Genomic DNA, 56,896 nt, shown 5'->3' with positions numbered 1-56,896 from the left:
TCATATATATCCAGCAGCTTCTCAACATCACCACTTGATGGCTAATAGATACATTAAACTTACTATGTCCAAGCTGAACTCTGAATTTTTTTCATTCAAACCTTCTGTGCCCAAAATCTTTTTAAAAATTTTTAATGTTTTATTTATCTATTTATTACTTTTTAAACATTTATTTACTCTTGAGAGAGACAGAGACAGAGCATGAGTGGGGCAGAGAGACAGGGAGACACAGAATCTGAAGCAGGCTCCAGGCTCTGAGCTGTCAGCACAGAGCCTGATGCAGGACTCTAGAACCAATGAACCGTGAGATCATGACCTGAGCAGAAGTCCATGCTTAATCTACTGAGCCACCTGGGAGCCCCTCCCCCTCCTTTTAATCTCAGTTGATGGAACCGTCCTTCCAGATACTCAGGCTCAGTAGCTCCTCACTTTTCTCTTGTTCTCACTTCTCACATCCCATCCATCTGGAAATCCAGCTGGCTCCTTCAAGCTGCAGGCAGAAAGTGACTCCTTACAATGTCCGTGGCTGCACCCTGGCCCAAGCCCCCCACCGTCTCTTACCTGGATTACTACAGTGGCCTCCTGACTGGTCTCCTTCCACTCTGTTCTGTCCACAGTCTCTTCTCCACCCAGCAGATTGGAAAATCAGACCCGGTCACTCCTTTGCTCAAACCTTCCATTGGATTCTCATTCCACAACTACTACACGCCAAAATCTTTATAAGATCCTATGTAGTGAAGTCTTCACCCTCCACTTTGTAACCTCATCTCCTACTTTACTCCTTGTTCATTCTACTCCAGCTAAAGTGCCATCCTTACTTTTCCTGGGACTCCTCCAGGATGCTCTGGTCATAAGGATTTGGCACTGCCTATTCTCTTTACTGGAGTGCTCTTCTCCCAGATATCCTTACGGCTAACTCATCTCCTCCTTTAAGTCTTTGCTCAAATGTCTCTTCTCAATGAGATGTACTCTCACTACCCTTTTAAAAACCTTAACATTTCCTGAAGTCCTATGGCACTCCTGATCTCCCTTCTGTTTTTTTCCATTATACTTACCACCCTCTGACATACTATACACTTTACTTATTATGTTTATTGATTATTATTTGTCTTCTCCTACTAGAATGTAAGCTCCACTGGAGCAAGGATCTTTGTTTTATATTCACTGGTGTTATGTATCCAAACACTGGAATGGTGCTAGTACATAGTAGGGCCCACTAGATATCTATAGAATGAATGGGTAGTGCATGGCACACAGTTCTGGACATATATATATATGTGTACTTATAATTACAATAAATATTATTAATATTATTTTATATATTATTTTATAAACAAAACGTGCAATTATTAAGCTCACAACCACTTGGCTCTCTGTATCTTCCTAATCTCATCTCCCTTCACTCTTTGTCCAATTCTAGTTCAGCTGTACTTAGTTCTCTCATCTCTAGAGCTTTCCACATGTAATCTTCTCTCTGTCCATCCACCCTTTTATTTGAGGAATATATGTTCATCTTTCAGGTGTCAGTTTGGAAGGACTTCCCTGATTCTAGGTCAGCCCCCTCCGCCAGCAATCCTCCTCCTGCCACCACGTGCTCCTTGCCCATCACTCTGCTTTGTAATTACTTGCTTCTCACTTGTCTTCTCAGCTAGTTTCTGTGACAACAGACACTATGCCTGTGATGGTAGTCATTGCAGCATCCCCAGCACCCAGCACAGGGCTTGATACATGGGAGGCTCTCAGTAAACATTACTGCAATGAATGAGAAAGGCCCACAGCAGTGATTGCATTTCTGCATCTTTGACACACTTGCTTAGTAACCATATGCGATAGCTTCTTGTGCTGCTTCTTAGGTAATAACCATCGCTAACACTTTTCTAACTCAGTCCTCACAACTCTGCGAAGTAGGCACTACTAGTGCCCTTATTTGAGAAGGTAGGAACTTGAAATTTACAGAAGTAAAGGTACTTTCTCAACGTAACAGAGCTGGCAAGTATTGGATCAGGATTAAAACCCAGGCAGTCTGTCACCAGAACTCGTGTGATGCCACATCATTCAGCCATTTGGATTTTGGATTTTCTCTTTTACTTAAAAAATTAGTCAACTATCTGTCCTTAGCAAGTATGTAAGAGAACAATCCCTACCACCTTCAATATACATTTATCATGGTCTTCTTTACGGAGGAACTGCCACTCATGCTTCCTTTCACCAAAGTGAAAACTAAAGCCCAAGCAGGGTGGCAGCCTTGAGGTCTAGATCAACATTATTACCATTAACACCAGTTGCTGTTTTATTAAACACATACTATGTGGCAGGCACCTTGCCATATGTCATCTCATTTGATAACTAATTTTTGGTTTAACTGAAGGTGAAACCTTGTTTTCTGACTTCTACTTCATGGCTTTCTGGATCACAATGATTTAAATCACTTAAAATGTATTATCAAAGTCATTGGAACTCCAAAGCAATTTAGAGAGACCTGCCCAACTCTCTCATTTTCAGATCTGGGAACTGAGATTCTGAAAGGTTAAGTGCCTTGTCCAATGTTAAGTTGTCTAGCTGGGGCTGGAAGAGGCCTCCTGCATCCAGGTCCAGAGCTCTTGATGCTATATACAGCCAATCATCTTTACCCAATGTACATAAATGAAAAGGCATCGTGGCTCTTTTTAAATAGTTGTTACTACCCATGGCTTATTATTCATGATGCTATTTCACAATTCATGCCCTGGAAGTCACACTTTTTAGCATCCCCCTCGAGGTGTCTTCCACGTTTACGAAGGTGGTAGCAGCAGCTGCCCCTTTGTGACTGGTTGACTAAGGGCCAGGCGGCCCTCAGACCGATCTCGACAGCCAATCAGGGCTCGGAGCCACAGAGCTGCACCAACCGGAGGTTGCCGAAGCCTCAACACGGGCCAACTGGGAGCTCAAAGCCAAGAAGAATGTGACCGGCGGACAGCGATCAATCAGAGGGGAGGAGCGGTTAACTGACGTCCAATCAGCGGCTCTTAGGTCCCGGTCGTGGGCGGTGCTGCCGTGAGGCCCGCCGGCCAGCCAATCAGCAGACGAGCGGCCATCGGCGCGAGTGTGGGGGGCGGCCGGGGGTGGGGCTTGCCCGAGCGTCGGAACTGTGGGCGCTGCGAAGAGCGAGGCTGGGTGAGAAGGGCTGAAGACCCGGTTGGGGTTAGGGGCAGCGCGGGCACGCACCGGGCCAGGGCGGGGGCTGGAGGCTGGGGCACACGAGGGTGCGGGCGGGGGCACGCGGGGTCCCAGCGGGGCGCGGGTGGCAGGGTCAGAGTTAGGAGATGCGGAGGGATTGACCCTCAGAGCTACGGGATATGGCGGGGAGAGAGGTGAGGGACCAACTACCGGGCTGGGGAGGTGGCCCGCTCCGACCAGGTGGCTGAAGGAGGAGGGGACACTGTTGCCATGGCAACGCACGTGTGCTGTGTGGCGACCTTTTTCACCGCCTGAATGTGCGCACACCTTAAATCCGCCTCCTGATCACCCCCACCCTAAAGGGCCTCCATCATCCTTTGCTCGCAGGCAGCTGGGCTGAGACCAAAAATAACCCTGTTTAGCAGCCGCCTCTCCTCCTCCCCAGCTTGGTTACTCCCCTCCTCCCCTCCCTTCTGCTGTCTCGTCCCCGGGCAGAGGGATTATGCTCGCCCTGGGGCCCTTGGTACAACAGGCCTTTGCGGTTTGACCACCTGGTCCAGTTCGCAGCCAGCTTGAGGAATGGCCACAGCTGGGGTACAGCGCGGCTGTCTCTTCCTGGGGACTGCACCGTAGAGATGCTGCCGCCTGAGCGACCTGGGGTATCCCTCAGATTTCTTTAAGGCATCCAGTGCAGAGCCTTGTGCATAACAAGTACTCAGAGAATGCGGTCTGACTCCATGAATAAAGACCACAATGATAGCTTTCCACCTATGGACCAGCGCTGTCCAATAGATCTATAAAGCGAACCAGATACGTAATTTTACCTTTTCTGCTAACCACGTTTTTAAAAAAGGTTAGGTTAATTTTAATGTATTTTACTTAACCTGACATATCAGAATATCAATATTAACTGAATATTAATTCACGAATTAATATTAAATTACTGGTATCTAAAATTCCTTTTTAAATACAAGACCTGCAAAATCTGGTGGGAACTTATACTTACCTCACATCTCAGTTCAGACCAGGCACATTTCAAGTGCTCACTGGCTGCATTTAGCTGATGGCTGCCATATAAGACTGTGCAACCATAAGCATTTCTCATTTCATGTGGCTGAATACATAAAACTCCTCAATACTCTTTGAAACTCTCTTCTGTGCAGGGAGCACTGCAATGAGGCAACAAAAAACATGAGGCATGGTCTTTTTTTTTTTTTTTTTTAATGTTTATTTTTGAGACAGAGACTGACAGAGAATAAGCATGGGAGGGGCAGAGAGAGAGGGAGGCACAGAATCCGAAGCAGGCTCCAGGCTCTGAGCTGTCAGCACAGAGCCTGATCCGGGGCTCCAACCCATAGACCAGGAGATCATGACCTGAGCCAAAGTTGTATGCTCAACCGACTGAGCCACTCAGGCGCCCCATGGCATGGTCTTCTTTGTCAAGGAGCTTCCAGAACAGTTGATATATCAGACATCCAAAAATTAAATTGAGTTTTAAGTGGTAGTAATTAAGGCAATAGTAAAGATAACCAGGCAGTATATAATTGGCAAACAAGATGGCTGATGAATTATCCTTAGGAATTGTAGGCAGGAATACTTCAGGCTCTTAAAGAAGAGGAAGACATGAATCTACTCTTGAAAGATAGGTAGGTGTTTTGGTTGAGTGGAACTGACCATAGCTTCTTTTATTTTTAGGGTTGAAAATTGGCAGTCCTGAGACTTTCAGACTGAAAAAGACTTCTCTCTCTCACTGACAGTCTCCATCATGATTCATAGCCTTTTCTTGATCAACTCCTCTGGAGATATTTTCCTGGAAAAACATTGGAAAAGTGTGGTCAGCCGTTCTGTCTGTGATTACTTTTTTGAGGCACAAGAGAGAGCTACCGAGGCAGAAAATGTACCTCCAGTTATTCCGACTCCTCACCACTATCTCTTAAGTGTTTACCGTCACAAGATCTTTTTTGTGGCTGTGATCCAGACAGAGGTCCCACCGCTGTTTGTCATTGAGTTCCTTCACCGAGTAGTGGACACGTTTCAGGTGCGTGAATGTGAGGAGGCTCATGCGTGTAAATTATAAAGTGTCTGTATAGTTCTGTTTCCATTGTATTCAGCTTCAATTAAGGAACTTTTTAAAAAATCAAAACTGACTTTGCTCACTTCCTCTCCCATCTGATAAGATCCTTGTTTCTGTTTATGGAACTGGCTGCACCTGAAATGGCACATTGAATACTTCTGAACCTGTTGCATGAGGAAGCCACTCTACTTGGTATGATTATATACAGTCATTTTAGTTCTGGAGATTGGAATCACCCCACTTTTTATTCATAAATCAGAGGAATTTAGTTTGGGTTTTTTTTTTCTTTTTTTTAGTGGACTTTGATGCTAGCCATTGTTAAGTACATTGCTATGAGTTGCATCAAAAAGTAATGAGTGTGTAAAGATACATATATTTTCAAGTGTTAGAAAAAACTAAGTAATGCTTGTTTCACTCTCCTTGGCAAGAGTAATTTGTGAAGCCAAACTTCATCTTGGGTTTGGAGTGCTTATCCAAAGCGTCTGAGTACTAGTGATGAGCTTTCATTGCAAACTAAGATTGGAAAATCTTCTGTTCCTGTAAGAATTTAAGTGACACATTTTACAAGACACAGTTTTCACTTTGAGTTTTTCTTTCAGGAATAGATTTGAAGATCTTGGGGAGCAGGGTATAGGGGAGGTGAAAGTAAGTTATATCAAGATGTCAGCACTATTATTAGCTCAGGATTTTAGGCTTCCCAGACCCTGGATTCAAATATGGGATCCTCCCTCTAAAAGAATTGCTCAAATTCTACCTCTTATGGTCACTTGCCTTTTATTTTATTTTATTTTTTTTGTAATGTTTATTTATTTTTAAGAGAGAGACAGAGCACGAGTGGGGGAGGGGCAGAGAGAGAGAGAGGGAGACGCAGAATCTGAAGCAGGCTCCAGGCTCTGAGCTGTCAGCACAGCCAACGTGGGGCTCACACTCACAAACCATGAGATCATGACCTGAGCTGAAGTCGGACACTTAACTGACTGAACTACTCAGGCTCCCCGGTCATTTGCCTCTTATTATTGTCATCATACAATAAGTGAGAAGCAAGGGCCCTTTGGTTTAATTTCTGTGTCATGTGTGGTCTGGAATTGGTCATATGAATACAGAAATTGTGGAATAAGAGAAGAAGAAGAGAATGATGACTCAGATATTACGGTGAAATTAAAAAATAAGTCAAAGAGTCCTTTCATTTCCAGTCATATCTGTATCACATGTCTGGAAAATGAAAATATATTTTATAATTTTTTTCCCACAAATACTTTCTGGTAGTACTATTCTGGGTTTCCAGTTCTCATGTGGCATACCAGTTCTTTCCCACAGTGAAAACCTGAGAATTATAAACCCCAGTATGTGGAGTAACTAAAAGTAGAAGAACCCAGTAGTTATGACCTTAAACTACTCTAATTGAGCCTTATTATGATTTCCACATATGATATTTTACCCCATTCTAAGATTAACAGTCCCATTGGTGAAACCCAGCATTTGCTTCATCCCTCCATAGCAATATTTTGTAATCTATTACGAGACAGGAAGTGAGAAAAGTTGTTTAATCTCATTGAAAACAGAGAGGACTTTGGGATAACAGTAAAGTTCCTAGTTTGGAAGTCTGGGACTTCAGAGCTTGTCATTTTTGAAGGATTTGTTAAAAGTAAATGGACATACCCTGATTTTAATGTCTTTTCTCTCTGGCTGCATTATTTGTTTAGTACTAGAATATGATGGAAGAGTTCCAGCGCTAGAATTGCACATAATTTTGCTATAGCAATTTGTCACATTTACAAGTCTTCTTTCCAACTGCTTAGTTCACGTTATGTCTGATTGACAAAATCTGGTGAGGTGTTTTATTTATTTTTCAAAATAAAAACACTCTTGGGAGGAAATGTGTTACCTCCCCCCCTTCTTTTTAAACATTTTTTTTAACGTTTATTTATTTTTGAGACAGAGAGAGACAGAGCATGAAGAGGGAGACACAGAATCTGAAACAGGCTCCTGGCAGTGAGCTGTCAGTACAGAGCCCGACGCGGGGCTCGAACTCACAGACCGCAAAATCATGACCTGAGTTGAAGTCAGCTGGTTAACCGACTGAGCCACCCAGGTGTCCCCTCCCCCCCTTCTTAAATCCTCATTTTTAAAGAAGTCTTGTTTTAGAAACACATTCCTGACTCTTAAGTGTTCTTGGATATTGCAATGTCTCTGACAATTTTTATTATCTGATGTAATTTTAATTTAGATCACGTGTACAGTCCAGTTTTGGATGTCATGATTTTAGGAGCATGTTGGAAAACTAGAGCATATCCAAAGAAATAGCAAGATGGTGAAATGATCTAGAAACCATACCATAGCGTGAATAGTAGAAGGATCAAACAGGGTTTGGCTGGGAGAAAAAAAAAAATGAAGTGAAAGTTAGCTGCCTTCAAATAGCTGTGGGGCTGTTATGTAAATTTGTTCTGTAAGGCAGATCTAGAAAGCAAATTTCTGTTTAGCAAAAGAAAGAACTTTTGAATAATCAGAGCTTTCCATGAATAGAATGGGCTTTTTCAAAAGGCAAATGGATGAATTCAAGAAGGATTGTATGACCATCTCAGAGGTCCTGTAAAAGATGCAACTGATGTTCCTAGAAGGGCCTCGCTAAATGACTACTAGCATTTCTTTTTCGTCATCATGCATCATGTTTTACAAAGTGTTTTATAATTTACAAAGCATTTCCACATGTATTATCATTTAATCAATCATGCTTAGTTCTTATAACCTCCTTGTGTGTCCAGTGGTATTATCCTGATTATACTAGTAAAGAAATCAAGACCTGTATCAGTTAGCATGACTTACTCTGGTAAGTGACAATAAGGTTACCACCCAGGTCTTCTGATTTGGAATCCAGTGCTTTTTCCACAACCCAGATAATTTAGTATCTAAGTTTAGCCTGTGTTAGTAAAAAGACAGAGCCTTCTTAGAATCATCCTAGCATCTTAGAGACTTTCTGGTGTGCTAGTTCATCTCCCTCATTTCATTTTATTTCCTTCTCAATTCTTATTTGCTGTATCAGTGTTAAGAAATAGCACAACAGAAAGCATTAAGAAAAATTTTAGGTCCAATCTGGGTCATATCAAGTATTATTATTTTGCATAGTTCTTTCAAATTCTTGTTCCTAAGCACATGTAATAGTTTAGGTTCAGTTTTGTATTCGTCATGTTTTGTCTAGTTGAAGAAACTAACCCCAAAAGGTTAAATGACTTACTCTTAATTTATAAAAGAAGTTAGTGATGATACTAGTACTATAAGCCAGTCCACTGTTCTATCTACCAAACCGGGTTGCTTACGAGAACTAAGGTTATGCTTCATTCCTTCATTGCAGAAGAATATTCCAGAAACACTGAGTAAACACATGGACAGGACTAGGTCCTTATTTTTTAGGAAGATTCTTTTTGTTACAATCTCTGAATGCTATATATTCTACATATTGTATTTTCATCAGGATTATTTTGGAGTCTGTTCAGAGCCAGTGATCAAAGACAATGTGGTTGTGGTTTATGAGGTACTGGAAGAGATGCTTGACAATGGGTTTCCATTGGCTACCGAGTCAAACATCCTCAAAGAACTGATAAAGCCTCCCACTATCCTTCGAACGGTTGTCAACACCATAACAGGTATGGAGAAAGAGGAAACCAAGCTGCTGCCATCCTGGGTGTGGCTTTCTCCGGTGTGGTGCACTGTTTTGAGTGCTTGTCTTTGGGGCTCTCAGATGTCCAGGTGCTTTAATTTTGTTCGTTATAGTCTTTGATTATGACCTGAAGCATGTTTTTGTTATGTAGAAAAGGCCTTGATTTCAGTAACAATAAAGTATGCTTCTTTAAAAAGCATTTCTTTCTGGGGCGCCTGGGTGGCTCAGTCGGTTAAGCGGCCGATTTCGGCTCAGGTCACGATCTCGCAGTCCGTGAGTTCGAGCCCCGCGTCAGGCTCTGTGCTGACAGCTCAGAGCCTGGAGCCTCTTTCAGATTCTGTGTCTCCCTCTCTCTGACCCTCCCCCGTTCATGCTCTGTCTCTCTCTGTCTCAAAAATAAATAAACGTTAAAAAAAATAATAATGAAAAACTGATGTTGGAGCTTTCGAGTATGCCCTTAAAAAAAATAAAGAAAGAAAGAAAGAAAGAAATGTCAGAGATACAGAAAAGCACAAAGACCTTGAAAATAACTTAATCACACCATAATTTTGACATATTTTCTATTTCTTCTAGACAGATGAATAATGAATAGATGCATAGATTTTTTAAAAACAACTCTTGTCTATTTTTTAAAACTTTCATCAATATTTTGTGAACATTATCCCATTATGATACATTTTCTTCTACATAATTTTTAGTGACTTTATAATTTTCTACCATATGGAATAGACCCTAAGTGATTTGTTCAATCCATATTTATGATGGTTCTGATTTTTTGTTCTTTTAAATAACAGGGAATTAACTCTCTTATACCTAAATCTTTGTGTACATCTTCTTTGATTTATTTTCAGTAATAGAAATGGAAGTGCTAAATCAAAGGGCATGCACATTTTAAGGACTTTAATGCATTGTGCCAAATTGTCTTCTAGAAAATTTATAGTTTCTATAGCTGTTTCTGTGCATCCTAGCCAATCCTATTATTAATTTTTTCAAATCTTTGGCATTTAATAGTTTAGTCATGTCATATTTACACACTCATTTTTTTTTTAAGTTTATATATTTTGAGAGAGGGAGAGAGAGAGAATCCCAGGCAGTCTCCACACTGTCAACACAGAACCCTGTATGGGGCTCGAACTTGTAAACCATGAGATCATGACCTGAGCCGAAACCAAGAGTCAGACCCTTAACTGACTGAGCCACCCAGGCACCCTACACACTCATTTTTTATTACTAAGGAAGTTAAAACCCATTCGAGTATTTATTGACTGTTTTTCTTCTATAGTAAATTACCTACTTGTGTCCTTTGCCCAGCTTTTCTTTTATTGAAATGTTTTTCTTTTTTTATACTAACATAAATTTTGTTAATGTTTATTCATTTTTGAGAAAGAGACAGAGCGTGAGTAGGGGAGGGGCAGAGAGAGAGGGAGACACAGAATCTGAAGCAGGCTCCAGACTCCAAACTGGCAGCAAGAGCCCAATGTAGGGCTCGAACTCATGAACTGCAAGAGGATGACCCTGAGCCGAAGTCTGACGCTCAACCAACTGAGCCACCCAGGCACCCCTCATACTAGTTTAAAAGAAGTCCTTTCATTTAAGCACATTAAACCATCATGTATATTTCCAGTATACATGATCATTTGTAGTTCTGTATATTTTTTGAATCCTATGTCACAGATATTTTCTCACAATTGCCTTTTAACATTGTCTATGGTGTTTTTGTTTAGCCACATTTAAAATTTTCTGACTTAGTCATATTAGTCATTCTGCTTCATTCAGGTTTTACATTGTGGGTCTTGCTTCATATATAAACAAGGGTTTGCATGACATTTGACAAACTGATTGAAAAAATATATATATATATTTTATGTTTTTATTTTTTGAGAGAGAAAGAGAGCATGGGTGCATGTGCCTGCATGCAAGCTGGGAAGGGGCAGAGGGAGAGAATCTCAAGCAGGCTCCACGCTCAATGCTGAGCCAGGGTGTAGACATGGAGCCTGATCTCACAACTGTGAGATTGTGACCTGATCTGAAATCAAGAGCTGGTTGCTTAACTGACTGAGCCACCCAGGCGCTCCCCACCCTGAAAAAAATATTTTTTTTAAGTATAAATTTGCAAGAATACCGGGACAATTTTGAAAAAGTACTGCAAAGGTGGATTTTCCTTGTCAACAAATATCAAGCTATATTAACTTCATATAGGACAGGAGACAGAAACTCATACATAGATAGATAAGCTATTAAAGGGCAAGACAGTTTTGAAAATAAATATTTTTTAAAAAGAGTAAGAGAGGGGCACTTGGTTGGCTCAGTCAGTTAGCGTCTGACTCTTAGTTTTGGCTCAGGTTATGATCTCCTGGTTCATGGGTTCAAGCCCAGTGTAGCGCTCCTGCTGATGGTGTGGGCCTACTTTGGATTTTCTCTCCCTTCTCTCTCTTGCCCCTTCCCAGCTTGTGCACTCACTGCACTTATGCACTCACTCTCTCCCTCTGTCTCTCAAAAGAAAAGCAAGAGAGAAAATGTGTTCTATCAAATACAAGATATAAAGTTTTGATAATTTTAAAAACATAGTATTGGCCCAGTAATAGACAGATAGGTGACTAAGATAAGGTAGAATGTTCAGAAACAGACCCTTTCTTTTGTAGGAATTTGGTATAGTAGATGTCATATATATCAAATCAATGAATCAGGGGCCAATTGTTAAATAAACTATATTAGGACAGTCAGCTTTGATATAGAACAAAATGAAGTCCTTCCCTACTCATTCTGTACACTAAATTCCAGCAAAGAGTTAAACACAAACCTTATAATTGTTAGAAGAAAACATAGGGGAATGTCTTTTTGATCTCAGAGAAGGGAAGGTCTTTTTTAAAATGTATTTTCGGGGCGCCTGGGTGGCGCAGTTGGTTAAGCGTCCAACTTCAGCCAGGTCACGATCTCGCGGTCCGTGAGTTCGAGCCCCACGTCAGGCTCTGGGCTGATGGCTCAGAGCCTGGAGCCTGTTTCCGATTCTGTGTCTCCCTCTCTCTCTGCCCCTCCCCCGTTCATGCTCTGTCTCTCTCTGTCCCAAAAATAAATAAATGTTGAAAAAAAAAATAAAAAGTGTATTTTCTTCTGGTTCTTTTATGGTTTTACTTTTGGATTTAATTCTTTAGTCTATTATCTTGGTATACAATATCAAGTAAGGCTCTGTTTATTTCTCCAAAATTTCTACCAGTTTTCCTAGCACCATAACTTATCCTTTTCCCCTGTTTTAAAATGATATTTTTATCTTGTACTAAGTCATTATGGATTCTTGGTCTGTTTTTAGGCTTTCCTGCCTTATCATACTGCTTTAATTATTATTACTTTTTTTTTTTTATGTTTATTTTGAAAGAGAGACAGAGCATGAGCAGGGGAGGGGCAGAAAGAGAGGGAGACACAGAATCCGAAGCAGCTCCAGGCTCTGAGCTGTCAGCACAGAGCCCGACACGGGACTCATCTCATGAACGGTGGACCTGAGTTGAAGTCAGCTGCTTAACTGACTGAGCCACCCAGGCACCCTATACTGCTTTAATTATTATAGCCTAATGACATGTTTTAACATACGGTGCCTCTTTTTAAGAAAAACACATTTGTTGGGTTTTTCAATAATCTGGATTCATTTAACTCTTTTTTTTTTTTTTTTAATTTTTTTTTCAACGTTTATTTATTTTTGGGACAGAGAGAGACAGAGCATGAACGGGGGAGGGGCAGAGAGAGAGGGAGACACAGAATCGGAAACAGGCTCCAGGCTCTGAGCCATCAGCCCAGAGCCCGACGTGGGGCTTGAACTCACAGACCGCGAGATCGTGACCTGGCTAAAGTCGGACGCCCAACCGACTGCGCCACCCAGGCGCCCCTTTTTAAAAAATTTTTTTTTTCAACGTTTATTTATTTTTGGGACAGAGAGAGACAGAGCATGAACGGGGGAGGGGCAGAGAGAGAGGGAGACACAGAATCAGAAACAGGCTCCAGGCTCTGAGCCATCAGCCCAGAGCCCGACGCGGGGCTCGAACTCACGGACCGCGAGATCGTCATTTAACTCTTAAACTCTTTGTTAGTGCCTGGATCATTTATAAATACTATGGAGTCATTTTTCTGAACTTCTCTTAAATCTAGAAAAAGATACCTGAGCTGAAAGTACCTTTTGAAAAGCTGAAATGTTGTGTAAATATGCTGAATATATGCGTGTGTTTAATGTTTCTTTCTTTAGATTAAAAGGTCCAGGTTACAAAAGAAGGAAATAGATTTTTAATTAGTTATAATATTTCAGAATTTCAGTATAGCACTTTTGAATTAAAAAATATTTTAGATGCTTGTGGGAGGAAAAAACAAGGAATTGATTTGCAACTCTTAGGGAAAGATCTAATTTGTATTACTTTCCTAACATTCAGTGTACATTAGTTGTAGTAAAATATATACATTTTAATACCTAGCATAAATGTACCTAAGAACACCTAGCATAAATGTACCTAAGAACGTACCTTAAACTAGAATACTGTTTTTACCCATGAAAATTTTATATTTATGTAGATTACCATCCCTACTGAAAGCCAATACATTATTTAAGCTACAAGCTATTGTGAAATTTGAGAGACCAACTTCAGGTTTCTTTCAAAACCAAAATATGATATCTGTTTCTCAAGTAACTTTTTTAACCTTTATTCTGGTCGAGGAAGCAGACCAAATGGCAACAACTTTTTAAAATAGACTAGGTTACCCATATATAAGTTGGGAAACTCTTATCTTTTTTTTTTTTTTTAATTCTTCAATTGAGTGCATGAAGAGTGGGAGCATAGAAACTCCTAGGGAAGTGTTCTATGATTATTAGATAACTGGTTACATCTAACCACAATGGAATTAAATTACAGTAATATTCATTATCTTAGGAAGCACCAATGTGGGTGACCAGCTTCCTACTGGGCAGCTGTCAGTGGTGCCCTGGCGACGGACTGGGGTGAAATACACTAACAACGAGGCCTATTTTGATGTGATCGAAGAGATTGATGCCATCATTGATAAATCAGGTAGGTGTTTTTAATCTGTTTTCAGAACTGGAAAGTATAAAGATGGGGTGCCTGGGTAGCTCAGTCAGTTAAGTGTCTGACCTCAGCTCAGGTCATGATCTCATGGTTTGTGAGTTCAAGCCCTATGTCAGGCTCTGTGCCGACAGCTCAGAGCCTGGAGCCTGCTTGATTCTGTGTCTCCCTTTCTCTCTGCCCCTACCCCGCTTGCTCACTCTTTCTCTCTCTCTCTCTGTCTCTCAAAAATAAACGTTAAAAAGATTGTTTTGAAAGTGGAAATAGTCTCCTTCATATAATGCTTGCTAGTATCAGAATTATCCCCCATTCAAGATCATTCATTTTAACTTAGCGCCTACTTTGTGTCAGGCGCTGTGCTGGGTACTAGGAATAGACTTAAATATTATAATGCAGATGACACAATCATATATATAGAAACCCCTAAATACTCGACAAAAACTCTTAGAACTAGTAAACAAATTTTGTAAAGTTGCAGGGTACATAATCAACATATAAAACATTTCTAAATATAATGAACTATTCTAAAAGAAAATTAAGGAAACAGTCCCATTTACAATAGCAACAAAAAGAACAAAATAGTTAGGAATAAACTTAACCAAACTTGTACTCTGAAAATTATAAAACATTGTGAAGAAAATTAAAGAAGACACAAATAAGTGGAAAGACATCCTGTGTTCATGGATTGGTAGAATTAATATTATTAAAATGTTCATACTACCCAAAGTGATCTACAGATTCAGTGTAATCACTGTCAAAATCTCAATAGCATTCTTTACAGGAATAGAAAAACAGTCCTAAAATTCATATGGAACCACAAAAGATTCCAAATAGCCAAAGCAATCTTGAGCAAGAAGAACAAAGCTGGAGACTTCATACTTCATGATTTCAAAATATATTGCAAAACTATGTAATTGAAATAGTGTTATACTGACATAAAAGTAGACACATAGACCAGTGAAACAGAATAGAGTGCTCAGAAATAAATGGGGCGTCTGGGTGGCTCAGTTGATTAAGCGTCCACTCTTGATTTTGGCTCAGGTCATGATCTCATGGTTCATAAGATTGAGCCCGCATCAGGCTCCACACTGAGCATGGAGCCTGGGATGCTCTCTCTCCCTCTCTCTGTTTGCCCATCCCCCACTCGTGCTCTCTCTCAAAATAAATAAACATTCAAAAAATATCTTTTAGGGGCTCCTGTGGCTCAGTTGGTTGAACGCCCAACTTCAGCTCAGGTCATGATCTCACAGTTCATGAGGTTGAGCCCTGCGTTGTGCTCTGTGCTGACAGCTCAGAGCCTGGAGCCTGCTTCGGATTCTGTGATCGTCTCTCTCTCTGCCCCTCCCACATTCATGCTCTATCTCTCTCAAAATATACATAAACATTAAAAAAATATTTTTTTAATTAAAAAAACAGAATTGGTTAGTCCTTGTGAGGGGCAGTCTTTAAAAAAAGTCTTCTTAAAAACTGATTTTTAAACATTTACAGTCAACTGATCTTCAACAGGAGAGCCAAGATTGTACCATGGGGAAAGGATAGTCTCTTCATTAAATGATGCAGGGAGAACTGAATATCCATATGTGGAAGAATAAAATTGGACCCTTACCTCACACCAAAAAAAAAAAAAAAAAAAAAAATCAACTCAAAATGGATTAAAGACTTAAATGTGAGATGTGAAATCATAGAACTACTAGAAGAAAACATAGGGAAAAAACTTCTTTTTTGGGGGGTGGGGTAGGGGAAAACTTCTTGACACTTGTATGGGCAATGACTTTTTTTGGATTTGACACCAAACGCAAAGGCAACAAAAAGCAAAAATAGACAAAAACTAAAAAGTTTCTGCACAACAAAAACAGTCAACAGAGTGAAAAAACAACCTGTTAGAGAAAATATTTGGAAACCATATATCAGATTAGGGGTTAGAACCAAAATATACAAAGAACACACAGAACTCAATAGCAAAAAAAAACAAATAACTTGATTAAAAAGTGGGCAAAGGATCTGACTAGACATTTATCAAACAAAGACATACAGATGGCCAATAGATGTATAAAAGGTGCTCAACGTCACTAATTATTAGGGAAATCAAAACTACAATGAGATATCACCTCACAGTAGTTATAATGGCTAGTATCAAAACGGCAGACAATAAGTGTTAGTAGTGTTGTAGGGAAAAGAAAACCTTAGTACACTGTTGGTGGGAATGTATATTGGTACATTCATGGAAAACTATCAAAAAAATAAAAAATAGAACTACTTCGTGATCCAGTTTTCCCACTTCTGGGTGTATCCAAAGGAAATGAAAGAATTAGCTCAAAGAGGTATCTGCACTCCCATGTTCATTGCAGCATTATTCACAATAGCCAACCTAAATGTCTTTTGATGGATGAATGGATAACGAAAATGTGAGATAGACATGCACACAGGCATGTTATTCAGTCACAAGAAAAGAAGGAAATTCTGCCATTTGCAACATGGATAAACCTGGAGGACAGTATGCTAAATGAAATAAGCCAGAGAGAGAAAGACAAACACTGCATAGTCTCACTTATCTGTACAATCTAAAATAGTCAAATTCATGGAAGCAGAGGGTAGAATGGTGTTACTAAGGGCTAGTGGGTGGGGGAAGTGGGGAGATATTTGGTCAAAGGGTACAGAGTTTCAGTTATGCAAGATGAGTAAATTCTGGAAATGTACAGCACAGTGATGATAGTTAATACTGCATTTTATACTTTTTCTCAGCTTTACTGAGGTATTATGGACAAATAAAATTGTAAGATATTTAAAATGTAGTGATTTGCTGTATGTATTCATTTCAAAGGATTCCCCCATCTAGTTAAATTAACACATCCATCACCTCATCATAATATGTATCGTATACTTGAAATTTGCTAATTAATATGTTAGTTAACTTGTTTGTGGTGATCATTTCGCAATGTATATATATCAAAATATCAAGTTGTATACCTTGATTATATACAGTTTTTGTTAATTATGCCTCAATAAGGCTGAAAATGGCAATTCAAAATAATGTAATGCAGACTAATGCTTGTTGGTGTTACAGATCTTATCCTCTTAAATAAAAAAATTGTTCTTTAATGGTGTTCTAGATCTTGTCCTCTTAAGTAAAAAAAGTAGCAAACGAATCTCTTTTAGATTTCCTTTTGAATGTATTTGACTCCCAAATCTGATGGCAGAACTGACATTGTAATCACTAAAATTCAGGGAGCCTTCTTTTCTATCTGTTCTGAATTACAGCAATATGTCCTAGAGCTTAGAAATTTGTAGAAAGTTCTTTTCACATTAGTGAACTCATTCATTCAACAAATGCTTATCGAAAACCTGTTGTGTTGTAGCACAGTGCTGACTAATGGATATTTAATCATGAACAAGATACAGTGAAGGAATATTCCAGGTCACACAGTCCCCTCCTCATTGAGAATTTTTGCTGATAATAGTGTAATAATAATAATGACAGTGGTGTGTAATGGGAGGTATCACTACTGTGAGGATGTCATACATGAGAATTATGTGGAGAAAGAAAAGGCTAAGGATTCCTGGAAATGAGCAAGGGAAGAAGAAATGAATTGCAAATGAAAAGACAACAAATACATATTTGAAGATGAAATATAGAAATTCTCAAAAAGGAAACCCAGTAATTAAGTTATTGAATAGCGACCTATAATATCCCCTTCCCACACATATAGGAAAACAACAATTCTTTGTTAATATTGAATAAAGATATGTCATTTACAGGAACAATTGGTAGTCTGTCAAAATAGAGGGGGTCTACATCTTTCCCATGACAAGCCTTTGGAGATTCTTGTTATGTAAATGTGGGTGGTGGCCACTGGCTTTTGGTTCAATAATGATTTCAACATTTTTTGACTAATAATTTCTAAATTCTGCAACAAAGTCTTTTCAAAACCTTAATCCTGAATTGTGTTCAATACACAAAGTGCTGGACCTCTTTATGACCTGACTTTATTGTAGCTATTGTTATTGACAGTGATCGTGACTATGATGTTATTTTGTTGTTGACAATGATGAGGTTCTACAAACAAAGGAGACAAAAGAGGCCAGAAAGAAAGAAAGAGTTTATGGCTGCAGAAGCTTATTTAGAGTCTAGTGAGGAAGAGGGAGGTAAAAAGAATATAAGCGATGTATCCCACCCATCCAGAGCAAAGTGTAAAGAGAGCTGATAGTGTTTATGCTTTATCAGTAGAATGAATGGAAGTTATTAAGACCTTCAGGGATTTGGGAACAAAGTAGGTGCAAACACTTTAAGGTGAGTAAAATATTTTTGGGAAATAAAGTAGTTCAGCATGAATGCATTGAGAGGCATTAAAAAAAAAAAAAGTAATGAGGCTTTAAAACTAAGTAGGCAGCAACTTTTCATATTAGCCCCAAACTGGAAATAACCCAAATGTCCACCAGTAACAGGACACAAATTTCAATATGGTCCCATAAGAGAGTACTGTGTAGTAATGAAAAAGAATGAATAATCCATATATCCAGCACATGAATGAATCTTACATAGTTGAGTAAAAAAGATAGATGCATAAGATTATATACAGTTATATACATTTATATGAAGTTTGAAAACAGGTACAACTTCATCAAAGGTAACAGAAGTCAGAACTAGCATGGGGATGCAAGAGGAGCATGCTGGGATGCTAAGAAGGTTCTGTGCCTAAAGTTATTTACTGTGGAGGAGGAAAAGGCAGTGTTACTGCACAGGGCCCTCGATCCCCAACCTCCCATCATCTCTTCCCCTGTATGCATCTGTCCATATGGCTAACTTTTGACATGTATATTTTTTTAGTTGTTTTTTTTTTTTTAATGTTTATTTATTATTGAGAGACAGACACAGAGCATGAGCAGGGGAGGGGCCAAGAGATGGAGAGACGCAGAATCTGAAGCAGGCTCCAGACTCTGAGCTGTCAGCACAGAGCCCGACATGGGGCTCGAACCACAAAGCACAAGATCATGACCTGAGCCAAAGATGGACGCTTAACCAACTGAGCCACTCAGGCGCCCCTTGACACGTATATTTTTACAACCTGTAAATTCTGAATCAGCCTGTCTTGTTTAGACTGTATACATTCTTATATCTGACATTCTTGTAACTACTGTGTGATCAGTAAGATTCCTAGAAGAAATTCTGCTTTAAAAAAAAAAAGATTGCCAGGTGGAGAGGGGTGACATATATTCTACATTAATGGGTGGTCAGTCTGTAGGATCTTTAAAACAAGTATATTGTTAACAAATATAACAAAGGTGAATAAAGGCACAACTAAAAACGGGAAAAAAAAGGTTCTGTATCTTGATGTGGGTGGTATTTGCATGGGGTGTATACATATTTAAAAATTACTGAGTCATACATTTAAGATTTTTGCACTTAAGTAGTTTTCCCGCAATAAAAAAAAAGTACACAACAACTGGGTAGATAGTTAGCATGCCTTGCATGCCATTTTAAGGAGAACCATTGGGAGTGATTGAAGAGGTTTTTTTTTTTTTTTTTTTTTTAAGGTTTGTGTATTTATTTATTTTGAGAGAGAGAGAACGAGCAGGGGAGGGGCAGAGAGAGAGAGAGAGAAAGAGAGAATCCCAAGCAGGCTCCACACTGTCAGCACAGAGCCCAATGTGGGGCTCGAACCCACGAACTGTGAGATCATGACCTGAGCTGAAATCAAGAGTCATGATTTCGACTGAGTCACCCAGGTGCCCCGCAATTGAAGAGTTTTAAGTTGGGGAGTGACTTGATTCAGATTTGTAGTTGAAAACTATCAGTCTAGTTGCAGTGTGAAGAGTGGCTTCAACTGAAGGCAGGGAAACCAGGAGGCTGCCAGCTGAAGTCCAGGCACAAAATATAGATTCCATAATGGTGGTCAGGAAGGAAAGGAATGAATAGATGTAAGAGACAGAAGTCAGAAAAGAGAGGAATTGATAATTGATTGGATATGAGCACTGAAGAAGTATAGTTAGTCAAGGATGCATGTATGTTTCTGACTTAAGCAGCAGGTTAGATGGTACCATCATAAAGAAAGAAAATAGGGGGCACCTGGGTGGCTCAGTCTGTTGAGTGTCTGACTTCAGCTCAGGTCATGATTTTGCGCTTTGTGAGTTCAAGCCCCACATCAGGTTCTGTGGTGACAGCTCAGAGCCTGGAGCCTGCTTCAGAGTCTGTGTCTCCCTCTCTCTGCCCCTCCCCCACTTGCGCTCTGTCTCTCTCTCTCAAAGATAAATAAGCATTAAAAAAATTTTTTTTAAAAAGAAGGAAAATAGGAGAGCAGATGGAGGAATGGAGCTGATGTGCTCACTTTTTGATGTATAGAGTCTGAAGTGCCTCCATGACATGCAGGTAGAGCTGTCTAGTTTGGCAGGAGTGAGACTGTGAACCTGAAAAAAGACTAGGTTATATTTGACCATTAATGACAATCGAAGCCTTGGGAAGTAGGTGAAGTAACTCAAGGAGACCATGTTGAGTGAAAGAAAAGAGACGTTCAGAATTGTGAAAACACATCAGCATTCAAAAGATGTGCAAAGAAAGAGAAGCCTGCAGAGGAAGAGGAGCTAGAAAAACAGAAAACTAGGCGAGGTTAGGAGAAAGGAGTGTTTTACAAAGGAAGAAGTGGTCAAAAATGGCATGTTGCAGACAGGTCCTGTGGGATAAAGACCAAAAGTGCCCACTTGATTGAGCAGCAGAGCTCATTAGGGACCTTAGGGAGAGCAGGTTCTGCTATGACGTTTTCTGAACCACTGGTTATGATGACACCCTTTTTGATTCTGGGGCTAGAATGAAAACTTCTTTAAGCTAATTGTCTCTTTAATCTTTTATCCCCATTGCTTCATCCTAGTGTCTCATACTTGATATGCAGCTGATAAATGTTTGGAAGGATGGATCAATGGATTAGGTAGATGAACTGGATAGATGGACAGAAGGAAAGGAGAAAGGGAGGGAGGGAGAAGAAAAAAGTTGGGAAGGAAAAGAGAAAGTTAAAGAAGGTGGTAGGGAGGAAGTAAGTTGGTTGGGAAGGACGGAGAAGCGTCGAATAGCTTCTTACTTTCTCTTTGTTTTGTTCCTATCTCAGGTTCCACAATTACTGCTGAGATCCAGGGGGTGATTGATGCCTGTGTCAAGCTGACTGGAATGCCAGACCTTACGCTTTCCTTCATGGTAAAATCCTGAACCACAGGTTCACATCTTGGGATGGGAAATTAACTGTTTCTGGAAAGACAGTGGTGAGAATGGAATGGAACAATAAGAAATAAGGACAGCTACAAAGTTTATATCAGGCTTGAATTTTCTATAAGTAGCTACAGAATTTCTGTGTGCATGTGTTTAAATAAAAACAACATCTGAATGACTTTCCTGAAAGACATATGGGTATTTAATTCCTACTTCTTGCTTTTCCTTGCCCGGTAACTACAGAATCCCAGGTTGTTGGATGATGTCAGCTTCCATCCTTGTGTCCGTTTCAAGCGCTGGGAATCTGAGCGTATCCTCTCCTTCATTCCTCCTGATGGAAACTTCCGCCTGCTCTCTTACCATGTCAGTGCACAGAAGTAAGCAGCCCTTATAATTAAGAACAGAATCTGTGTATATGTGTATATGTGGAAACAGTATCCGTAGTGATTAAGGACTCAGGTTATGGATTCAAATTCCAGCTGGGTTCAAATTCCAGCTTCTGTACTTAACTAATCGGGTAACCTCAGGTGAGTTGCTTAACCTTTCTGTGTCTGTTTTCTTATCTGTAAGTGGAAAATGAAAAAAGTACCTTGTTTGAGGATTAAATAAAGCAATCTAAATAGTGCTTAAGAGGAAGTTAGTGCTCATAGTTTGCTGCTGCTATTTTTGTTGTTGTTATTATATGCCTAAACAAGAACTTTTTTTCTCAAATTGGAATCTGAGTACACCTATATTCAATCCCCCTAACCCAAAAGAGCATTAAATTATGCTATGAGAAACTATAAAAGGCAGTCATTTTTGGTCTTGAACATTCTCTTTAATATCTTGTCTAAGGACTTTTATTTTTATTTTTTAAATGTTTTATTATTTTTTTGAGAGAGAGCATACAAGCAGGGGAGGGGTGGGACAGAGGATCTGAAGCAGGCTCAGTGCTGACAAGCTGACAGCAGAGAGCCCGATGTGGGGCTTGAACTCAGAAACCGTGAGATCATGACCTGTGCTAAAGTTGGATGCTCAACTGACTGAGTCACCCAGGTGCCCCTGTCTTGTCTAAGGACTTTTAGAAGGTATGTAGTAGAAGATATACACACTGAAAAGAGCTATGACACCTCAGAGCCACCAATACTTTCCTATGTGATTTGGAATAAATAACTTAGGAAAATATCTGCGTGCTTGAGAGCAAAGACTCTGGACTCAGTCTGCCTGCACTTAAATCCCATCTTTAGTACTTATGATACATGACCTTGGGCAAATTGCTTAATCTTAGTGAAGTATAAGGACATCATTATTTATCTAGAAAAACAGGACAATAGCAGTACCTACTTCATACTTATTAAACAAGGTAATGGAACTAAAACACTTAGCATAGTATTGGCACACAGGAGTGTTTAATAGATGTTAAAAACTGTTATTGCTTTGGTATTAATCTGTGATTTCTGTTTCCTGTTCTGTCCTATCGTGACAACCTACCATACCTCATAGGGTTTTTGTGAGGATCAGAGAAAGTCAGGTAAAGGTACTCCTGAGATACTATCAAAGGTCCATGAGGTATGCATGTTACTCTCCCAAGTACAGATAATTATTGGTCACATGTTGTAAAGTAAAACACAGAAATATGGTGACTCCTAATTTTGATCTGTAATGCCTTTCTCATAGTAGGCTTAGTATACTCTTCGATTTTTGTTATCTTATTCAGTCATTGGAAGACTTAGTTTATTTACTAGACAGCGTCTTAGCTTTACAAAAAGAAAAAAAAATTAAAGATTACTGTTTTTTTTCCCTGTGTTTATTTTTTAATATAAGGAGTAAAGAAGTAGGTAATAATACTTAAAAGTCCTTAGACAAGATATTAAAGAGAATGTTCAAGACCAAAAATGACTGCCTTTTATGGTTTCTCATAGCATAATTTAACGCTCTTTTGGGTTAGGGGGATTGAATACAGGTGTACTCAGATTCCAATTTGAGAAAAAAAAGTTCTTGTTTAGACATATAACAACAAAAATAGCAGCCGCAAACTTAATGAGCACTAACTTTCTCTTAAGCGCTAGATTGCTTTATTTAATCCTCAATGAGGCAAAAAAAGCACTTAGGATAAAATGAGAAAATGTTGCCATTGTTTCCAGTATAGTAATGAAATTGGTTTTTCGTCTCTCCCTTTTCCAGTCTGGTGGCAATTCCAGTGTATGTCAAACATAACATCAGTTTCCGGGATAGTAGTTCACTTGGACGCTTTGAAATAACGGTGGGACCGAAGCAGACTATGGGGAAGACCATAGAGGGAGTGATTGTCACCAGCCAGATGCCCAAAGGGGTCCTGAATATGAGCCTCACTCCATCTCAGGGGACACATACATTTGACCCAGTTACCAAGGTAGGAGGAGAATAAGCAGGAAGTTTTGAATTGCTGATGTTAAATAGAAGTCATTATGCAGGAGCTCTCCAATAGACTTTCCAGCTTGTTGAAAGGGGAGCTTGATCAGAGGGACATCGTTTTTTCCTTGAGATAATTTATGGTGACAAATAGTTTTCTCTACTGAAAACCAGTTTAGAGGCTGCCTGTAATACTGTGAACAGATACCGTGAGGTTAGAGATCGGCCACCTCAAATGACGGCTTCCACTGTAACTTCTTTCTTTTTCTTTGAAGATGCTGTCTTGGGATGTAGGAAAGATAAATCCCCAAAAGCTACCAAGTTTGAAGGGGACCATGAGTCTTCAGGCTGGAGCTTCCAAACCAGATGAGAACCCCACAATTAACCTGCAATTTAAGATCCAGCAGCTGGCCATTTCTGGTAAGTGATTCTCGGCTTCAGTGGCTTGATGAGAACAGAAGTGGCTTTCTCCACTAGGACGCAGACATCAGAAAGCCTTCTGCTGACTCCCTGTTTACAGAGTTTGGTTTCATTACCTGATAGGTAATCTGGAGTAAAATCCTTCTAGCATTTCTGGGGGAAATCTATAATCCTTACTTTCTGAAGTTGGATTAAGGGACCTGACCAAAAACGTCTAAGATGCAGTTGAGAAGGAAACAGTGTAGGTGGACGGGGCATTCCCCAGCAGGTTTTGAGTCATCCTAGGGTTGTCAGTTTGGGGTTCAAAGGTTTTTAGCATGGGAAGGCTTCTGCATTCTCAGCTGGTCACTGAAAAGAATAATTTCCCCTCCATCCCCCCAGTTTCAGAAGACTTTCGTATTTGCTTTTATGAACATGTGGAACCCAAGTCAGCCCACTGTAGTCTACACCTGTCTTAGGATGATGATGATAGTAATAGTTACCATGTACTGGGCATTTACTATGTGCCAGGCAGTGTTTTAAGCCTTTGTCATCTGTTTTATTATTTAATCCTTAGAACAACCATGTAAGTAAGAAAGATAGGAGATGACTTCAGCTTTATATGAAGTTCCTATTTTTCTTTACCAACAAAACTTATCTAAGTTAAGTGATTAGCATTCACTTAAATTAGAAACTCATCGTAAATGTTAGAGACCTATACAGTATAAAATGTGTTCTGCTTAATGCAGTGAGAATACTTATAGGAAACACTCATTTATTAATGTATTCATTGAGTTATGCTTTATTTCATTATTCATTAATTTCATTAATTCATGTATTCTGTCCAATAGCTGGACAAAAACATAGAGTGGTCTTATTTTTTCCTTATCCTCCTTTCATCTGCATATAACTTTCTGCCCTTCCCACTTTAGAAACAGGTCTTCTAATAGGATAGCTTCTTGTTGGAGCAATTTTTTATTATCAGTGTGTGGGCCAAGAGTGACAAATCTGTGAGCCTCAGAAAAGTGAAATAAATAAGGGAAAATTATTATTATTTTTCTGGTTCACTGTTATAGCTATCTCTATCCCACTGATCTCTGAATTGAAGTGAATTTAGACAGATACACTACATGCTTCTTTTGAATAATGCTTATGTTTTCCTTCCAGGACTCAAGGTGAATCGTCTGGATATGTATGGGGAAAAGTACAAACCCTTTAAGGGCATAAAATACATGACCAAAGCTGGAAAATTCCAAGTTCGAACCTGAAGGGAGAGTTTTGCAAAAAGAACATTCACGAATGCTTTTTTGTTTCTTACTTGTCTAAAAGTAAAAAGTAATCAGCCTGTCTCCTAGGTCAGTATCCCCTTTTGGACCCACCCACTCCCTTTTTTCCTTAGCCTGCAGTGCCGTGGAGCTAATCAAGGGAGAGAAGGGTTGCCAGGGAGAACCGGACCAAAGTCAAACACAATCAGCACCAACTCAGTTCTGAGAGAAGAGCTGTGTGACAGAGGGTAGAGATACCTAATGCCATATTGAACTATTTTGAACATGGTTACCATAGAAAAGGACTAGAATTTGTTACTTGCTTGGCTTTACTCCTCTAAAGTCAATGAACGACTTCTGTTTGTTGTTTAAGGTGGAGAGAAAGATAGAAAGAAGGAAAGAAAGCTTGGAATAAAATGAATGCTAGTCAAGGGAAGGCCAGCAAAGGGTCTGACCTTTGAGGGAGAAGAAAGGAAGTGGTAGTAAAGACGTGTGAGTACACGTCCTCAGACGAGAGTGGGGCGGGGGGGGGGGGGGTGGAGAGCAGTCAAGCCCCACCAGGAGGACTGTTGGAAAGAATAGAGTTGAGTTGGTTTCTTTCTGATCCCTCTACTTTGATATACATATAAAAAAATTACTAGTACTTCTAGAAGTGAACTGGAAACTTCTTAAATTCGGGTGCGCTAATGACATGGAAGACTCCATTAGAATCAGATTTTCCTTTGAAGACTGCCACTATCTGACCATTTTTCAGATACTAACGACTGTTAGCCTTTAGCACCTGGCCTGTCGTCTGCAGTGAGAAAGTGACCTGCCCTCTTCCTGGTGGGGGGTGCCTGAAATGCCCCTTTCCCTAACCCAGAAGAATTCTACTCATGTCACAGAATTCACCAGCCTTTTTCCTGTTCCACAAGGACAGTTTCAGAAAAGCCAATCCCATAATCCCCAGGGCAGCCAGATTCTGTGTGTCACAGTATTGAAGTGTAGGTGGCCAACTCATTCCTCATGAAGTACATCACAGCTGTAACCCAGTGGTGACTCCCTATTTCTTCTTGTCAGTGCTAGACTGGTGCTGGAATCTAAGCCTTGCTGTCTGAAACTTTTCCAGCAGTAACCCTAAGTAAAAAAAGAAAGCTTACCGTCAAGGGGTATGGTTCATCCTGGAAGCTGCTCAGTAAAGTTGATTTCCCTGGAGTCTTCTGTGCTGGACTGTAATAGATTTATCAACAATATATATACCTACCTATCCATCTTTGTTTCAAGGCAAAAAGAAATTCCCTAAACCTTTGAATAAAACTGATGTTGAAGGAAGATGGGCCATGCTGATCATGTGTAACCCAGTTTAAGGAACATGGCAACTGAGGAAGTACCTCAGACTTTCCCAGTGGGTAATTTTTGCTCTAGTTCGATATATATATTAACCATTTAAATATTTATATAAAAGACAGGTTTTTAAATTCTTACTGCTATAGCTTAAGGAGTGATACTGTGCTCTGCTTCATGCGTGGGGAAAAATGAAGACCTATACTCTTCAAACCATATAATTTTTCTCTAAAGTCCTGTTTCTAAATATTTAAGTAATTTTGTTTTGCTAGTTTTATCTCCCTACTTCCTGGACTTGTTTTTGCTGCAGAGTAATGTTGCTTTGTGGTTTTCCTCTGGGATAAGTCATGTTGTATACAAACAGACGTGTTCATAGTCCATCACTCCAGAATTTTCCTGAACTACTGTGTCCTATATACACCCCTGGCAAGGTAGGGGAAACATCTCTGCCTCTGTGATCCCAGAATACTTGGAATTACTTCTCCTGAGGGCTCTGAAGGATTTTAAGGTTTCCTAGGTCATAGGAAACAACCAGTCTTGGTTCCTGGATATTTTTAGCTTTATAAATCCAGCTGCTAAATTTCCTTGTGGACAGCTCACCCTAATTTCAAGGGAAGAACTTGAGGAAAAGTAGAGTATCTAGGGTATGGGACCTGCGGGCCTTGGCATATGAAGTAACATGTCACCTGTGTAGCAGACCTCTGGAGCCCAGTGGAGAACATTACTGCTACCATCCAGCAGTGTGTTAACATTAACTAGTGCAGGGTGTTATGATCGAGCTGTTCAATTCCATAATATGTGTCTTACGTGGAAGTATCTCCTATGCTTAAGTCTTAATAAAGTTCAGTTTTACCAGTCCTCTATGTCCTAGTGTTTTTGTTACCAGGACTAACAGTGGTGCTATGCCTAGTAGGCCTCAGTAGAAGCAGTAAGAAATAAATCAATTTAGGGAGGATCTTATGATTTTTGTCTCTTCAACCAGCAGGCCTAAAGCCACATGTTATAGTGTGATTTTCTAGTTACCTCTGGAAATAGGAGATGTTGATATAATGTCATTTTTAAGGTTGTAAAAGCAAAGGTTGAGATCATGTTTTCCCCAGTGTGGAAAAGACAAAACCATTCAAGCTGCTGATGGCTATTCTAGTGCTTTCTCTGCTCTCTTGACCTTATGTTGGTCAGTTCAGGCATGAAACAGGGCTTCAAGGTCCTAAGCATCTTTTTTTTTTTTTTTTTACATTTTAGAGAGTGAGTTGGGGAGAGTGGTAGAGGGGGAGAGAGAATCTTAAGCAGGCTCCACACCAAAAGCAGAGCCTGATGCAGGGCTCAGTCTCACCACACTAGGGGAACTCATGACCTGAGCTGAAATCAAGAGTCAGATGCTCACCTGGCCAGCCATCTAGGCAACCCAGGTCCTAGACATCTTAATTGTGACAGGGATTTCTTGAAAGATAAGTCATTGGCAGTCTTTGTAAAGTATGGATACTGGTTGTTATCCCATATCTGTACTGATACCCTTTTGTAAATCCCTCCTGGCCATGAAGAGGACTTATTTCTGTTCGCAAACCACAGTGGTTGGTGTTTATTAATACTCCATCCCATCTGTCTTAGTCGTTGATATATCTTTTGCCCTCCTGTTTGCACCATGGTGAATTTTGTAAAACTTGTACTTTCCTCTGTGGCCAGTAGGTGGCGATGCCATGCCAGGATGGGATTAATTTTTTTAATTGTTAGAATTTTAAAAGGGGAATTGAATTTGAAACTCTTAAGCCTTCCCCCAAGATACCAAGTACTGGATTGTGTGAGTTTTTGGCTTTCGAAGTTAGACGTGGAACCAGAAGTTTACGACACTCTGTGATCACCAGACTTAAGATCTGGGCTCTAGAAGGGTGGCTATTTTCTGTCATCTGAGTTCCTCTAAGTCTCTGCCCACTTAAATGTATTGCACAGCTACCTGATAATCTTTGTTCTTAATTTTGTTCTTCAGGTCTGTTAGCGTCTATTTGCTTTATTAGCCAGCTGGGGATAAGGAACTATTTAATTTCCCCTTATATGTTGTTCCATGGCCTAAGAAGTTCCAGACATTTTACCCTGAATTTCCTAACCTATGCTGGGAAATGATGTGTTGTTGTTCTTTGAATGTATTTTAGTATAATTCAAAGGGGTCTCTTTGCAGGGCTGGTACTCTGCCCTGTAGCTCAGTCAGTGGCCCCTTGTGAGCAATTGTCTTCATCCAAGTTGGCCGTTGCTAGGACTTCATCCAAAGGAATGTTGGGGCCTTTAACTTGGCCCACCCCATCAAGGCCTTACTGCTTCAGTTCATATTTCATTCACCCTCTGCAAAAAAGCTTGTCATGCAAAGGGGAGGGCCTGAAACCACCTGGATTCCTGGCAGAGATGTGGGAGCTGGGAGTCTCCTATTGCTGTCCTCAAGCAGTGTTTCTCTAAAATGGCTGAGGTACACTTTGATCTAAAACAAAACCTGCCCATTGTACAGGGAAGTAGTGGGCAGTCTAAAGTTGAGAAATCTGTGACTTCAGTCTCTGTGATCTGCATTTATTCAACTGCTCCAGGGACTTCAACATTTCAGGGAAGTGGTGGTTTTTTGTTTGTGTGTCTGTTTTTCTCCTTCTCTAAATTAAGTTCTGGGCTTTAGAGGGTTGCTTTTGTGAGCTGAAACTATGTGCTTCTAAGAACGTCTAAACTGAGCAGTTCTAACAGCCTTTCAAGAGACCTTTTTTTCTCCTCTCCAGGAAGCTGTCGGCACATACCCAAGGGCAGGCATCTCAGATTTATTCTGGGATCTGGGATGTCAGTGGTGATAAAATCTGGCAGGCTGCAGCCAGGAATAGGAGTCGCATCTCTAGTTAAGAAAATAATCTAAGAGAAACAGAAAACAGCATTACTTAAGTCACATGGACTGGTCTGGGAGTCCATTCTCTCTGATGACGGGGAAAGCTAAATGGGATGGGAAGAAAATGGTCCAAGTACTAGCCTCTCTTGTCTGCCCAACAGTGGGATGTCGCTATGCTAGGGAGGTCATACTTTGGTTCCCCTCGCTTCTCCTTCCTACTGCTGTGCTTGCTGGTCACGGAGCCTCCCTGCCCAGTCTGCTATCATTCCATCCACCTCGTGGTTCATTTTCCCCGGCTCTGTTCAGTTCATCATTCCTGTTACACGTAAGCCCCAGTGGCTCTGTGCTGCCTACAGAATGAAGTCCAAAACTGCCTGGCATTCAAAGCACCGTCATCTAAATTCCTACCTGTGTTCTTCATGAACCTCACTTCCTACAACCTGTACAAAATCCTCTCCCTACTCCCACTGCTCTTTTTGCTCTCCAGAACTTTATATTTTCATGCAGTGACATTCCTTGCTGCAAGAGTCCCTTGCCCACCCCTCTCCACGAGTCTAAGCCTTACCCAATTTTTTTTAAAGATTTTGTTTGTTTATTTTTGAGAGTGACAGAGTGCGAGCAGGGGAGGTACAGAGAGAGAGAGGGAGACACAGAATCGGAAACAGGCTCCAGGCTCTGAGCTGTCAGCACAGAGCCCAATGCGGGGCTCCAACCCACTAGCGGCGAGATCATGACCTGAGCTGAAGTCGGAAACTTAACTGGCTGAGCCACCCAGGCGCCCCAAATCTTGGCCAACTTTTAAAAGCCCTACCTGTTTTTTCCTGAAGATTCCTTAATGCAACTGAATGCCAGTAAGTTTCTCTCTGCCGGTTTGTGACCCAACTCTGTTCTACCTTGGTATTTCTTTTTTATTTTAATTTAGAGAGCGAGTGAGCATGTGTGAGCCAGGGAGAGGAGCAGAGGGAGAAAGAGGCTTGATCTCAACAACCCTGGGATCAAGACCTGAACAGAAATCAAGTGTCAGATGCCCAACCAACTGAGCCACCCAGGTGCCCCTATCCTTGGTATTTCTTTAAGTACCTTATTTCCCTGTCAAACCAAGAACTGCCTTCTTCCCCCTTTTTACTGTCCATAGCACCTAGTGATGTGGGAAACAAAGGCAGAAGGAAATGGTAGATAAATTAAATTTCCTTATAACCTGCAGCCCATTGACAAATACTGGAGCCAGGCAGACTAGAACATTTCTTCAGGAACCCCCTACTGTCTAAATGCTGTGCTAGAGGGAAAAACAACCTTAGCTTGACAATAGCTAGGCCTCCAGTAGCCTGGGAGTCTTCTTTAGCATATGAAAATCCCTTTGGAAACTTCCCCTTGACTTTACCTCCCCCAACTCCCAAGTAGGTAATCAGTCTCTCCTCAGGGTCCCAGGGCAGCTCTTCCTGCCCATGGGGTCCTGTTCCTGTGCTTTAATAATCACCTTTTTGCATCCAAGATGTCTCAAGATTTCTTTCTTGGCCATCAGCTCCGGACCCCACCACCATTCCAAGAGCCCATCACTAGTACATTATAAAGTATTCTGTATATGTTGGATGAATGAAAGGAAATATTTGAAATGATTTTAAAGATGTGACCATGAATGACAAGAATAAATAAGCTGTGAGATACTGCCAACGTAACAATATTACTCCACTCTGATTTGGGAAAATATGTGAAAAATATATCTGAATTTATTATCTCAGCACAGTATAATACAGGGGTGTGGCAACAAAGTAAAAATGAAAATGGATTGATATAAATATACTAAAGCCTAGTTTGTCAGGTATTAAAATGATACAAGTCTCCTGTTTTATTATAAAGTTTATACAGAAAAAAGATTTACACTATCCACAAAAGGATTTCCTTCCAAGAGCTGTAGAGTGGAGAAAGGGAAAAGCCAAACACTGGATTTAAAAGATGTTGAGGACATGATCTGGCCAGCCAGCCCATCCCGTATTAGCAGGCCCATGTTGGGCTTCCTTGTGGGTATAAATAGACATTCCATTTCTAAAGCAATCCTTCCTTCCTGAAGGATCTAGATGATGGGTTGTTTTTTGTTTTTGTTTTTGTTTTTTTACTACTGAGACATGCTTTCATCTTTGTGGTCCCATTTCCAGCACTCCACATGTTGACAGATCAGGAGGTGGGGCTTTTGGTCTACCTCTCTTCTGCCCTAGATGGTCGTATTCCAGGAGGGGTTGGCTTTTATCTGTCTTCTTGGCTGACAGACTCCAGTCTGAAATCCAATCTTAGCCCCTGGAAACTTCTAAAATGGGAAGTACCTGTGAAAACCTATCCTCTCCCCTCTCCTATCGGTTCCCCCCACCCGCCACCCACTTGTACTGTGTTATGGCTCATCTCTGTGAAGAAGCACCCCGCCTTGGTGTGTCTTCTGAAGTGGAGGAAGCTGGGGCTTCCTCCCATGATGTCAGGGAACTGGGAGTCCTTGGTCATGGTCGCATATTGTCTTGAATCCAGTCTAGGTAATTAGTAATCTTGGTATATACACCTGGAACATCTTTCTGCCCACAGCCAAGGCCCCAACTGATGATGCCAACTAGAGTCATGTGGTTGTCCTTCATACACACCAAGGGGCCACCTGAGTCACCCTGCAAAAGAGAGAACAGGTCAGTTTGCACAACACACAGACTCTTTAGGGGGAAGTTAGGGTTAATATTGTAGTGCTAATATTGTATTCTTCAAAGTACTTAGCTCGGAGAGGGAAATTGTTATCTCAAAGATCTTGATCCTGTAGGGGATTAGGTTCTACATTGCAAAGTAGAATTGAGATAATTGCTCAGACATTTCAGGCCACAACCCTGGTTTTAACTCTCCCACTTACTAGCTATGTGGGCTTAGACTCACTGTGCTTCAATATTCTTATTCTGTATTCAATATTCAATATTCTGTAAAATAGACTTCATGCTATCTACCATATGAAGTTATTATAGGAATTAATTGGGAGAGAGCATGAAGAACTCTGAGAACGACATACGACATTTTGTAAGACTCTGGGTAATTGGCTGTTACCGTCTTATTGAACCAAAATAATTTCTTGTTTTTGTTTTTAACTTGAAGCTTGCAGATCATATTTTCACTTTGCATACAACTTTTTATAACTGTTGAGCCAGGGGTACAGCTGAGGTTTCTGAAGAAATCATTCAGAAAGAGACAAAGGTTGTCAAGGAACTGAGGGCAGAGGCTGATATGATTACCTTATAAGAACAAAGCCCACAAAGTCTTTGATGCAAGAGCCCTGCTTCCTTCTTTTTGTTTCCCCTCCAACCCCCAGGCCCTCGGTGGAGAGCCTGACACACTGTAGGTTTGAAAATGTCTCATCAATAACTGTGCTTTGGTTATATTTAGGTCCTAATGCCACAGGTTGGTCTGTGTCCCATACCCAGTCCCTCATTATCACGAAAGAGAAGTACTAACTCTGATAAGGATGCCAACACAGACAACCTGAAATAGTTTGCTTTCCCAGGCTAAAAACCTCATATTAGGGCTGAATAAGAGTTTTTAAAACTTATTTCTCACAAATCATCCATGTCCCCCTTCCTAGTAAGCTGCAGCCCCTCCTCCCCCTTCTACGTGGCAGACCCCAGTTCTCCAGCACCCCCAGAAGTCAAGATTTGCTTTATTTGGGGGCGCCTGGGTGGCTGAGTCAGTTAAGCATCTGACTTCGGCTCAGGTCACGATCTCATGGTTCATGAGTTTGACCCCCGTGCCGGGTTCTGTGCTGACAACTCAGAACCTGTGTCTGCTTCAGATTCTGTGTCTCCCTCTTTCTCCATCCCTCCCCTGCTTGTGCTCTGTCTCTGTCTCTCTCAAAATTAAATAAACATTAAAAAAAAAAGAACTGCTTAATTTGTGTTGCTTTATCCATCACTTCAATAGTCAATCAATTGCCTGGGCCTACAGGAAACCCTGAACCAGGTGGAGTTTCCGGCAGAGACATTGGGGAAATTTCCTGCAGTTTAGATTTCATAACTTTGGGTAACTTTGATCTTTCTCTGATTGTGTTATTCTTTGAGGCCCTCATCTCGAACTTCCAGTGCCTCCTCAAGATGAGATCCCTTGGTTCTGGCTGTAATTTTTTCTTGGTTCGGAGCCTGTTGGCCAAGGGACACTTTTACCCTTGGGTGGGTTCAGGCTCTGGCGAGACTCTCGTGTTTACCTGGCAGGCATCATGGAGGTTTGCCTGGTTCCCACCACTTCGTGTGTCTCCTGCACACAGCATATTGTTCGTCACGGTTCTGTTAAACAAGTGTTGTGACGTGCAGCGGCCGGCTGGGTACAGCCTGACATGAGCCTCCTTCAGCCGCTCAGAATAGAAAGGAGAAGCTGCAAGAGAGAAGGGAAAATGTCCGATGGTTTTAGGGAAAGTTATTTGTAAACCTTTTGGAGGGAGGAAGCCAAATTTTCTAATAATGGCTAACTTGTCTCGAGCTTTCACACATATTAGGTGGACGCCTACAAAATCGTCAAGATTGTTTTGACTGACAAAGCCAGAAATCTTACAGAGTTTAGCCCATGGTTTCTCAGTAGTAGCACTGGTGACGTTGGGGCCAGATAATGTGAGGGGGGCTGTCCTGGGCACTGCAGATGTCTGCAGCATCCTTGGCTTCTGTTCCCTAAATGCTAGTATAAACCTCCATCCTGAGTTGTGACGATCAAAGGTGCCTCCAGACATTGCCAGGGTCTGCTGGCTGGGGCGGGGGGGTGGCAAAATCACCCCAGTTGAAAACCACTGCCTTCACCTACTGTCATTTCATTCTCACCGTCTAAGGAGGCAGCTAAATCTACCCCCATGTTACCGGTGAGAACACAGGGGCTTGGGACGGTGTAAAACAAAAATCCCCGTCCTGGGCCACACTGCTACAAGGTGCAGATCTCAGATTTGATCTCTGGACTACATGACCAGAGAGTCCAAGAACCACTAATCACTGTACTCCACTTCTTATCAGAACCTTCCTGAAGTCTGAAGCTCTTCAAAGCACTTGTATTACTCAGACCCTTCGTGGCCTGCACAGTGACCCTGCGAAGTAGGGAAGGCAGGTGAGGGGTTCTCGGTCCGCAGGGAACTTGCCTACATTTACATCAGTGCCTGAACCAGGGCTAGAACATTCTCGTCACTGCTTTTTCTTCCTCCAGAAAGTGCATGCCCTGCTGTCCTGCAGACAGACAGGATGGGGCCGAGACTTCCTTCCACTTACACGCCTCGTGCTTGCCGTAGCCAGACAGCTCGCATTCTGTCCAGTCAGGCAGGCGCAGGTCAGCTTCAGGGAGACAGACGGTGCGGACAGTGTCGCTCTCCTGGGCACACTGTAGCGAGTCTGACTGCAGTTTCAGCAGTGCTGGGAGAAGAGCAAGAAGGGAATAAGCCGCGTGGGAAGGGCTGCTTCTGACTTGAGGGGAGGAAGACGAAGGAGGAGGCGAGGGTGGGGGAGGAAGAGGTGTGAGTGCACGTGTGTGGCTGTGTATGGTGCCATCTGCAGCGGGGAGAATGTGACATCTTACCAATATCGTTGTCGTAAGTGTCGTCATCAAATTCCTTATGGATGATGTATTTTTCTACTTCAAATTTCTGCTCCTCCTCTCCAGGGACCACTCGGTACGTTCTGCCCAGGACCACCTTAAGGTGGTGGGGAGGATACCTAACGGAGAAACAGCCTTATGCTCTGCTCACTGTGAGGCTTCTTCTAACAGGCCTGGGTTCAAGGCCTTAGAGTCTAGGGAGACCTACTGGGTTTTTCTGAAGTGCCTACCTCTCCTGCAAGCAGTGCGCAGCAGACAGGACCCAGCAGGAACTGATCAGTATTCCGCCACACAAAAACCTCTCCCCTGGTGACCTCCTGTTCTTGACAAAGATGGCAGCCTGCCACGGATGAGAGGTGATGTCTGCGTAGAGTCCTCCTTTAATGCGGAACTGAGGCTGCTTGTACTGTCTCAGCCCACAGGTGGCTGGGAGAGGAAAGGAAAGAGAAGGGACGTCAGACCTGTGGTCCCTGGCGGGGGGTTCCTTGAGTACCTATCTTGGTTTCTTCTCTTGGAACCCCAAGTTTCTACAGGCTTACTGCACTTCTCCAGGTTAGCACAGAGTGAGAGGACAGTCTGCATGGTAATAAAAACCACAGCTTTCATTTGTCGAGTACATGGTACATGCCAACCATCGTAGGTACACTTCCTTTAACCCTCATGACATGGAACTTCAGAGAGCCTGGGAAATTTTTGCCCAAAGTCACAGGGGCACCTGGATTAGAACCCAGACCTGCCTGACTCCAAACTGGGGGTCTTTCTGCCGTGCTTCATTACTCCTGGCTTTTTCCTGCACCTGCTTCCTGGCTGCAGAAATAACGCAGCAGTGCAACTTCCTCCAATGGGCAATGGTTCCCCATTTCTTTTCCATCTACTAACTTTGCCCACTTTTCAAGGCTTAGGTGAAATCCCAACTCCTCTTGAGGCTTTCTTAACACTCTTAGCCCACCAGGCTCTGAATGAGCTTGCTGATCCTGCCCACTGAGGACCTACCATGTAGGACTTTGGCTGTGAGTTCATTGGTGGTTTGTGTCTTACTTGCCCAGTTAAATAATATGTTCCTTGAGAAACATTCTGGCAGGTACGTGCATTCACAGGAATTGAGTAATAATAATCTATTCACAGAGGGGCACCTGGGTGGCTTAGTTGGTTAAGTGTCCAACTTCGTCTCAGATCATGATATCACGGTTTGTGAGTTCGGAGCCCCGCATTGGGCTCTTCGCTAACAGCATGGAGTCTGCTTGGATGCTCTTCCAAACTCTCTCTCTCTCTCTGTCCCCATTCCTCTCACACTTATACTCTTTCTCTCTTTCAAAATAAATAAATAAACTTTAAAAAAGTTTATAATAATCTATTCTCAGTGTCTTTTTTTAGCAAAATGTGCCACCTTAAATTTTCTCTGTCTTCCACCCCCTCCACTAACCCAGTGTTAACCCCCTCCAGAGTCCCCCTGTGTTAAATGGGCTCTGTGGGAAAGGTGGAAAAGCTCACAGCAGAAGTACGAGCTGTGGGGTCCGAGGATGCGGCGTCAGACCCCAGCTGTGTGGCTCAGAGCCCAGTGAGCTTGGGCAGGCCACATGACTTCTGAGCTGCTTTCCTCATCAGTAAGCTGGACGTAGGAGGACTGCCTGTCACCACGTTGTCGGGAGCACACAGTGAGAGCACTTTGCTATCTAGGGAGCCACATATGAGAGCTATCCTCCTCTATGCTCACTATGACCTCATGGTCAATCATTAATAAAGGCAACTGGAGAGAGAAGTTTAGAGCCTAATAAATGCTAAGAGCAACTGGCAAGTTCTTCTCTTTCTTTCTGCCCCTCCCATCCTGGTCGTGCGTGGGAAGTGAGCACCTGCCCAGAGTGTTGTCATCCTACCGTGGCTCCAGTCATGGGAGGCCCCTCCCCACCAAGGCCCTCCTAAAAATCTGGGTCTGAAGCAGACAGCTGTGAAGACACGGGGAATGGTAGAGGAAATGGCCAGGAGGTGAGACTGGGCAGAGGGAGGTGGCCAAGGGCCAGCCCTTACAGCACTGGGGCACATCACAGTATTCCCACGTCAACTTGTGGTCCTTCAACACGTGGCACCAGGGCTTGGCATCTCCATCTGGGTTCCTAGATGGTGAGAGAGGTCAAGGTTCTCAATCACATTTTCAATCCCATCGCAGGCCACGTGAGCGAGGAAAGAGGCTCAGTAAACCGATGGCAAAAACACTGAGCTGGGCAGGAGGGTCCTGAGTTCTGAACTTGGCTCCATCAGAGATCTCACGGTAGGAAAACAATCTTAACTTTGTTTTTCTATCAGCAATATAACATCTTCATCTCGCAGGTGTGTTGGAAGGTACCGTGAGCAATGCTATGAAAACACTCTTATGACTCACTGGGAGAAAGGTGCCACAGAGGAACAGAACAATGAGGACAGAGTGGCTGTGGGACGGCACCTCTAGTCTGGGACGTGGGCTGAAACACTGGTGAACTTCACTCTTCATAACAGGTGTTATTCCAGCAAATGAATACGTGCGGCCAGATAATGTCCATGGTTCCTTCCCACCCACTGAGTCTTTCATACAACTTTAGGCATGAAATCTCTCATCCCACCGCCCACTCCTGCCCCCTGCCCAGAGAGGAACCCATGGTCCCTGTGCTACGTACCGGCAGTAGTTGTGTTTGCCCAGGCCCAGTGCCTGGGCGTTGTTCTTCCATGCTGTGTAGACCTTGCCTATCAGGGCCCTGGAACTCCACTGGAGGCAGGAGGCACCAGACGTGGTGAGGCTGTAGGTGCCACGGTATGCTAACCCTTTTCCAAAGTAGCAGTCTCCGTTTTTTTCTGGAACAAAAGAAAGTCTCACATTGACCCATAGCCAATTAAATGCTACAGCAGGCACATCAGTGTTTGCAGCCGGAGCCGCTGGCCCGAGAGGCTGTAGGCAGCCAGGCTCGCCATAAGAAGGACATGATAGCATCCCACCTCCCCTCTTTCCTCATTCTTCCAGCCCTTTTACAGAGGGATGTGAAGTGGCTTCTGTCTGCTGGGCCAACTTTCATGATTGGATGTGGCTTCCTAGATTGCTGTGTCGAGTGATGCTGAGGGTTGATTCACATTCAGCAGAAAGGGATGCTGTGTTCAATTCTAGGTGATTATTGCCAGAGCTGCTTTGAAAGTAACAGGGGGTTTCCTGGTTTGTACTTGACAGGTTGTGGCGAACCAAGGATCTTCAATGGACAGACATGTCCGCAGCCCCTAACTTCCCAGATTTTGTCTGCCAGTGATCTGAAGGATTTGTTGGGCTCGAGCAGGAGAGAGGACATGGACCCAGGAATGCTGCCTATTTTCACCTATTTGCCCCCATTTTACCCTCCTTTCTCCCAATTTGAAACTGGCAAAGTGTACCACTATAAACAGTATAATTAAAGGGCCACCTAGACCAGTGAGTCCCAATTTTACCAATCCTGGGAGTGGGGAGGATGCTTTAGAATTAGTGTAAAGAGGAGGTGCCTGGGTGGCTCAGTCAGTTGAGTGTCCGACTTCGGCTCAGGTCATGATCTCACAGTTCATGAGTTCGAGCCCCATGTCAGGCTCTGTGCTGACAGCTCAGGGCCTGGAGCCTGCTTCAGATTCTGTGTGTGTGTGTCTCTCTCTCTCTGCTCCTTCCCTGCTCACACACTGTATCTCTCTGTCTCAAAAATAAATAAAGATTTTTAAAAAATTAAAAAAAAAAGAATTAGTGTAAAGAGCCCTCAAATTCACAGACAGGTATGTCAGACCTACCTGTAGACAGAATGCACATTATTATCGTATATGAGTGGTTAGAACTTTAAAATTTATTTTTCATACTATTGTGACATCATTGTTTGTGAAAGGACCACAGAACTCAGGGTGCTTTTTTGCACTAAGTTTAAAAACTTAGGGTTTTTAAATTTGGGAAATTTTCTCTTATTAAACATTTTTAAAGAGAGAGACAGAGATTGAGAATTAGGCCCATCAATCACAAAAGGGAAAATCTCCGTTCATCCTCAAGAGGACTGGAAACCACCCATGCAGCCCACCTTCTCCTCTGTAAACGAGGAACCTGAGGGTCGGGGTGGGGGCCAGGGGGGGGTCGGGGGGGGGGTGGTAAAGAGACCAGCTCAAGGTCAAACAGCTAGTTAGAAGCCAGGCCTGGGTGAAGACCTGAGTCTTCTGACTTTCTTCCCTCTGTGAACAAAATAGTCAACCACTAGCCCACTCCTCCGTCTCCTCAGTTGTAGAAACACTATCAGATCTGTCTTTCGAGGTTCTTCTTCTCCAGACACCACCAGGGAAGGTGGGGAGGCTGCGCTTACCCTTGGGGCAGGCCGGCGTGCTGCAGAACTCAGTGCTGTACTGCCCTGCCTTGAAGACGTAGCACCAGGGCCTCGAGTCTCTGTCTGGGTTCCTGAAAAAGCAGCCAGGGAAGGCCAGAGGAGGTGAAAAGGGAAGTCTCCCTCTCAGACCCAAGGTCTTTGCATCCTCTTCTGGAGAAAAGGTTAGGGCATTTCTGGTCGTACACAGGACAGTTGTATCGTGTTAGGTGGAAGTATGACCTGGTCATTGTCTTCATGTGGAGAGTTAAGTATGGTTGAAGGAGGACCAGGAGCCATGTTGACAAGGGGTGGCCTGTGACGGTTAGTTTTATGTGTTACCTTGGCTATAACGCCCAGTTATTAATCAAACATGAACCTAGGTGCTGTGGTGAAGAGACTGCTATGGTTAACAGCCGCAATCAGTCGACTCTGAGTAGAGATCATCCTCCATCTGTGGGCAGCCTCATCCAATCTGCAGGAGGCCTTATGAGCAAAAGCTGAGAAGAAATTCTGCCTCAAGACTGTGCTGTCAAAGCCTGTCTGAGCGCCCAGCTCGCTGGCCTGCCTACAGATGTGAGACTTGCCACCCCCCACAATTGGGTGAGCCAATTCCTTATAATAAATTCCTGTATGTGTGTCTAATGTATTGGTTCTCTGTCTCTGGGGAACCATGGCTGATCTGAACTAGGCCTTGCCCCCGACTCTAGTAGCTCCTCACTGGAGGAAAGCCCACCCGGTAGGGAGGACGGCCCTCTCACCTGCAGTAATTGTGGTTCCCAAGGCCCAGCATGATGGCATTTGGCCTGCGTCCGTTGTAGGGCTTCAGGGCCAGTACGCTGCTGTTCCAGTTGATACACTCAGCCCCGCTTTCCGCTGTGCTCCACGTGCCCCTGTAGGTGACACCCTGGTCCTTGTAGCATGTGGCACTGGCATCTGATCGAAACAGGACAGGTGACATCTCACATGTGAGTCCCCCTCTTTCCTTTAGATTTCCAAAGGGGTTTCGCACCTGCTCTGGCATCACCCCCAAGCCAGTGTGGCGGGCTGGCTGCGGAAGCTGCCGGAGCAAAGGAGGTAAACGGGGCGGCCAGTTCACCCAGCTGACCGGCGGCAGAGCCAGACTCCAGCCCGGCACCCAAGATGGCACCCACTGGGCCCAGCGCTTTGATTGCCTAACCGACCCTTGGACGACCTTCCCTGTCCCCACCCTGCCCCGTCACCACACTCTTCCTCCCCTTCCTGGGAAGATTTGGGATTCTGTCCCTCTCTCGCACCACCTACCCACCACTCACCTATTTCACAGCGTTTCCCTGAAAACCCTTCAGGACACTCGCAGACAAAATCTGAGAAATATAGAGCCTGCCGGCACGTCCCCCCATTGAAGCACCTCGGTTCGCTGCAACCTGCCAAGTACAAACAAGGAATTACTTCAAAGCAGTTCCAAGGATAAAGGAGTTAAAATTTTAAGAGTGCGCTCTACCTGCCAGACACTGTTCTAGGCAGTTTACAAAAATAACTCATTTAATCTTCACTGCGCCCCGTGAAGTAGGTACTACTTTCTCCCCATTTGACAGACAAGGAAGCTGAGGCCGGGTGAGTGAAGGCAGAGCCCCAGGCCCCAGGCTTGCTTGTTTGCTCAGCACGTTCACATTTGCCCAAGGCAAGAGGAGGTCTGGACAAGCCAGGGACATGAAATACAGGATTTGGGCCCAGGAAATTGGACCCAAAGCTCGAAGCTTCCACTGGCAGTCCATACGTACATTTTTAAAAAATATACTTTTAAAGTTTATTTATTTATTTTGAGAGAGGGAGAGAGTGTGTGTGTGGGAGTGGAAGAGCAGCAGAGGAGAGACGGAGAGTGAGAATCCCAAGCAGGCTCTGCACGGTCAGCCCTCGAACCCAGAAACCGCAAGATCATGACGGAGTCAGGATCGAGAGTCAGAGGCTAGCTGACTGAGCCACCCAGGGGCCCTCATACGTACTTCTGACGGGCACCGAGTGGCACAGCGAGCGACCGCTGTTGCACCAGCAGTATTCCAGCCGGTTGCTTCTGAGTACAGGGCGCAGCCACGACTCATTCTGCAGGTACAGCATCTGTGTTTTTTCATCCCTGCAGGTCACTGTAACGAAAGACAGGCTGGCCTCTTGAGGGCACAACTCACCAAACACTGACACCCCGCCCCTGGTTCCACTGAGAAAATCCCTCAGTTTTTTTGTTTTGTTTTTTTTCTTTTTAATATAAATTCAAGCTGGTTAACATACAGTGTAGTATTCAGGAGTAGAACCCGGTGATTCATCTCTTACATAACACACTCAGTGATCAACTCAACAGGTGCCCTCCTTAATCCCCATCACCCATTTAGCCCATCCCCCACTCCCCTCCCCTCCAGCAGCCCTCAGTTTGTCCTCTGTCTTTCAAGAGCTTCTTCTGGTTTGCCTCCCTCTCTCTTTTTATCTTATTTTTCCTTCCCTTCCCCTGTGTTCATCTGTTTTGTCTCTTAAATTCCACGTATGAACCTCACTTTTAATACAACCCATCCTTCATGCCTTTTTTGCCCTCGGCCAGAAGATAGCAGATACCTAAGAATTTGTCACCAAAGACCACTTTAATTACTTTTCTTCTGATGGGCCTTCATCTTGGAAGAATTTATCGATCAAAATACATTTACAAAGTAAGACTCTAATTTTTCATATTAATTCATCTAAAATATGCACATGTATATGTATAAATTGCCTGCAGAGTTTTTGATCCACATGAGTATTACCACACTGAAATGATGCATTGCTAGCCCAAGAGAAAGAAAATCCACATTTTAGTCTGTGTGGGAAATGTGCTACTCCTGCCAGTATTTTTTGTATAAATGAAAACAGTCTAAGTGCTCGCATTGATATTCTCACCCTTTGTCTCTATTTGCAAACCAGAAAGCCAACTTCACAAATCTTTAACTTTTCATTAATTAAAGACGTGACAAGCACTCATTGTACATAATTTTTCTGTTGTTTCTTTGGAGGGTCCCCTGGGGCCAGGACACCCTTGTCAGAAATGCTTATCCAACAGCAAAGTCATTAAGAGTTACTGCCATGACTCACTCTGAGGAAACTTCCACTTCAAAAGAGGTGTTGCAAAGCCTCCCAGACCCGAAGGAAGTAGGTCATGAAGGACAGAGATGAAGGCCCCAGGTTGGTGGCTTCAGACTTGAAGCTGGGCCCAGAGTTCTTCCAACAAGAGTCAAGACAATCCGGCTGCTGGCATATTTTATTTTTGGAATCCTACCTAATGCTCATGGGGATGTTTCTCAGGTTTCTAGAGTCGACTCTAGACTTGGTCTTATAGAGAGAGTATTTCCACAGCTGTGGAACTCCTGTGAGACCACCCAGCTTAGTTACCCCATTTTTACCAGACAGAAGAAATGGAAGCACAGAGATGACAGTTGACAAAGATGCCACATGGACTCAGGTGGGAAGGGGATTGCAGCCCAGGAAAAAGACCCTGGAGGACCAGCACAGCTGCAGCTGGCCACGGGGTGACCTTAGGCAGGTCACCGCTCCATCTCCAGCTCGGTTTTCTCACCTGTGTCACAGGGTTTCGGGCCACTGAGCTGGCAGGTTCCCACCAGCTCTGTGACTCCCTGAGGGCCACCTGCTCTGGCCTCTCAAACGCGGCCTCGGCTAACTGGGTGGATGGCTGAGTGATGGGGGGGGGGGATACAGGCGCCTTTGCAGAATCACCCTGCGAAATCTCACCTTCACACAGCTCAGGTAAGCTGGGTGTGGTGGCAGATAAATTCCCCAACAGAGTGCCCGGAGCTCCTAAGCCCTGACTCTGCCTCCCGCCTCCACTGACCCCCTCCACTGACCTCAGCGTCATCTTACCTCTGTAAGATCTGGCTCCTCTTCTGAATCGTGCGTGGATTTCCTGCAAAGCCACCAGAGGTGGAGGAAGGGTCAGCACATATTGGGTATCTTAAGAACAATGGTGGTTGATCCAGAGGCCACCGGTGCACCTGCCAATCAGATGCCACCTGCCCCAGGAGCCCCACCTCAGGTAACTGGCCCCAGGTGCAATGTCCACTTCTCACCTTCTTTTCTAATTCTTCCTCCCCTTCTAGACCAGTGCCGCCAGAATAACTTTCTGAATGATGAAAATCTTTAATACCTGTGCTGTCCAATACCATAGCCTGAACTGGATTTTTAAATTTTATTTAATTCTGAATTTAAATAGCCACAAGGGGCGAGTGGATTGTAATCACACACACACACACACACATACACACACACACACACACACACACACACACACATACACCGATTCCCTCCATGTAGCCATCCCCAACTCTCTCTCCTCTAAAATCTCGCTGGGCCTTCCATGATGGTGCTCTTGTTTGCTGGGCATTTTTAGACAGCATGTCTACAGGACAGCTCCCATCCCAGTTAGATGGCAAGTGGCACTGGTGGCTTCCCAGCTTCCACGGCTCACTGCGTAGGCACTATCTTTCCCAAATACTTTATGGATTAATTCAAGCACATTCTTTAAAAACAGCGCCAAAGAAGGCCGTCAGAGGCAGTGGGGTAGAATTAAGAACTGTTTACTGAGGTCAGCAGAACTGCCTAGAGTTCTGCCCCCTGGAACCCTGAATCCCAAGCATCCCGCACAGAGAGGAGTATGTGCACTATACTCTGCGAATGCTGGCCTCTGCCTCTCCACTCTGACGTTAGCCCACCCTGGGCTCCTGAGGGCCTTGAGGGTCCATAGGCCCGTGGAGGAGGGCACAGACCTGACCTGCACACCCACCTGGCTGGGCAAGGTGAGGGCTGCCCCACAAAACAGCAGAGTGAACACCAACTCTTTCCTCAGGTTATTCATCGTTCCTTTGGAGCGTCCCTTAAATTCTGGAAGAAGAAGGGAAAAAAGCTCAATTATGTGATTGAGAGATGAAGGAATATGACAAAACTCAAGAACCCATGACTTTATCATGGCGTCTCCCCTCCAGCATCTGCTCCCACAGAGGGAAATGCCACAAATATCTGGAAGATTCCTTTAATTGTGCATATTTACCATCTTAACCATTGATATATGTGTATAGTTCAGTGGCATTAAGCACATTCATCACCACCACCCATCTGCAGAACTTTATCATCTTCCCAAACTGAATCTCTGCACCCACGACCCACTAACTCCCCACTCCCCCCGGCAACCACCATTGTACTCTCTGTCTTTATGAATATGATGACTCTCAAGTTTCCTCACATAAGTAGAATCCTACGACACACATCCGTTTGTGACTGGCTTATTTCATTAGCATAATGTTCTCAAGGTTCATCCATGTGGTGGCCATGTGTCAGATTCCCCTCCCTTTTTAAAGCTGAAGAAAATTCCTTTGTGTGTATAGACCACATCTTGTTTATCCTTTAGTCCATCAATGGACATGGGTTGCTAGAAGATCATGTTGCCCAGGGATGTCTGTGGGCTGAATAGCATAGGCCATCCCTGGCACTTCTTGGCAGCCTGGGTACCCCAGGCCCTGGCTTGATTTTCCTAGAAGTGAATTCCTGCCCTGGAAGATGGAACCACAGAAATGTCCCCTCTCTGACTTTCTTGGAGGACACTGTAGGGATTCTATTGCGGGCACGTTACAGAGCCAGCCTACCTCAGATTACCTGAGTTCTTAACTGGCACGCCTCCTGGTCCAGCACAGGAAATGCTCCCCTGCACCAGCTCGCACCCTCCCCACCGCTCCCTCTGATTTTACAGACGGGCCCGGCAAAGTGTAGGTTGGCAGAAAGGAACAGAAGCATCTGCTTTTTGGTTATTACACTCAGATCTTCCTGGACCCAAAATTCCCAGTTTCCATGTGCTGTTCCCCAGTGATCTTGCCCTCAGCAGCTTAAAGTAGGTTAGTTGGTCGGGGTGTTATTTTGTGGTCTGGCAGACCCACTTGCTCCTTTGTCCACAAGAATTAAATCAGGGCCTTTCTTCCCTTGACTCATTTCCCTTCAGTCACAACAACTTTTGGTCCCACCCCTCCCCCCCATCCCCAGGGTCCTCAGGGCCCTGTCAGATCAGGGGCTTCCAGGACTTTCATCCTGGGCTGGCTCTGGCTCCTTCTTTGTTTCTTTGCAAAAAGCTTCCCTGTTGGAAGTGTTCTTCCCCTCACTGGCCACAGGCCCCCTTCAGAGCAAGGATGACAAAGAAAGAGCGAGTGGGGCGGTGGGAGGACTCTTTCTGCCCCACTGCTTCTTCTGGGGCTGCCGGGTTACAGGCAGAGGAGGGAGAGGGAGTGAGAGGGCAGCAGGGGCTGGTCAACGAGATTCCCTCACCCAGGCTCAGAGGGCGTCTGCCAACCAGCACGGCCCTTCTCCAGCCCCTCCCCCACTGGGAAGGAAGCCAAAAGAAGGCAGGATCTGGGCCTTTGTTCTAATCTGGTGTGTCAAGCAAGGCCCCCCTCCCGGGCAGGGTAGGGCAGGGTAGGGCAGGGTAAGGCAGGGTAGGGCAGGGTAGGGTGTGCTCTTGGAGGAGGGGGGCGGCTTTCTCACTCTGAGGAGGAAGCTCTCTACTGCTCACAGGTTTCCTGAAGTTTCGGAAGAGAGCAGTTAGGGAGTTGAGGCCATCAGAAACAAGAACACTCAGTATAATCTTCTGACCACAGGGATCTGCTCCGGACTTTCCTTCTCAGCTTTCCTTACCTTTCCCCTTTCTTAAAATGGCCCGAAACCCCTCTTAAATTTCCCTTCTTCATTTCATCCCATTTCTTTATAACCTTTTAAAATGGATCTTCTTGGGGCGCCTAGGTGGCTCAGTCGGTTAAGCGGCCGACTGGCTCAGGGCATGTTCTCGTGCTCCGTGAGTTCGATCCTTGCTTCGGGCTCTGTGCTGACAGCTCAGAGCCTGGAGCCTGTTTCAGATTCTGTGTCTCCCTCTCTCTCTGACCCTCCCCCCGTTCAGGCTGTCTCTCCCTGTCTCAAAAATAAATAAACGTTAAAAAAAAAAAAAAAAGTTAAAATGGATCTTCTTACATGCATCCCCCCTCTTTCTTCCTGATGTTAGTCCTGATTCTTGTAGTGTATAGATTGTCCCATACTTTATTATCTGGGCCAGGCCTTGAGGTTAGGGGGACCTCTAAGCTCTTGGGACTTTATGAAGAACCGTTGAATGAAACAATGAATGAATTAGTAAACAAGTCACCAATCAACAAAGAACTTAACCCTTCTTAGTGTTGCATGTCAAACCAACCAGCCCTTTGAATAAACTCATTAGCCTAAGCCCAGGGGGTTGGATGCCCACTGGGATACAGGGATACCATTTTACTTCAAGAACTCAGGGTCCTAACAACAACCACAAACTCTGGGTCCTCCTAAATGGAACACCATTCTAGATGTCAGAAAGTTGCGAAGTGAGAAATGGAATATTAACACATTTGCATTCTCTGGACAAATGGGAGAGGGGGACCAGATCAGGGAGGCACAGCGTGACTTAGGGCTGGAGTGGTGGCTCCCACAGCTGCATCATGTTAAAACCCTTTTGGCAACTAAGGGGCATAAGGGGCAAAGGGGTCTACTTTTGTCTTCCGTTCCTGGGAGAGTTCGAGACCATCTCTGTTCTATCTGTCCTTATCTTCCTCCACTTTTTTGGGCCTTGCCGGGGCCTTGAGCTGACCCAGTGACAGTCTCCAACAAGGCAACAGCTCCATCTCGCTGCACAGAGGCAATGAGAGCAGCTGGACAGGCTGAACTGGGTAAGAGGATGACAAAGAAGTGAGTCATCCTGCAAGCAGACCAGCAGTGTAGTCCAAAGACAAGGGAGAAAGAGGAGAGGAGGAAAAAAATGTGTCCTTGTTTTGCCTTCATTAAAGAGGTGGCTGTAGCAATTTGAGGGCAGTGCCTGGACAAAGAAACAAGTGAATACCAGAAACAGGGGCTCAGACTCTGGGTGTATGGGGCCTCTGCCAGGGCAGAGTTCAGCAACATGAACCACAGGCTGCCACCAAAGACAGAAGCACCATGTGGCAGTCAGATGCGAGGTGTAAGGGTAAGAAGTCCTTTGGGGTTCATTTTATAAATACAAAGACTTGTCATTTTTTTTCCTGTGTTCTCTTCCTTTTGCTATATTTAAGTTTCCCAGAGTCAGAAAACTAAAAAAGCAAGGAAGTAAGAGGAAGGAAGGAAGGAAGGAGGGAAGAGGGAGAAAGGGATGGAAGAAAGGAAGGAAGGAGAAGGAAAAAGAAAAAAGACAAACCACTAGGATGTCTCACTTTGGTTGCACTGGAATCCCTGAATCCCTGAAAGCATCACTGTATGAGAGTAATGGTAGAATGGCCATAAGGCCTGTGGTCTCCGGGGTCCTAAGGACCCAGACCCTGCAGGTCCACCCTAGCATACAAAGTTGATTTTGGCAGATTTGCAAAAGGCACCCTCTCTGGTGGATGGACTTCAATAGACATGGAGCTTGGCAAGTTGACAAAGAATCTGCGCAAACTAAAAAACAAGCACACAAAAAAACAGGACCCATGGCCTGGCAAATAAAGCATGGCCTGCATTTCAAGGATGCGTGGACGGGCACCCTTGTGTGGGACTCAGCCTGCACATCTGTGTGGCAGCCTCATCTGCTCCTAGAGCATCTCTGACCTCCCTGCCTCAAAGCTGCGTTGGGTCCTGCCGGCTACAGCAACAGAGTTAACTCTGTTCACTGGCCCTTCTGAACAACAGTGAATGATGACTGTTCCAGGGGAAAAATGGGAACAGTGGACTGGTAACCAGGGAGGGGGTTACTCTCTAGAGCCAAGGAAGTGTGCCATTGTAGCTGAGAAATCAATGATCCTGCCAGCCAGAAACTCAAGTGTTCATTTCTGCAGTGGTAACATGGCAGAGTGCTGACTGATAGGCACCCAGACAGAGGAAGGGCCTGGGGGTCATTCCTGAGGGTGACCTGTTGTCCTCAGTGCCTTTGCATTTCCCTTTGCACTCTCCTCCACTGTCCTACCTTCTCCCTGCTAACCTCTGAAAAATCTGTCCTCCGGAAAGGAACCGCTATCCTCATTCACAGAAGGTTAGAGTGACTGAATAAAAATTGATACGCTGCCCTTCGCAAAAGCATCTATATTTTGAGACATAAAATCTTCTCCCTGGGATGCAAATCCAAGTGGTCTGGACTCTGGAGGTTTCCTCCAGGGCTAACACTCTGTGGTCTTCGCTGTTGTGAGAACAAATGATGTAATGGGTGTAAACTAACACACTTATAAATGAGTATAAGTATTTTAGTTAAACACAACCACATGCTTGGAGGTGACCGGCAATAAAAGAGCTGCATAAATACAGTCGATCAAGTTCTGGGGTTCTAGGAGCAAACAATGCAATTGCTCCAGCAGGTATAGAACTGGGGGACTTGTAGTTGCTACTCTTGCAAGAAAAAGGCAGAAATATGAGCAAGCTAGACAGAAGATGGAAATTGCAAGGGAAAGACAAAAGTAAGTTGATACTATGATCAAATTTTACACTGTGTGCAAGGTTTGCTACCTTAATCTTTGGTAGAGGAGATTCCTGGGTTATTATTGCTTTGCAAAGCTTCTCTCTGGAAACCTTAGTAAGAGAGAGTCAGTCTCCAAGAATACCAATACTCTAAAATGACTCATGGCTTTAAAACAAATAACACCCTCCCTCCACCCCCCAACCATCATGGCCCAGAATGGATGCCAAAAAAATTAGAAAAAAAAGTAGTCCAAGGAAGAACTCCTTGGAACAGCAAAGGCACGTCTGTAGGGTCAGGGCAAGAGAGGGTGTGCGATGGCGGGAGGACCCGGACACAGGAAAGGTGGTGGGGCCCCCAAAAAAGCTCATCTTTGCAAGTTCCAGAGGGAGCACAGAACAGGGGGCCAGTAGCCTGGTAACCCTGGTCCCGCGTATACAGGTCCTGCTTTTTACAAAGACCCTGCTCTCAGAATAAAAGCCATTTTCAAAAACTGACAACATGTAAACAATTCTTAACTTCTCAATTCTTCATTTTCTGTGTGTCCAAGTTTTTCTCTCTTCTTGAATAGAGCTCTTTTACAACTGGGGGACAAGAGAGGAAGGGTTTGTTTCTTATCACCTTGATCCATTCCAATGAGGTGATAGAATAGAATCCTCTCCTATCTCTCACCCATCTCACTAGTCACTCAAGAGCAGCATTCTTTCCAAGGCATCTTCAAAATATAGGCGTATGACCTGGGTCTAAGTTAACCTGGCAACTCAGAAAAATCTACACTGAGCACTGTCATCTGCTTCGCGTCCCATGCTTTGCCAGGTAATTCTAGATATTTGGAAGGAATGAGGACGTGTTGGATCTGGGTCTTGGAAAACAGAAGTCCATCATGCCTCCTTTTACCATAAAAATACAAGAAACCCTTCCCTAATAAACTTATAATCTTGTGAAGAAAAAACAAGGTTCTGCTGGCAAAAGCTGACTCCATTAGTCAGTGCAATAAAATGTTAACCTCGAAGTCTGAATCTAAACAATCTGATGTTAATCTAAAACAGTATCTCATTTTAAGCATGAAGGTAATTCCTCGTATCCCTTCCACTCCCTAAAGCCATCATCACTGCAAGGCAATTAAATATGCAATACCTTGATAATTCTTCAGTTTACCTCCAGAATTCAACACACATGAATAAGAAAAATGATCGGACGCTTTCACTGTATCATTACTGAGTTTGTCCACATTTCACTGGGCTCACCTGAAAGGGATGTTCTAGTATATTTTTGAGAACTGCATGTGGATTCATGCCACTTGCTCCACAGGCACTTGAGTATCTCCCACTTGCCAGGCATAGGGTTTACAAACTTTACAACCCTTTTATAACCATTGAATCATTTAAGGCAATACTATTGTCTTGTTTTTACAGGCAAGAGAATCTAACTTCAAAAAGGTACAAGGGCTGGGGCACCGGGGTCGCTCACTTAGTTGAGCATACAACTTCGGCTCAGGTCATGAGCTCTCGGTTTGTGGGTTAGAGCCCCACGTCGGGCTCACCGCTGTCAGCGCAGAGCCTGCTTGGGATCCTCTGTCCCCATGTCTCTCGGCCCCTCCCCTGCTTGCACTGTCTCTCTCTCTCTCAAAAATAAATAATAACGTTTAAAAATTAATAAAAAAGGTACAAAAGCCTTGGCCCTAAGGTGAGACACTTTGTGAGAAGTGGTGTCAGGACTCAAACTCGACATGCTTTCCACCACTCCTTACTGTGTCCTGATGCTGGACTGTAATGTTTTTTAAACCTTAAAAAAAAAAAGTTTATTTTTGAGAGGAAGAGAGAGAGAGTGTGTGTAAGAGCGAGCGGGGAAGGGGCAGAGAGAAGGGGGTACAGAGGATCCAAAACGGGTTCTGCACTGACAGCGGTGAACCCGATGCGGGGTTTGAACTCACAAACTGTGAGATCATGACCTGAACCAAACTCGGACGCTCAATGGACCGAGCCACCCAGGAGCCCCTGGACTGTAATGTTTTTAATGTGCTCAGAGTTGATATATGAGAAGGGTAGCATGTAAATGCAAGGAGCATAGCATTTACTGGAGCAAGACTGGAGTCTTTTTTTTTTTTAATTTTTTTTTTAATGTATTTATTTTTGAGACAGAGCATGAATGGGGGAAGGTCAGAGAGAGGGAGACACAGAATCTGAAACAGGCTCCAGGCTCTGAGCTGTCAGCACAGAGCCCGACGTGGGGCTCGAACTCATGGACCGCGAAATCATGACCTGAGCCGAAGTCAGCCGCTTAACCGACTGAGCCACCCAGGCGCCCCGCAAGACTGGAGTCTTGACTTCAGATTCCTACTACCACTTACAGGTTGTGTGTGGTTTCCTGGATTTTCTAACGGGCGAATCGTTCCCGCCTTGCTGAATTGTTACAGCAATTAGAGAAGAAGCAGGCAGAAACCCTCTAAATGGCCAGTGGGCAGTAAAGTCAGCTATGCTTACTGTCACAAGTGTCCTTCAACAATGGGAGCACCAAAGTCTACAACTTCTTCCTGGAAAAACAACTGAAAACTACCAAGGCAGAAAAGATGCCACCCTCTGTGGGGTTCCCAGTGTGGTCAAGCATTAATACCAAAATCCTGTTCCCTGGATCATGTGGGCATCTTGTGATAAGCTGCAACCAGATTCCTTACGACTGAAAGAAAAGTTCACACCTTTCATGTACGTGTGCACAGAACAGTATTAACGGGAGCCCTTATTTCCTGGATATGAGGTGGTATCTTTTATGCTATTTTTAATCTGCTTTTTAATTTGCCTTTCCCAGACCTATTTACACCACACAAGCCAGGGCTGCTGTGGACTCTCAGAGGAAGCAGGAACTGGTGCCCAAGACAGCTGGAAGATCTGGGCTGTTGCTCCTGATAAGGGCTGTCTGATGCCGACCACATGAGATGTTCAAAAACCAGAGACATTATGTGATAAAAATAAGGAAACTCAGCTTCCCAGAAAAAGGAAAACAAAACAAAACAAAACCTTCCCTTTTTCTCTGCATCCCAGGTGGCAGACACCAGCTCTTGCTACAAGAAGGCAAAATAAAACCAGTTTCTCTTTTCTATGAATGTGACAAAAGATCTAGTTGACCAGTAGTCTTTCTCTTTTAGATTATTCATGGTAGGCTACTAGGTTTAGTTTCCCTACGTCCTGTCCCCAACCTGCAAAAAATTCAGCTGACATCAAACTGTTCATGCAAAGATCTCTAACAAAGGGACTTGAGAACCTCTTTGAGTGTCATCCTCGAATGCCATCTGTCAGATCCCCCACCCACCCATCTCTCCCTCAAGCCCCAGCTCAGTGTCATTTCCTCCTTTCTTGAATTCACAGGTGAAGATTTACCAACTGTATGTATTTACCATCATACATTTCTTGAGCGCCAACCATGTACCAGGCACAGGCTCCGTGGTATAAAGACATATATACTGTATCCTCAGAAACTCATAGTTTAGGAACGAGACAGACAAGTAATTAGGTAATGACAGTACAGTGTGATCAGCACTGTGATACGCAGGGATGTAGGGATAGAAGGTGGAAATGCAGAGGAAGAAAGGGTCTTGCTGGAATGTGGAGGAAGGAGATCTAGTTCACTCTCATTGAGGTAGGGGGCTGGTCAAGGTAGGCTCCTGGAATTGATACTATAGAAGCTGTTTGTTGAACAAAATCAAGGGGCGTTCCTGACACAGCATATCCCCAAGATGACACCACTGTGCGGGGTCCAGGATAACAGCAGCAAGCAGCCAGAGTTGCTTACTCTTCAGCACAAATACCTTCCATTGGGTAAAGGAAGTTGATTCACAAACCCCAGCCTATGCCTTCAAGGGCATCCCTAGGAGGAAGTGTGGTTTGGAAAGCCCAAGAGTTCCAAGGACATAAGAGCCTTTGGGGCATGTTCAGTTTCAATTCCCTAATGTCTAGTTGTAAATTAATGGAATATTTGGGACCATATAATAAACAGAAAAGGCTTTGAATACAAAGGTATCCCAGTATCTGGGTTCAGCCTGACCTTGAAGTGGTTACTTCAGAGGCTCAAGTTGGAATCAGATCTTATAGATCAATCCCCAGCCGACCTCTCCGAGCCACTGATGCATGCATCTGGAGCACCAAATAGCCAAACCGTCCTTTGCAACTCAGCTGGGTGTGCTAGCCAAGAGTCGCCCTCTGGGTCATGGTTGTTTGCACAGATAGTGCTAGGCAGTTGCTAAGGACACTCCGTTGCATTAGCTTTAGAGAAAGACCATCTAGTTAGCATCTTCTGGGTAATCATGATAAGTACCAGAACCTGCCCAAGGTTCATAGCCTGAAGCTACAGACAGAATTTTTCTCCATGCAAAGCTAATGACCCAAAGAAGGAATGAATGGAATATTCTGGTCACCCGTTGTCCATCCTAACCATCTTACCAGAGCAGTGCTGCAATTCACTCACAGAGAATAAAAATATTATTCTGAGGCTGCAGGTGCACAATGCCAGATAATCAAGTGAAATTGAACATTTCAACCCAAACCCCCAATTTTTCCTCACCACCAGATATTCAGTATCTCTGAGAAGTGTATGGACTTTGTATTTTGACTAGAGGTAAATTCACCACCATTGCTACAAACCACGTTGCCCCCTCATCTGCCTGATAGAAAATAACCTGCATACATACTAGAAGCTTTGGAAGTCCTGAAGCTAGATCTTAGCCAGAGGGCCCCTTCAGTTGCTATAAAACCCCATAACCAGAAAAGCTGTTGCTTGCAGATTTAGTAATAGGCCTCCCTCGGAAAGTAAGTTTCCCCAAATGTTCTGTGGTCCCAGCCACTCATTTACAAAAGCCTTAGATGGTCACTAGGTGTGGCTGGGATGTTGGCTGCAATAGTTGGAAAGGTACTGAGCATAGTCTGCTCAACATGTTAGGACCCAAGGAAATAAAAGCCAAGTCCCAGAGCCCATCCTCAATGAGGACAAAAAACAGCAACACTGCTGTCCCTCAGCTACTCCCTGGCTGCAGGAGCTGTTCTGGTGAAGCTACTGAGGAGTAGCACAGATGCCAGGAGTATCTGATAAGAGGCATCACAAAATACACTGAGTTGGTCTTAGGGAGTCTGGACAGAGACTGAGCTATTGGGCAGTGGGGAGCTACTTTTGCTCTTGATGAGATCCAGAGCTTTGAGGCTGGTGTCTCTGAGAATATTCTAGGTAGAATAAATTGATGGGTGGAATGGAGCTATTTCTGTTTCAATATTTACAAATCCCTGCTGGTGCCTCGAGTCTGGCTCTGTGCTTACAGGAAGCACTCACACTGACTGTCATATATTGATTCCGGTCAAGTCAGTGTTGAGATCCCAGGATGAGTCCTCCTGCCCCCACAGGCAAGAATTGCTAGGAAGTTACTTTTGAGGGGACTCCCCATAATAGTTGTATTTGCAGAATATCTTCATGGAATTGCAAACATACACACACAGACACACACACAATTTTTTTCTGTCGTCAATCCACTGCAGGAGACCACCATTATTATTCCAGCTTGGTCACCGGCTCAGCTCAATCATTGGTACCACAGTTCTTTGCATTTGAGTTTGTCACTAGTTACCTAGGAGCTCAGCATGTTTTTCTGCTTTCCTGGCTCCCTCCTGTCCTCCCTCCCAGTGAGGTTAAGAAAATAAAGATAATAACAGTGAAAATCTAGAAAGCTTTGATATGCTTCCTGCAGAATGCTCTTGAAAGAAAAGCCATTGATGTTATCCCCCCCTGTAATTGAGAATCCTTAAAGAGGACCTCACACTTGCACACTGGGCAAAATGCCAGAGGACAAACTGACCAGTGGAGATGGGGAGGGGTCGTGGGGGGAGATCAGAGGCCTTTCTCTGACGCTCGTCCTTCTCTTTCCCAGCACTTCCCACCTAATTAATCATGCTCGGAGGCAAGTTGACCATACCGCATCCCTAGCCCCGGTTCCTTAAAGTTCTTGATGGGCTCTGTTGGGTGCAGGGGGCGGGGGGGGGGGGGGAGTAGGGAGGGCAGCCCGACATGGCCAGGGACCCTCCAGGCTCAGATAGCCCCAAATCCCGGAGGCAGCTCAGTTCATTCACATTTCTTGCCCGTTAGTCATGAGGTGCTCCCATTGTCTATTCAGAACATTTCTCTACAATTCTTTTCACTTTCCCCTTTACTCTGCAAGCAGAGATTTCTTCTCCAAGACATAATCCCTCCTATTCTCTCTTCCCCTGACCACCTCGCCCTTCAAAACAGCTTCAGCCTATCCCAATGAAATGCAGATACAGAACGAAGGCTCTGTTTGGGCACTGATTCTAACTAATCCTCTTTTTGCCTGCATTGCAAAGTCAGTCCCTCATTAAGGTATTCCTCTAGTGGCTCGGCTTGCCAGAAAGACTTTTAAGAGAGAGAAGAGGAGATGGGCAGACAGAGAGTCACAGAATTCGACCTACCGTCACTGCTTGTCTTCCTTCCCTCCCTGGGAGAGGCTTTCTCTTCAGCCCTGGGCTCCTGCAGGACCTCAGCTCCAATCTCCCCGCACAGCTCCGGCCTCCTTTAAATTTCAAGGCAGGGGGTGGGGTCGGTGGCCCTGGGTGGGCGGGTTTCTCTGCAGCAGCAGGATGCCCAGTGGACAGGGCCACGAGGGAGCCAAACGGGGCGGGCCTGTTTTTATAAAGAGGGGGAGGAAGTTTATGATGGAAGCAGCACAGCCCAGCCTGGCTTCGGGCCAGCCTGATTATTCACAATCCTGATGTCACCGAATCACAGGAATTTGGGAGTTGGACAGAACCTTGACGATCATCTTCCTTTAAAGCGCTAGTCTATGACCTAAAAGAGACCCTCGGGGTCAGCTGGCTGCAAACCTATAATGGAAAGAGGAGTTTGCTATTCTTAGAAAATATACACTGCCGAGGCTGACTGGTTCTTCAGGAATGTCCAGCAATGACTCTGCCCCTCTGGACACAAGACGTTGGAAGGACTGGACAGGTGGACCAGTTGCCTCCAGGCACAGAAGTGCCAAAATTGGAGCACTTGGGAAAAGCGGGGCAGTAAACAAAGGCGGGCAGGGCTCCTCTACAGTGGAAAGTAATTCCCAGCCTGGAATATGCGTCAGGTACCTGTCCTGCCACTCATTTCTCTTCTCTGCAAAGAGATGGCTGAGGTCTTTTCAGCTCCAGCATTCCCTGAGTGGGGCTGTGGAATAAAGGCAGGGGGTGGGGGGTGGGGTGGGCCTGAGCCAATGGTCTGTCTAAACGCTTTTTCTGCACAGCCTTGCCTTGAAATTCTATCACTAGCCATCCATCTCTTAAACGAAGGGAAGCTTTCCCATGTTCTGGAGTTTGCTCTTAAATGTGAATGCTCCTGGAAATAGACAGCCTGTTTGACTTGTTAACACCTGCAGATGACTGATAAAGAAAAGCAGCAGGTGTAAGGGAAATGCTTAGGTTTGAATCAGTTGTACCAGTAATGAGGGATGTGACCTCAGTCAGGGTTTGCAATTATGCTGAGCTCTCCCATCAGAGGTCACGTGCGCAGATTAGAGAGTGACAGTGTACATAAGATCCCTGGCACAGCACAGGGCTCGATGCGTAGTATCTGTATTATTGGCTGGTATCTGGCTAGACAAGGCAGTGTGAAAGAAAGAGAAGGAAGAGGGATGCCAGGAGAGGGACCAGAAGGCTGAGGTTGGCAGAGGAAATTGAAGGATGACCAATTCTTCTGGGAGAGGCCAGATTGCATATATTCCGATCCTAAATGTGCTCACATTTGTCAAGCGATGAGAGCTGATTTTGAGGTTGGAAAATAAGGCAGTTGTGCTCAAAGTCAAGCTGTTTTTCCATATTTTTATCAGGCCGTAGCTCTGCCAATGGCCATTATAGGAAAGGGGAAATACGAGGGCCAGGTTAGCTACAAAGGAATGGAACTAGGACATCAGCTAAGCTGTAGCAAAGCGTGGCCCTGTCCCATGGAGACGTGTCTACTTCCCTGTAACATGGGAAGCCTTGATAAGGATCGGAGGCTTTTTCTGGCATTTTGGTTCAGCAGGGATGGAGGGGTGGTATAAAGAATCTTTAATCTGAACTCCTGTAGAGGATGATTTGCTCCCAAATGATTACATTTAAATCCTTAGCTCACATACAGTCTGCGGTCTGGGTATTGGGTCCTTAAGCCTGAGCGGTGGGGCAGGATAT

General features: G+C 43.8%; 2 protein-coding genes across 2 annotated transcripts; one reads left to right on the top strand and one right to left on the bottom strand.

The window, feature by feature from the left end:
- Positions 1–3,033: 3,033 nt before the first annotated feature.
- On the top strand, positions 3,034–27,349 carry AP3M2 (adaptor related protein complex 3 subunit mu 2). Its single transcript, XM_043563132.1, has 9 exons — positions 3,034–3,153; positions 4,852–5,194; positions 8,700–8,871; positions 13,793–13,930; positions 21,037–21,122; positions 21,378–21,511; positions 23,298–23,505; positions 23,780–23,924; positions 25,071–27,349. The coding sequence occupies exons 2-9, from the start codon at positions 4,922–4,924 to the stop codon at positions 25,169–25,171; spliced, it is 1,257 nt and encodes a 418-aa protein (XP_043419067.1). The 5' UTR covers positions 3,034–3,153; positions 4,852–4,921; the 3' UTR covers positions 25,172–27,349.
- A 3,698-nt stretch (positions 27,350–31,047) lies between these two features.
- PLAT (plasminogen activator, tissue type) lies at positions 31,048–55,343 on the bottom strand. Its single transcript, XM_043563120.1, has 14 exons — positions 55,157–55,343; positions 44,028–44,125; positions 43,109–43,151; positions 41,218–41,355; positions 40,528–40,638; positions 39,994–40,168; positions 39,236–39,327; positions 37,565–37,739; positions 36,942–37,027; positions 35,147–35,342; positions 34,899–35,035; positions 34,595–34,735; positions 33,556–33,722; positions 31,048–31,987 (listed from the first exon to the last, which is right to left on the bottom strand). The coding sequence occupies exons 2-14, from the start codon at positions 44,097–44,099 to the stop codon at positions 31,829–31,831; spliced, it is 1,692 nt and encodes a 563-aa protein (XP_043419055.1). The 5' UTR covers positions 44,100–44,125; positions 55,157–55,343; the 3' UTR covers positions 31,048–31,828.
- Between the last annotated feature and the right edge of the window lie 1,553 nt (positions 55,344–56,896).

This window comes from Prionailurus bengalensis, chromosome B1 (assembly GCF_016509475.1).
Source record: "Prionailurus bengalensis isolate Pbe53 chromosome B1, Fcat_Pben_1.1_paternal_pri, whole genome shotgun sequence".
Lineage (NCBI taxonomy): Eukaryota > Metazoa > Chordata > Mammalia > Carnivora > Felidae > Prionailurus > Prionailurus bengalensis.
This window is presented reverse-complemented; position numbering and strand designations above follow the sequence as displayed.

Excerpts from the sequence above, each read along its gene's own strand:
- AP3M2 (XM_043563132.1), top strand. The coding sequence starts at position 4,922 with ATGATTCATAGCCTTTTCTTGATCAACTCCTCTGGAGATATTTTCCTG. Across the intron at positions 5,195-8,699 it reads GAGTAGTGGACACGTTTCAG|GATTATTTTGGAGTCTGTTC; the intron begins GTGCGTGAATGT and ends TATTTTCATCAG. Across the intron at positions 21,123-21,377 it reads ACCTTACGCTTTCCTTCATG|AATCCCAGGTTGTTGGATGA; the intron begins GTAAAATCCTGA and ends CGGTAACTACAG.
- PLAT (XM_043563120.1), bottom strand. The coding sequence starts at position 44,099 with ATGAATAACCTGAGGAAAGAGTTGGTGTTCACTCTGCTGTTTTGTGGG. Across the intron at positions 41,356-43,108 it reads AGGAGCCAGATCTTACAGAG|TGACCTGCAGGGATGAAAAA; the intron begins GTAAGATGACGC and ends CTTTCGTTACAG. Across the intron at positions 37,028-37,564 it reads GGCAAACACAACTACTGCCG|GAACCCAGATGGAGATGCCA; the intron begins GTACGTAGCACA and ends CTCACCATCTAG.